The sequence below is a fragment of the Hoplias malabaricus genome, chromosome Y (genome assembly GCF_029633855.1).
Source record: "Hoplias malabaricus isolate fHopMal1 chromosome Y, fHopMal1.hap1, whole genome shotgun sequence".
Classification (NCBI taxonomy): Eukaryota; Metazoa; Chordata; class Actinopteri; order Characiformes; family Erythrinidae; genus Hoplias; species Hoplias malabaricus.
The window spans coordinates 42,096,357-42,168,445 of record NC_089820.1 but is presented as its reverse complement, the minus strand read 5'-3'; the positions used below and the strand labels follow the sequence as shown (position 1 = coordinate 42,168,445).

The 72,089-nt window shown below is 39.0% G+C and overlaps 1 protein-coding gene across 1 annotated transcript; it reads right to left on the bottom strand.

Moving 5' to 3' along the window:
- Nucleotides 1-30,867: 30,867 nt before the first annotated feature.
- Nucleotides 30,868-69,543, bottom strand: LOC136679537 (adhesion G-protein coupled receptor G7-like). Its single transcript, XM_066658130.1, has 15 exons — nt 69,250-69,543; nt 66,679-66,783; nt 58,386-58,486; nt 57,306-57,446; nt 56,169-56,260; nt 55,771-55,904; nt 50,930-51,037; nt 44,813-44,985; nt 44,451-44,618; nt 42,548-42,660; nt 39,270-39,595; nt 37,439-37,520; nt 36,864-37,022; nt 33,558-33,717; nt 30,868-31,346 (listed from the first exon to the last, which is right to left on the bottom strand). The coding sequence occupies exons 1-15, from the start codon at nt 69,482-69,484 to the stop codon at nt 31,161-31,163; spliced, it is 2,283 nt and encodes a 760-aa protein (XP_066514227.1). The 5' UTR covers nt 69,485-69,543; the 3' UTR covers nt 30,868-31,160.
- Nucleotides 69,544-72,089: the final 2,546 nt, after the last annotated feature.

Genomic DNA, 72,089 nt, shown 5'->3' with positions numbered 1-72,089 from the left:
ATCCCTAGTGGTGCCACAGCCAGGTGTCCAAAAGATTACAATTGACCTTGCACTATTGTGCACTAGCCGGTAGGATGTCCCATCCTCTCAATCATTGAGGAAGCATTCACCCTCCCAGTTAGCAGCTTTGTAAACTGTCAGAAAAACTGTCTCTGTGGTGGCACTCCAAGGGTACATGCTCTGTACCTTTAATTGGGGTAATTAGTTGATTTCATATGCCCCATTTAATCTCCAGGACTTATGTTCTTTTATTTTTACACAGATCTATAATGAAAAATTACAAATAATCACCTCTTCTCCTTAGAGGTGGAAAGAATACTTAAATATTCTACTCAAGTAAAAGTAATGTAACTTTAATGAAATTTTACTCAGCAAGTAAAATTACAAGGGGGGCATGGGGGTCGTTCTCTCCTGTGTAGAGCAAAAAGGATAAGGGGGCATAAAATTCAAACAGCTGGTTTTAATGAAAGCAAGTCTGACTTTGTCATCACGTCTGTCATCATGTCTGGGTAAGCGTATCGCTGGCATCCGTCTGTTTGACTGCCGCTTTTCCCTATGTCTCCGTGTTTGTGTTTCCCCGGCCATGTGTGGATACATCCTCCGTTGCTGCCCTGCTCTACTCTCTGGTCGTGTGTGGCTGTGTTCACCACTGTTGCCCTGCTCTTCTCTCTGGCTGTGTTTGGCTGCGTTCATCGTTGTTGCCCTGCTCTTCTCTCTGGCTGTGTTTGGCTGTGTTCATCATTGTTGCCCTGCTCTTTTCTCTGGCTGTGTTTGGCTGCGTTCATCGTTGTTGCCCTGCTCTTCTCTCTGGCTGTGTTTGGCTGCTTTCACCATTGTTGCCCTGCCCTTCTCTCTGGCCATGTTTGGCTTTGTTTATTGCGGTTGCCCTGCTCTTCTCTCTGGCCAGGTTTGGATGCATTCAACACAGTTGCCCTGTTCTACTCCCTAGCCATGTGTCTACTTCTATTGGTTAACCCTTTGTATGAGCCTTACCTGTATCTATAATTCTTTTTTTTAAAACAAGAAATTGCTTGTTTTAAATGAAACCTGACAACAAGCTGGTGATTTCTTAGCTTTAAACCAGGCAACTCAGACAAATTTTATTTGCATCTGTAGAACCCGACTGTCAGAGCAAGGAGGAGGTCTGGCTGTAATTTACAGGAAAGAAACAGAAAAATCAATATTAACTTGCTTTTAAACTACCTAACTCCATTGCAGTATTACTCTACCGTCCACCTAAACCTAACACTGCATTTTTTTCAGAGTTATCTGAGCTACTCACACTTACTTGTTGTCACGCTTTTGCCCCGTTTCATGGGTTCTTGCTCTGTCTGAGTTTTCTTGTTTCTTTTGTTTTGTTCCTGTCTCCACCCTAACCCCTGCCATGGTCCCTCCATGTAATCAGTGTTTCCACCTGTGCCTCTTTTGTAATCCTGCTCCCTCATTATCTGTCTCAGGTGTTCTTGTGTGTGTGTGTTTGATGTTGTGTGTAGACGTGTGTATTAGGGTTTTAATGGTTTATCTACACCAGTTCGTGTATTGTTTCAGTTTCAGTATACTCTCAATTGTGTTTCCAGTGTCCTGCTTTTGTTGTGTTGTGTTCGGTTTTGGTGTTGTTAATAAAGATTCCTTGCATGTACATCCGCCTCCTCATCCTCCCTGCAGCCATGACATTTTTCAATCTGTCCCCGCTTGTTGCTAGTTGGTGATTTCAATATTTGCATAAAATCTCAAAACTCTAATGTTGCAAATAACTTTGCCTCACTTCTCGACTATTTTCACCATACTTAGCATACACATTTTCCTACTCATGACAAAGGACATATCCTTGACCTAATTCTGCTGTACCTATTTTTACTCTTCATTCCTTACTGTTCCTGTTATCTGATCATAAGCTTATTCTTTTCTCTGCTTCCATGGCCTTGCCTAACCGTTCTTTCAAAATATCAATTTTCTTCTGCAAGATTCAGTCAGTTGACCCTCTTACTCTTAGCCAGTGCATTATTACTGTCTTCCCTATTGACTCTGCTCCCTCTTCTCCTGAGTCAATTAACCTGCTAGCCCCATGAAAAACCAAAACTGTCAGCTTCACTTCTTCCTCCCCATGGTACACCACCGAACTCTGCACAATGAAGCAAACTGGTCACCAGCTGGAAAGGCTTTTTAGAAAACCTAAGCTCTCTGTTCATGCTGAGGCTTATAAGCAATGCCGATTAGCCTATAAATAAGCCTTGCTATTTCTCTGATCTCTTCAACAGTCCCAATACAAACCCCCCGTAATCTTTTCTCAACAGTCACCAAATGATTTAAACCCCCTGAATTGTCTGGAGTTACCTCTCCTGCAATTCATTCCCACAATTTTTGAATCAGAAATAAAAAGAATGAACTCAACTCAAAATTATTTAATAAACAAAACAAATAAAGCAGTCAACAAATAAAACATTAGCAAAAGTCTCATGCTGGGTTGAAGGCCAAAGAATAAAAATGGGTTTTAAGACTAGTTTTAAAAATAGACTATGAGGAGGCCTGCCTAATATGTATTGGTAGGTTGTTCCATAATTTAGGTGCAGCAATTGAAAAGGCACTATACCCTCTGAGGTTACGGTTCGGCATTGGCACCTCCAGGAGCAACTGATCAGCTGACCTGAGGCACTGAGCAGAGACCTTTGTATTGTCTGGTTCCCGCTCTCTAGAAAATTTCTGCCATTACGCCCATAAAAAAGCTCTTGAACCATTAAACTTGAATAACTACCACCCCATGTCTAATCTCCCTTTCCAGGCCAAAATACTTGAAAGATCTGGTTTCTGTCCCTCCCACAGCACAGAAACTCTCTTAGTAAAAGTCACCAATAATTTACTTGTAGCTGCAGATGCTGATAAACTTAACATTTTTCTACTTCTTGATTTGAGTGCAGCCTTTGATATGGCAGGTCATTCAATTCTCTTATCAAGACTGCATGATTTGTGCATTAGTGGGGTCCAGGTCCAGGGGTACCTCCCTGAAATGAGTTTTTGCAACTAGGGATATCTGCATTTAGTGAAAATAATGAAGCCCTATTGTACCTTTTATTCTGAAAATGTATGATGGTTGTAAATAAAGAAACAGGTAAAATGACGATTGAAAGTAGCATCATACCTCCAAAGCAATCTGTGGACATCAAGCATATCTTGGCTAATGGACTACATTTGTGATAAGGGTAATTTTTTTGCTACATTATGATTTGATTCCAGTTATTCCTATAAAAACAATCCAGGAAAAGGCCACCGCAAACCGTCATCACAAGCAGATCTTGCTCACATGTCCCCTGGCTTTAAATGGACCGTAGCCCTATGAACACTATGTATATAGCTATTAAAGATAAAAATATACAATAAAGAATTATTTAAGCTTTTTAGTTTATATTTGTTGATCTAATGCATTATTATTTGATGTGAAACCTACAAAAACCTTGAAAACCTATAAATCAATAATAGGAATATGTTTTTGCTGATGACTCATAGTTTTCTGCCCAGAGACAGCGTGAGATGACATCATTTGAGTCAAAACGAAACTGAAAGTAAACGCCGTCTTTCTTGTTCCTTTGCAGTGTCTTTATTTCTGATTATAACGAATATCATTAGAATCTTTCATGACGAACATGACACACAAATTTTGAAGGAGCACCTTGATTTTTAGGTGGTTTTTCGCACTGGATTACTCCCAGAGGCTTCACAGCACCGCGATGAGAGCGCTATTTTTAGAAATGGTAGGATCTGCGCTTTCTAACGGTATACGGAGCTCACAGACGTATTCAGACATTCAAGACTTACAAAGCTGATTATATAAGGTGTGTTTTTCACCCCGCAACCCTAACCCCGCATTTTGCGGGGTAGAAACACACCTTATATAATCAGCTTTGTAAGTCTTGAATGTCTGAATGCGTCTGTGAGCTCCGTATACCATCATTTGACATGCTACCTCAGAATCATATCTGGAAGTAGAATATGAAATTTGAACACATTGGAGTAAAGTATGAAATTGTTATAAATTTGTAATTAAAACATACGATAAGCCGAAGAGGTTCATTTGCATATGGCGGCCATATTGAATCGAAATTTAAACTTTTTTTTGATAATTATTAACCTTCAGACTTCTGCGAACATTTTGGCACCAAGCTCAAGAGAATTGGACAAAAATCCCCGGACTAGTTCGCAAAAGTAGGTTTTGCAAATTATGCAAATTAGCGTGATAATAACGTTGGAAAAATGAAATTTTGACTAACCCGTTTTTGATTTGTCAGGACCCAAAGAATCAGTGGAAAAAAAGATTTTGTCGCTACGCCTCACGGTGTAGGAGATATGAACCTAAACGCGTTTCACTTCGCTATAGCGCCACCATTAGGCCAATCAGTGTAATTTTTGTTGTCCTCCGAGATGCACACAAACTACATCTACCCTCCAAGTGGGAAGTCTGTATGACCTACGGTCTCTTCCGCACAATGACTTTTACAGGAGAAAAAGAATAATAAGAAAAACCGGTACAAAAACAATAGGGTTCTACGCACTGAGTGCTTGAACCCTAATAATTGTAAATATTATCAGCATCTGAGAAAACTGCCAAAGTACCAAAATGTTTTTTATTTGTTGAGATATTGTCCATATTTGCCCTGAACTAAATTCCTGAAAGTCTGGGCCTGCTGTGACTGTCAGAACTTTATCAGTCATACATCCCAGAGCTTAGAATATCAAGAAAAAATATAGCCGCAAGCAACAATTCCCGGGGTCCAAGCTGGTATTCGCTGGTAGGAGAACAATGTGCTAGCATATGAGCTGTCCTGAGATAGTAGGGGCTTTTGGGGAAGTTTGTGTAGTGTTTGTAAGGTGTTCTATGCATATCAGCTGTCCTGAGATAGTAGGGGCTTTTGGGGAAGTTTGTGTTGTGTTTGTAAGGTGTTCTATGCATATGAGCTGTCCTGAGATAGTAGGGGCTTTTGGGGAAGTTTGTGTAGTGTTTGTAACGTGTTCTATGCATATGAGCTGTCCTGAGATAGTAGGGGCTTTTGGGGAAGTTTGTGTAGTGTTTGTAAGGTGTTCTATGCATAAGAGCTGTCCTGAGATAATAGGGGCTTTTGGGGAAGTTTGTGTAGTGTTTATAAGGTGTTCCATGCTGTTCTGGCATCTCTTTGGAGGTGTAGCATGAGATGGAGGAGTAGCGGATGACAGAGAAAGCATAGAGCACAGAAGTCACTCTGGAGTTGCACTCTGGTTTCTCACCCTAATGTTCAGGACCCCCAAACAGCAGATATGATGTGGAGTAGCTTGTACTCGAGTCAGTCATCAGTTGACAGAAGACACTCTCTGCTGGCAGTGTTTGGTTGTGGACTATTCTCTGTCCAGCAGTGTTGCTGAGGGATTTAAAATGCCAACACCTGAGTCATACCTGCTGTATGGAGGTATGGGTGTCCAGACCATTGAAGAGCAGGGTGAAAGCGAGCAGTCTTTGCAGAGCAGGAGCGTAGCATATGACAGTTCCTGATACAGGAGCCACACTTTAATATAGATTTTGTAGTGCTTTAAAATGTGATCCTTGGTGATCTGGATTGTAAGAAGAAGGGGTAGTAGATGAGTGGGTGAATTTCTGTTCTGCAGGCAGGTGAACATGGGGCTTGGGTTACAGAGACAGCACAGAGCACAGAACTGACTCTGGAATTTCACCATGGATTCTGACCCAATGTTCAGGACATCCACAAAGTATATTTAATATGGGTGGTGGATAATTCTCAGCACTGCAGTGACACTGACATTGTGGTGATAGGTCAGTGTGTGTAGTGCTCTTATGAGTGGATAAGACACAGCAGTGCTGCTCGAGATTTTAACACCTGTGTCAACTCACTGTCCACACTGAGATACATATATTTTATTGGTCAAACTTATAGACATAAATTCAGACACAGTTGCTCATACATTCTCAGCATTGTATTTTGACATTGTGATGCTATGTCAGTGTTTATTGTGCTCTCATGAGTGGATCAGACAGAATAGTGCTGCTGGATAATTTTAAAACCTGTTTCCACTCACTGTCCACAAAGTTACACACACATACTCTGTTGGTCCACATTATAGATAAAAAAGGCAGAGACAGTAGGTCATACATTTGCAGCATATCTGCTGTGTGTGTGTCCTGACCATTGAAGAACATGTGAAAGGGAGCAATTAAAGTATGCAGAGCAAGAGGTGCACCCCTTTCTGTAAAAGTGCTCCTTCGGAAAGTGGAGAATGAAAATTTGGACACTGAAACAAAAATAAGGAACCAGTCATGATGTTATTGTTGATTTGTTTAGATATGCTTTCAATTGTCTCTGTCCTCTGGCCCTCTCTGACTGGCAGGGGGGAGGGGAGGGGGAGAGGTGACAGTTTGTGTGTGAGAAGGAGAGGGAGGGGCTGAGGGGGGAATCTGCATAGCGAGTCTGCATGTGTGGGTATAAATGAGATATAATGGACATATATTTGATCAAGAACTAGTCCTTGGATCAAAACCCAATATAGACATATGTGGTATCATGAGAATCATAAGAACCTGAACTTTAGTAATTATCAAAAAAATGTGGAACTTTCATTACTGTGTGATTGCAGCCTCTGCTTAAATAGAGATGTGCAGCTTGCCGTTGAAACATCACAGAAAAAACAGCTGTAACTCAAAAATGCTTTAGGCATATGTTATGAAAATGCACAAGGTCCTTTTCCATGATGTTCAGAATATATCTATCTCATTGTGCTGGTACTGCATCTCTAGGTGGCGGTGTAATCAATTAATAACCTGTGCAACCAGTTGCTGTCTAATTGTAGCGCCCCATTTCTGTGCAATGTGGTCACATTTGGCACACTACTTCAGAGTAATGACGTACATATGTGTACCAAGTTGTGTTTGATTTGGGTGAAGTTTGTTGTAGTTATAGCTCAAAGAGTGCATTGAGGCCCACCCATGCATATTTGTTAAATAACTGCCACAACAGCGTGTCAAAAGTTCTAGATTTTTTTGATAATTATTTACCTACAGTCTATACAGACTTCAAAAATACCAGTTGTTTATTGATAAGACAAATTTCCAGGGAGGAGTGCGAAAAGCTCCATTTTTACATACCTGACTATTGTGGATAAAGTATGCATTTTTTGACAATAGTTGTAATTACAAAGTTGTAAGGCAATTTGCAGAGTATGAAATAAAGCAAACTGCTTGTTAATATGTTTATATTTCGCTGAGATATTCCATATTTGCATGTTGAAAAATTTAATTGCGCCCCCTAGTGGCTATCGTTATGAAACATTTTATGTCCTCAGGAAGTGGGGCCATGGACATACCATGCAAGTGTCATGATGATAGGACTTTGTTAAGGTCATGAAACAGCTGCTGAAATTTGATTGGCCGATGGCGGACATGTTTTTTTGAATATGACATCATCGTCATATAATCTGAGTCAGCTCATCACACACTACAAGCATACCAAGCGGCATGTCAATGGGACAATCCTGTGAAGCGTAACAAATTTTTTGCTGTTATAGCGCCCCCTAGGCTTGCAGTTGCACAACCAAGTACTCATGTCTTCCAGCCCTTATAGGGACCAAGCATGTGAAGTATCGTAACATTCAGAGAAAGCGTTAGTGAGTTATAGCTGTATTTGTCAGATTTTTGGAACGCGAGCTCTACACCTGTATTTGGGCGGAGTCTGGAAGCCAAGCAGTGATGAAATTCCAACTTTTTTTGGATAATTATTAAAGTTCAGGTTCTTAGGATTCTGCTGATACCACATATGTCCATATTGGGTACATTTCCAGAGACTAGTTCGCGCTCAAAAATTTGTGCGATTTTGCGTATTATGCAAATTAGCTCAAAATCTAAGTAGGCGGAGCTTATGGGTTCTTGAGGCTTTTTTGTAGGGTCTGACCTGAGGAATCTGGGAAAAAAAGAATTTCGTCTCTACGCCACACGGGGTAGGAGATATAGGGAGCGACACGTTCCGCGTCGCTATAGCGCCACCATCAGGCTGATCGGGCTGATTTTTTGTGTCTGAGTAGCGGGAGGGTTTACTACCAGTTGACCAAACGACAAGTCTGTAGGACCTACGGTTTGGGCTGCCCATCGCGTTTCATCGGAGAAAAAAAAAGCGGAAAAAACAGAACAAAAAAAAAAAAAAAGTGCTTGGACCCCTAATAAGAAAAACCGGTACAAAAACAATAGGGTTCTACGCACTGAGTGCTTGAACCCTAAAAAAAACAAAAAAAGCGGAAAAAACGGAACAAAAACAATAGGGCTCCAGCACTTGCAGTGCTTGGACCCCTAAAAAAGGCCGTCTGATGCTACAAATTTATTTTGTCACAGTAATATGACATGTAATAAATTTGCATAAAAAATGCTTATGTTTTCAACTAACAGACACCTCACACTAACAATCTGTGTCAAGATATCTGATGTGGGAATATGATTTCAAGGCTGTACATTGAGAAATCTGAAAAAAAAAAAGCAGGCGCTAGGTAAAATTTTGGTCAAAACATGACAAATTTATAGATAAATTGATTTATCGGTCAGCATGAAAACCTCAAGTGATTACGTATTTGAGTAGCAAAGGTTCTTTAGAAAATAAAACAACATATTGAATATGGCTATGTCACATAATTACTGTTTAAATGCAACTGAAAGAGGCACTGACAAAAAAACGGAATAGCAAAATAGCTATATATATATAGGGTCCATCGAGATAATTTCTGAAGCCCCAAATCAGAGGTCAATATCTAAGCTACTCTTGGCTGAATATTTATAGGTGGTGGACCACAAAAACCCCAGCAGCAACACTGTACCCAATATCTGAAAGTGGCCAGTGACTGGAAGTACATGTTCAGTGTTTCTCATAAAATGAACACTTGTTTGTGTAACATTAATCCACAGCTAAGGTTTCATCATATCATGAATATAGCACATTGCTCCATAAACTGCAAGAGGCACCTCCAGTAGGACAAACTGATGTTAGCACTAATGCTAAATGTCAGCAACTCAAAAGTCATATACATCAAATCCATCAAAAATTAAATGTGAGTAAAAGTTACTGTGCATAATTGACAGTTTTTTTTTTGTTTTGTTTTGTTTTTGTAAGAATGTAAGAAGGTTCTCAATTCACATGTATATTTTTTGGATACTACATGAAATAATATGTTACATATATAACATATTTATTATTAATGTTATAAAAATTCACATTGGTTTTTAGAATTTTAATTTGTTGCTCTGGTATCTTGTTGCTTTCCTAAATATGATAAACATTCACACAGAAGGTTGTTTTTATGCATTGTGGGAACATTACATAGACAGTCATCTTACATTTCCCTTATGCCCCTAGCCTATCCCTAATGCAAAACTTACTGTAACCTTAAAACCTTTCTTCACCTTACATCTTAAGGATTTACCTAGTGGGGACTTCACCTTACATCCTAAGGATTTACCTAGTGAGGACTTCACCTTACATTTTAAGGATTTACAACTTGTGGTCTCCACATGGGAAGAAGGTCCCCGCAAAGTAAGTGAGGAAACCCACAATGGTTCTGGTCCCCACCATGTGATATATTCCTGGTACCTGGTAAAAGCACATTCACACACATTGTTTCTCACACATATTCCTTGCTGTTAGTCAAAAGAGTGAAGAAACAAGCTCTGTCTAAATTGTTCACAGTGTGGAGAATGAAGACAGATGTCCAAAGCGTCTTACATAAAGATAACATTGTTTCAGTTCTCAAAGAAAACCTATTTCTACAGATTTCCATCTAGTTCCCAAAATTGCCATTCCATATATAATTCAGTATAACTGGTATAGTTCCCTTGTGGTTTTGGAGATTAAATAAAATGCTATATTTGTGTTTTAGACAAAGAAAAGCCTGGTTAACCTCATCAAGATTGAAAAAAAATATTGTCAAATTTCACACCAAAACACTGTTAACATGTGAATAGTTCACTGTAACTTTGAACCAGTTCTTTCTACCTGTATAAGACTCATTATTATAGAAACCTATTTCTCTCTAAGATTGATTGATTTGTTTCCTTGCTGATTTTTATTAGGTAATTTCCAGCAAGTGGTGAAAAACTATAATAGAATGTTGGAGCAGATTAGAATTACTTGTCTTGGCTACATTAAGCCACCACTATGAAACAAAACATTGGAGGTTTCCATCCATTAGCCATTAGAGACAGAGAAAGACAGAGAGATGGAATGAATGACTGCAGCATCTGGAAGCCTCTGTTTCACATTCAGTGAGGTCAAAAGTCCCAAGAGAAGCTCAAGCACATGCACACCTGCTGAACAACGTTTCCCAGCATTCCTACAAGCTCCCCTGCAAGCAGTACAGCTTATTTCCATACATTTTATCACCACCCCCCACTCCCCACCACCACACACCACCCAACTTTGGGACTACAGGATTAGGGGAAACACAAAACTCTGCATACTCTGATTTGTGTGTTTCGGTTCTCTAGACATCGTTTGTTTCCCATATGGGCCTGTAATTCTGAGTCTCTCTGTAGAGTCTAGAACAGTGTAAAGGTTTTGTGTCTTTCTTCTAGGCTCCTGGACCAACTGAAGGTTGTGTCTTTCTTTATCTGGCATGGAATCAACTGCATACAGAGACTTTACCTTCAAACTTTGGTACACATTGGTCATTCTCAAGGGTAGAGATGGGGAAATGATGGACATGGTGTGTTGGAGTTCTGCACATGATATTTTCCTACGTAAAAACTTGATTTATCAAATCAGTTAGGCCCCTGTACACATTCATAAATTCATTCATTATGTGTAATGGCTTTTCCAGTTCTAGGTTGCAGTGGGTCTGGAGCCTACTCGGAATCATTGGATACAAGGCGGAAACACACCAGTCCTTCACAGGGCAACACACATTCACTCACACACTCACACCTACGGACGCTATTGAGTAGCCAATCCACCTACCAACATGTGGTCTTGGACCATGATAGGAAACCAGACCACCTGGAGGAAACCCACGCGGACACGGGGAGAACACATCAAACTCCTCACAGACAGTTGAACCCACAACCTCCAGGTCCCTAGAGCTGTGTGACTGCGACACTACCTGCTGCGCCACTGTGCCACCCCCAATACACATGGATTCACTTATTTTTTAAAACTGAGATTTTCCCACATAACTACAAAAATGTCTGCATTATCACACCATTCCAGTAAGAGGCCATAGTACCCCTTTTAAGGGAAACATCAAAACCATGAAGCATGATGAGCATTTTCAAAAACCTCAGTTTTCAGTGACCTAAAATGCTGCTTTTGTGTGGACAGGAGGCCAAAACAGACAAAAACCTTAACATGTCTAGTAGGGGTGTTATAGTTGCACAGTAACAGCTAGAAGGCCATATGTTCCACATGTGGTTTGGTCACACTCTAGAATCTGCAGTAGGTTGAAGGATTAAGATACCTCAAATTCTGAGATATAGTTCTGTCTCTCTCTGGAATGGTCTAAAACCTCCCTTGGTCCAGGAATAGACCTAAATATTTGCTCTAGATATTTTAACATACTGATATATGTGTCTGTGCTTTGGAATGGTCCAAACCTTCAGCCTTGTGGAACATGGTCCTTGAGCACACCAATTACTGCAAATTGTTTTTCAGCCATTTGAGGCCAGCATTCTAAGAATACACAATTGTGATTGGGAAAGGCTTATGTAACCTAACCCTAAAAGATATTGAAAAGACACTAAAAAGACTTTTACAAATACCAAAATGTGACACCCTTTTACATCCTGATGCCAGGATCAGAATACACTAATTTAGGCATGACAACTTTGTCATATCTGACAAATTTACAGTGTCAGAACTGAATTTGAGCCTTGAGGGCGAGTAACAATTGTGTAATGTGAGATAATCAAAGATCAGCCATGTGGAGTTTGGGACACCCCTCAACACCACAATGAAAAGTCTAGCATTTTTGGGATCTTTTTGCCTAGTCTAACATATCCTACGGCATGTTCCTTGACGATGACCAATAGGAGGACAGAGCACTGTCTGGCGCGCATATGTAAACACAGAAGAGAATGAGGGAGGCTAGCTGCAGCTGTCAGGTGGAAAAACCAAACTGTGGAAATGCTTTTGACATGTTCATACATTATCTCAAGATCTCTTTGCAGGACAAACAGTTCTCTCAGTCTATTCTCTCCCCCTCGAAACACACAGGAACGGGTCCACAATTGTGTTTTCTGCTTCTTCTTTTGGAACACAAGACCACCAACAGCACACACACCCCTTCTGTAGCTATGATTGACAGTTTCTTGACCCACCTCCCCGAGAAACTCTGAACTCACACAATGAGGAATGAATGGTCCATGTCAAATGTGTAGTGTTGCCAGTCTCCTAACCAAGACATGGCACAAATTTATAGCACTAATCTGACATAGTGAATATCATGAAAGACAAAACTATCATATAGTCTAATCCAAGCATAAGACAATGAGCTTGTAGTTAAAGATTATGATTTTGCAACGACTGTGCCAAGGTTAAAAACAACTCTTTTTAACCCAAGGTTATAACGAACTCTTGTGCAATTGCTCTGTTAGTGTGATTTATTGGATGCTCCCTTTTGAACGCTGGTGTGCATCAAACATATGGACCAATTCTCCATGAGGAGTTGGGTCTCAGTATGTTTCTAAATAAAGTGGTGCAGTTTAGCATTATGGATTTCAGGCTGCTTAACACATGAATGAGGAAAGAATCCTACCCAGAGTTATTCATATGTGGAGAAAATAGAAGAAGATCTTTTGTCATTTGCTGCAGATTGTATTGTAATTTTCCTTTGTTAGCCAATTAATAAAAGACAAATGGGATTATTTGATTTTTTAAATATATGCATACTGGTACTTGCGTATATGCGTATTGGTACTTTGCATACTGACTTTTATTTTTTTTAAGGGGGCTCAAAGCTTCCAAGACCTGGCAAATGAGGCCTTCAGGGGGAAGAAAACAGTTAATGCATTCTAGATTTAATAAGTCCTAGGACATCCTGAAAGCACTGTGTCTCTTCAGTGGCCCAACACCTGGAACTGACAAAAAGAATCCAAGGTCTCTTGAATCTTTCAGGTCAAATAACTTGATTCATCACATTAGGTAGCAGTTTTAAGAGTGTACTTAAAACTCTAAATCTCTCCTTCAAGGATTTAGAGCAGGTTGAATGGTCTCTCTCTCTCTCTCTCTCTCTCTCTCTCTCTCTCTCTTTCTCTCTCTGTGCCAGGACAGGGGCTCTGTGCTTCTCTCTGGAAGAAAACCTGTGCATTAGAATTTACTCTGGACCAGACTGAAATGTGAGTGTTCCATGGATCCCAATCATTGTCTCTTACTTCAGTGGCTCATATCTCTTTTAGGCCTTGGAAAGTGCTGGTAATTTTGTCTCTTGAAAATATCAGGAAAACTGCAATAGTTCAACTAGATGAAATGAACCTTTGAATGATTAATTGAATGTAGAACTACCTATAAGTCAAAACCCTGCTCTGTGTGTCTCTAATGGCTCTGGAATGGTCCAAATTAAGGCTATGTGCCTCCCTCTATGTGCTAGGACAGGCCAATGGCCAGGGATTCTCCCCATGCTCCCCTTCTCCACCATCACAACCACACACACCTTATTGTCAGTGATCGTGGAAACAGACAGTGGGGATGCCATGGCAACAGACTGTTATGTTTTGATGTGAGCGAGTGTGAGAGGGAGCGTTTGCTTGGAGTGTAACAAGAGACTGCATGATGATATAGAGGACTTTCCAGATCCTGTTTCTTTAGAAAGTGACTGAAGTCACCAGTGTTAAATTGCAGCGAATGCGTTCAGACATACTTTTTAAATTAAAGAGGAGTACTGCTGAAAGCAGACGTCATACAACAAGACTGGTGATGCACTGTGTGGTCAGGAGCTCCTCACAGGACTGCATGCTTGGTGTAACCCTGATGAGCCATTAATCATTACATGTACTTATAATCTGATGACGGCTGCTCTTGTCAACAGATTGTCTTCTAAGAAGGAAGTGGCAAAACTCTCAGAGCACAGAGCAAATAGAATAGAGCACAGAGCTAGTTAGAATAACACATCACTACACATGCTGATGTAATCACTGCTAGGCTACTAAAGCAGCTCCTGGATAGTGTTCAAAATGGTGGTTTCATTAAGCAACCATTGCACTATAACTTTTTTAATCATTTTGACTTAGCCAGTTTTGTTTTACATACATCCAAATTAGTCAATAAGTCAAGGGTAGATTGGTACAGTTTGCACAATTCAAATTTATGGGGTATTTCCATTATTTGATAGTGTCACGCCCTCGTCCTGTCATGTCTGTTTTCACCGCCATGTGCTCTCTTAGCCCATGGCTCTGTTTGTTATTGTCCATGTCTCCGCCCTTGTCCCGCCTTTGTTCCGCCTCCTTGTCTGTCCTCCTCGTTATCTGTCTCAGGTGTGTCTTGTCTGTGTCATGTATTTAAGTTCCCTTGTCTCACTACTTGTTTGTCGGTCATTCGTTTCATTCCTCTAGTCATGTTCCTCTTCCAATGTTGTCGTGTCATGTTACCCAGTCCGGTCTGTCTGTCTCAGTCGTTTCCTTTGTCATGTTATTACATTTACATTTACATTTATGCATTTGGCAGACGCTTTTATCCAAAGCGACTTACAAAAAGAGGATCTAATATTCAAACTACAGCACAAATTATACAAAATACCTTACATTAAGTGCAATATGCCAGGAAGTAATAAGTGCATTAAAGAAAGACTTTCAGGGTAAAAGATACTCTCGGTTTTCAAGGATTTCTTGAATGCGGAGAGGGTTCCTGTTGCTCTGAGATGAGAATAGCCTCAACTGACCTGTACGGGGGGTTGGTCGTGTTAGTTGGCGCTCCTTTGAGGAACAGAGAGGGCGGGCGCTAACATATGGTTTTAAGAGTTTATTGAGGTAGATGGGAGCAGAACCAGTGAATACTCTGAAGGCCATCATTAGTGATTTAAATTTGATGCGAGCAGCTAAGGGTAGCCAATGCAGCTCAACTAATAGGGGTGTGACATGTGCTCTTTTAGGCTGGTTGAAGACCAGGCGTGCTGCAGCATTCTGGATCATCTGTAGCGGTCTCACAGCACAGGCCGGAAGACCTGTCAGGAGGGCGTTGCAGTAGTCTAGACGGGAGATTACTAACGTCTGAACAAGGAGCTGTGTTGCATGTTGAGTTAGGTATGGCCTAATTTTCCTTATGTTGAATAGGGAGAAGTGGCACGATTGAGCTACAGCGGTAATGTGATCTGCGAAGGTCAGCTGGTCATCAACCATGACACCCAGGTTTCTTACAACCTTGGTGGGAGCCACTGATAGGGACTCTTGCTTGATGCTGATGTTGTGGAGAATAGCTTGCTTGGCTGGGAGGACCAGTAGTTCAGTTTTGGATAAATTCAATTGGAGGTGATGTTCCTTCATCCATGTAGATATGTCAGAGAGACAGTCAGAGATTTGAGTTGCCACTAAAGTGTCACCTGGAGGAAAGAGCTGTGTGTCATCTGCATAGCAGTGATAGGAGAAGCCGTGCGAATGTATGATTGGGCCTAGAGAGGTGGTGTACAGGGCAAAGAGGAGGGGACCCAGCACTGAGCCTTGGGGCACACCTGTGGTGAGGTGGTGACACGCTGATGTTTGTCCAAGCCATGACACATTGAAGGATCGTCCAGTGAGATAATACTCAAACAAGGAGAGTGCATTGTTCTTGAAGCCCATGTCAGTAAGTTTGTTTAGTAAGATGTGGTGGTTGACCGTATCAAATGCTGCTGATAGGTCGAGCAGAATGAGAACTGAGGACTGACCTGTTGCTTTGGCATCTTTAAGAGCTTCCAATACTGACAGAAGTGCCGTTTCCGTCGAGTGGCCGCTCTTGAAGCCGGATTGGTTCGAGTCAAGAAGGTTATGTTGAGAGAAGAATTTTGTTGCCTGCTTAAAGACTGCTCTTTCAATGATTTTATACAGGAAGGTGAGGAGAGAGACTGGTCGGTAGTTCTCTACTATAGAAGGAGCAAGAGAAGGTGTTTTGAGTAGAGGTCTTACTTGTGCTTGCTTGAAAGTGTTTGGAAATGTTCCAGAGGTTAACGAAGAATTGATTACATGAGTGGCTGCGGACACAATGGACGGAGCTATGGTTTGCAGTAGGGTGGTTGGAATGGGATCCAGTGGACAGGATGTAGGACGGCCGCCTCTAAGAAGATGTGATACCTCGTCTTCTGTGAGAGGAGTGAAAGAAGGGAAGGAAGCAGTAGGTTTAGGAGAGCTGGAGGCTGTGTAGAAGGGTCAGAAAACCGGCTGCTGATTGCAGCAACTTTGCTGGTGAAGAAATCAGCAAATGTATCAGCAGTGAGGTTGGTTGCAGGGGGTGGAGGTGGGGGGTTCAACAGAGACTTGAAGGTTGAAAACAGCTTCCGGGTGTCAGTAGTGTTGTTGATTTTGTCTTGGTAGAATTTCTTTTTAGCAGTGGTGACATTTGTTGAGAAGGCTGAGAGCAGGGGTTGTAGTTGTGTCAGGTCTGATGGGTCTTTTGTTTTTCGCCATCTGTACTCAGCAGCTCTGAGGTTAGTGCGCATTGATCGAAGGGAGTTAGTAAGCCACGGGTGGGGCTGCATGGGTCTTGTGGGTCTGGTAGTCAAAGGGCACAGGCGATCCAAGCAGGAGCTCAGTGTTGTGCAGAGTGACTCTGTGGCGTCATTGACCTCAAGATATGAGAAGGTGCTGTGGGGTGGGATAGCAGAAGTCACAAGGGCAGAGAAGTGGTGGGAGATAGGTTGCGGACATTGCGTCGGAAGGGGACAGAGGGAGCGGACACAGTGGGTTGCTGAGGGAGACAAGCATTGAGCTGAATAAAGTAAGTTGAAGGGGTGCATACCTGCTGTAGCTCAAAGGAGTGGGTCAGAGAGAAGAAATCAGCAGCGGCCAGAGTGTCTAGGTGGATGTTCATGTCACCAAGAATGAGCATGGGACAGTCATGTTCAGGGTTGGATGAAAGCAGGGTGTCTAGTTCTTCTAGGAAATAACCCAGTTGCCCTGGGGGACGATATACAACGACCACATACATTTTTACAGGTGCAGTCATCAAGATGGCATGGAATTCGAAGGAGCTGTACGAGACTGATGATTCGAACTGGGTATATTTCCATGTGTTGGAAATCAACAGCCCCGTACCACCACCTCGTTTACCAGGCCGTGGGGTATGGGAGAATCTGTAGTTGATGGAGAGAGCAGTAGGGGTAGCGCTGTTTTCCGGTTTGATCCAAGTCTTGGTGAGGGCTAGGATGTCTAGCGAAAGATGGTTTGCATAGGCGGAGATGAAGTCTGCTTTGTTTACCGCAGACTGACAGTTCCATAGACCTATTGAGAAGGAATTGGTTATGGGTGTGGATGTGTGATATAGTGAGCAAAGGTTATCGAGGTTTCGTTTCCGTCTGTGGAAGTAAAAGCGCCTGCGAGTTCCAGAGAGAGGAGAGATGGGGTAGGGACACATTGTGGAAAGAGAAAAATTGGGCTTAGTTTGTTTGTTTGATGGCCTCACTTGGGGGACACGATTGGGAGACACGTTATGTCTTTACCGCAGAATGTCTTCACACCAGAAAGGCTGAACACGAAGGCTGACGCTTCAGAGGGATCATTCTTTTTTGTAATGGAGATCTCACACAGCTGTCCTGTGGTAGTGAGTGATTATCCCGACTGAGACCGCCCGCTGACAGTTTGGTAAAGAACAAAAGGCCTGAGGGAGTGGTCACAGCTGAAACTCCCTCGAGCTGATTGTTTCCCTAATTGAATCAGTAGTGGTACTTAACACCTTTAGTATGGGTTTCAGTTGAAACTTGCAGTCAGGTGACTGGAGCCACAACACAGGAAGTCCACAAGATCAGTTGAGTTGGTAAATAAATACAGAATGCACAAGCATGCACTTACTCAGGTTCTTCTGTGTCTGCAGTTCCTCATTATTACGTCTGTCTGTCTTGTTTTCTCTAGCCCTCTGTGTTTAGTTTCTGATTTAGCACTGTGTTTATGTTAAGCGTTAGCTATCTGTGTTTATTTAGCTTTCTAGGTCTTTAGTCTGTCTGTCTTTCCCGTTTGCTATAGTTCTCCGTTTTACGTTTAGTCTGTCCAGCTCTTTGTATTTTAGTTTAGCTCCCTTTGTCTGTCTCTGTTAGCTCCCTGTGTGTTGCCTTTCTGTTAAAGTCTCTTTGTTTTGTTATAGTCTTTTGGTTAATAAAGTATCTGTGTTTTAGCGTGTGCGTCCACCTCCGTCAGTCCGCCCCGCGATTCCTGACAGATAGCTACATTAAAATTTGTTAGCTTGCATACAGAAACTCTTATGTAACTTGAGTTGTTTAGTTCTGTAGCCCTTTTTAATGCCGTTAGTAATAAGTGAATAATACCCACCTATGGAGCAGGGAAAAGAGCACTATCCTAATTTCAGTTCAAGTTTTTAACATTCGGAGAGCTATTCATTGTCTAAATGCCTAGATGCAGAGAGGACGTGTAGCATACCAGACTGAAACCCTTTTTTTTACCCATTTACTGACACTGTAGCTTTGTAAAAACAACAGACCTGTTGTGATTTGTTAAAAATTTTATTAAAAGCAATTTCTGATTAAACTCATGAACCTTGTCAAATCCAGAAAGACAACAATGACACTTTTGAAGAACTGCTGTTCTGCTGTTTGTTTATGTTCAGAACTGCCGCATCTTTTAAGGTGGAATGGTATGTCTGAGGGGGAAATTTTTTTGTTCATGTCACCTGAATTTGGAGTCACTTCTAATTTACGTAATCTGAAACAGCAAAATAAGTCTATTACCCACCTGTGGAGCACAAGTAGCACAACGTCCTGTCTATTTTCATACTTTTTTGAGTTCTGCTTGCCATCAAAACACCTCTGCCCATTTACTGACAACAGAGCTTTGTAAAGGTCTTAGACCTTTTTCCAGTACACAAACAGACTGGAGAGCTTGCAAATGTTGAGGAAACACCCTTTGAAAAAAAAGTGTTTTTTTTATTATTAAAATCATGATCATGCCGTTTAACCAATACAGATTTTGTATCCAATACTCGGCTGACCCTACACACTTAAAAATGACGGTTCTGTAAGGGTTTTTTAGTAAAGAAAATGGGGTAACACTTTAAATTACAGCCTGCTAACTACTGGGTAAGTACAGAATTAAGTACCTGTTAAGTAAGCCATAAATGATTAAATAAGGACTGAGTAAGTAAAGGTCATGATACTATAAATATGTGGCTATTACTTGGTATCTTACTATTCATTTCATCATTTAGTCATCCGTGTACATATAATCACACATAGGCAAAACAGTGTAAAATATCTCCTAAGTATGTGATGATGATTATTGTGGTAAATCACATGTACTGAAACTAATGAGTACAAAGCACCATGAAATTCTACTAGTGCCTGTAAGGAAAGTAGCTGACCATGTCCTTTTTTGTAGGTGCACTGTAAATAATGTTAAATCTATTATTACATTCAGAACTACAGAGAATTCAAAATAGTAGCTGCATTCCTTATTTATAAAAAAGAACTGTAATAGTCATTTGCATAAACGGTCAGACTTTTAATTCAATTTTGTAATTTAAAATTATGCTTAGAAGTACAATAGATTTGGAACATAGTTACGTGCCTTATTTGTAAAATGTTTGTAAGATACCCAATAATCACCACATATTTCTAGTATCATGCCTTTTACTTACTCAGCACTTATTTCATCTTATGGCTTACTTAACAGGTACTTACTTTGTACTTACCCAATAATTAGCGGGCTGTAATTTAAAGTGTTACCGAAAATGGTTCTATTTAGAACCCTGAACACCAAAACAAACTAAAAAGTTAAAGTGTGTTCCCTAATTCCAGCATATAAGTCCACAACAATATGGATTGTCAAGTTGCTTATACCTTATAAATAGAGCCTAATACTTATAACCAGGTACAGAAACAGGAGTTTCCAGCGATCTTTGCAATATGGCAGAGAGAAATATGTTTAGATGCAAGTAAAGATGTGTTCATTAATTTTATAAATGCACTGAGATATACTGTTCTACTAAACGGAATCTAGCTACTGTAAACAAGAAAATGAACTCATCAAAAACACTACAACCTATATGCCAAATGAGGCATGTTACACAGTTCTTTCAAGTATACAAGTATCTGAATCAAGTTCCATGGTGAAGCATGCCACATTGGCCTGCATTTTCATGAAACCACCCAAGTGTTTACCTTAAGAACAGCTGTAGGGCTTAGGGCACTATTTGGGGCAGGGCACAGGGTGACTGTTTTGCAGTAAATGAGTGATGGGTAGAAAAAAAATGGACATTATGTATCCCTAATGAGACACTTATGCCCATTAACCAAGTCAACAGAGACGCATCAGCTACTCTACTGGCTTCCCAGAACAAAGTGCTGATGCATACATCCAGGAAGGAGTGGAAATTTGGGGGGGAGTCACAGAGGGTTAATCACTCCTGTAGTAAAACGCAACATGTGCGTATTAAATTAATGTATCAGCTCTTCTCAGAAACCTTCAGGCCAATATGTAGCCTAAGAACTCACTCCATGCCAGCCAGAACACACACACACAAACACACTTCACTGTAAAATCATGTAATAAAATACTAAGTGTTGTTAACCTAGTCTGGAACAGACTTTTTTCCAGTGAGATGATAAAGCTGATACCTACAGTCAAAGTTGCAAGGTGATATTTTCCACCACAGTGTGGTGGTGCTAAGTATTGCAGGGGCTGGGATCTAATGGGGCCTATCCTTTTGTTACTTCTGGGTTGTTTTGGGGGTTAATTTAGGTTTTGTTTTGTTTTTTTAGACTTAGACCCCATTCACATAGATCTAGATATTTTTACCAACAGAGATTTTCCTTCCTCCTGCTTGGACAATATCCGTGTCCAGACAAATACGAAAATGGTTGCATTATCATGCCAGTCCATAGTGCCTCTTATAGAAAAACATCAAAACACCACAAAGCACAAGAAAAACACAGAGGTTTAATCTAAAATCACTCCATAAAATCACATTTATTCCCATATTACATACACAGTATGATACATGGCTTCAGTTAAATAGTTTAATAATTATTTTAGAAAGTAAATGACTGGTCATGCATTGCTGTCAATGCTGTCTTTCATGAGATGGCATTCCCAAAGACGGGATTTTACTAACTCGGGTTCACTTAACTGATGTCAGATGATTAATGTGTAGAGAAATGGAATCTAACTATTGTTTACACAGGTGTATGACATTCATAGCTATTAGACTGTGATGGTCGGGAGCAGCAGAAAACGAGTCCAATGGCCAGTGTAGGGAGATGAAGCCTACATTCCTACTTGTTGGTAGACAGAAACACTGGTCACCAACCTCACGTCTGGAAATCTATCTTTGCACCTCGACTTTAGTTCCAAACTTAAGTGACCTCACCTGATAAATCTGATCTTTGCTTTTAGAAATCACTGATTAGCTGAATATGAGTTGGATGTCCAATCTGCTGTACAATGGATCTCTAGGAGAAGTGATTTGATGGTGGCTCTATGGTATGATGGTCTTTAGTGCCCTCTAGTGGACATTATTGTAACAGCAGATTTGTTGGGATGAACTGTGCATGTAATGAACAAAAAGCATAATTTTTTATTTCACCTATTGGTTTTGAATTGGCTTAGCATTAAGAGGGAGGAGTGTGAGATCATTGTCTGCACAGGAAGAGGAGGAAAGCAGGTAAGACCACAAATAGCTGGAACCCACACACCAAAAACAATCCCACTGCTATAGAATGGGTGCAAATTATGAATGGACCACTAGATATGCCCCACAATGACTTTTTCTCTGTGAAGTGAACATATTGGAGATGTTTAAACATCTGCTCATCCATTATTTCTTCTTAAAAGAATGTTATTTATAGATAGTTTATGTCATTTGCTGTAGTAACAGAGGAAAGGCTGCATTTTCTTTATGAAACATTTTCTTTATGAAAATTATGGCATTGGTCCATGAGGTATCCAGAAATGTACTGATTTTAAATTATTAGAAAGCCCTGCTACCTACACACACACACACACACATACACACACACACACACACCAGGATTCTTCGTTTACCCCATAACCACATGCTAGCCCAGCTCCAGCTACCTCATAGTACTGAGGTTTGGCTCCAACAGCTGGACAGTCACATTCCATTTAGTAATGTCAATATTACACACTCTGCTTTTTGTTTCTTTAAATGTCCAGCTAAAAGCAGCCCACATTCCAGACATTATGCAGTCATATATCAACTGAGAACTGAGGCCTAATTTTAAGCCTACTTTGGTACCAGGATTGATTACAAAATAAGGATTAAAAAACATTTCCAAAATCAAATATTGCTTCTTTATTGCAGTGATAGATTCCAATCTTCTGGGAAGGTCTTATACAATGTTGGAACATTGCTGTGAGCATTCAGTACATTAGTGTTGTGAAACTTTGGATAATTAATTCTGCCATTATTATTCTATGAAATCAATTTTTGCCAAAAGGTATTGTACAACAAAATCATCTCAAATGTAGTCTGACTATGGGTGGCACGGTGGCATGGTGGTTAGCACGTTTGCCTTCCAGTGCTGGGAACTTGGGTTCAAGTCCTATTTGGGTGGAGTTTGCATGTTCTTCCTGTGTCTGCGTGGGTTTCTTTCAGGGTCTCCAGTTTCCTCCCACAGTGCAAAAACATTGAGGTTAGGTGAATTGGCTTTCCTAACAACTGTCCTAGTGTGAGTGAATGAGTGTTTAGACCAGTGGTGATTGCTCTAAGACTGCAAGGGAAGCTCAGCTTCCCCTAAAATGTCAAAAAATAAGTGATCAAATATATACTGTTGTGTGTACATGTCATTGAATAAATATGCACTACAACGCGCTCAACTTTTGTTGAGAATCAGCCTCTTATCACTGGTAAAGACGCGGCTTTCCTCTCAATCATTCCCGCAGCTTCACATTGATTTAAACAGTGTGGACGCTGAGCGAAATGCCGCAAAACGAGACGATCCATTGGATAAATGCCGGGCTTTGTCCCGCCCATCGGATGCTCAGCGTCTCTTGGGGGTCTATGGGGCAGTGGGCTGGCCTCGGCTGGCCCGGCCGCTCAGCTTCTGCATGATGATTGGATGATTTGTCTGAGGCTGAATCCCTTTTTGATGGATAGTGAAATGAGCAAATCAGCGATCCTTTGGTGTAGAGATCCGTGGGAGCATTACATATTCGCTCTGTTCTGAGTTGAACCGGAGACTTAGCGGCATTTTCTTTGTTAAAAACGACTAGCGACAAATTGAGCTTCTATTTCTGGTGGGTTTTTTGTAGCTGCTTGTGTTTGGAGACTGACTTCTATCACTCTTTCTGACTTCTATCGCAGTGTCCAGCGGGTGCTGCTGAACCCCTCCACCGTCACAAAGCACTCACAGGCAGACACACTTCACATGGGCCAAGGTCGTTTAAGCAGCCTAGCTCTGCTGGCCACTGAGAGGACACTAGTCAAGTCCCTGGAAAAGACGCCTTGTTGGTACGACAGGGTCACAGATCATTTTCTTGAAAAGGAACGGACATCTTATGATGTAGGCCGAAATTGAGCTTCCCCTCTTTGAAAGACCAGCATCCGCCACTGGTGTGTACGTGTCAGTTATAATCATCAAATTAAAAGATATTAACACTTGAAATATGTCGATGTGTAATGAATGAGTACAATATACAAGTTTCACATTTTCACAAGTTTCACAACCTACACCTTTGGCATAGGTTCGACACAGAAGTATAATATGGGCTTAAGCTGATTTCACAAGGTGCAGAATGTGGGGATGGGACGGGGGGTTTGGAGTATTTGGATTTTCCCTCTCAGAAGCTGATCGAGTGGTAACACTCAATTTTAAATGTCCAAAAGTGACGTGTTAACACAAACGTCAATGTATGTGTAAAGACCCAAAGTGCATTCCATCCTACCTTGTCAGCTTCTTGTGCAACATTTACAGATTTTGATGCACAGACGCAAGCATAGACTGGTTAGAGCCTGCTGTGCTCAGTTTGGCATTAGTTATCAACATTATTGGAGAATATTTCTATTCCAGTCATAAGCTGTCTGTTAAATATGCATTCTGAAACTCTATATGTGATAATGTAAGTTATAGTTAAATCATAAATTCTTCCCATATAACAATGACTTATTCCCACATTGGCTTTTTCCATTCTCACGGCTTTTAGCAAAATTCTTGAATCAAATATTGTCTGTCCTCTTGTACAAATAAACAGTGGGTATGACAATTTGAGATAACCCTCTGGAGTCAGTGCTCCGGCCAGCAGGATAAATCGAAACTTGCGCCAAAACACTTATGCAACTCAGCGAGTTTTTGTTCTAGAAACATAACATATCCCCAGAAACCTTAAAGGGTCTACTTTTCAAATATACGGAGGTTGAAAAGAAATGTATTTTTACCTAGTTGTTATAGAAAGATAAGTAACAAGAGGCATGTCTCTTTTAGACTCAGACTGCGACCCACCCATTCATATGATAATAGAATGCTAATCCAGCCTCTCTTTTTGTAGGATTACAACGTGTGAAAATGCTCATTTTAGTCATATACACAAATGCACATGGCTGTGCATTCACACTGAGTGCAGAGCTCCAAGACAGCACAGTCACACATTTCAGCAGCCTGATGAGGAATGGCTTCATTTTGTGATAAATGAAAAATATTTGATTCAGTTTTCTGCTGCATGTTTGGTACAGGTTAGCTTCAACGCTATGCTAGTCCAGCACTCCAGAGACAGATTTTGCAAAGCTGACGGTAAATGCGCAGTGTTCAGCTGATAGAGGGGAAAAAATGGCTTGTAGTAAAATTTGGGTGCTTTCTGCTGCTTTCAGTCATCTGCACCTCCAAAGCAGCTTTTGTCATTGCTAAATAATGAAAATACCAACATTTACATCGAAATGATTCAGTTGGTCTCACTGGTGGTCTGGTGTGGGGGTTAATGGACACCTATCTCATGAATAGTTAATGTGTAAGCAACAGGTATAGAGAAAAACAGCGGCACATCAGAGTCACAGCAATATAGACAAAAACTAAATAGAATTTCAGAAAGCTCTAAACATGACCACAAAAGTCAGAAGTATAAACAAAATTTCATAAATTTTAATGTGTTTTTCCACTATCAGCACTTTTGAAAATAGGTTTTTGAGTCCATGTTTGGAGTTCACTTAAAAACAATTGAATGACATTGTCACGACTGGGTGGACTGACTGAGGCTGACGCAAATGCTATAACTCAGATTTATTATAACAAAGTATGATCAGAGACACTCAGACAAATGGTACTCAAACAAAGAACTACACAGAAGACACTCAGACCTAGACATGGATGACACCTAGACAGAAGACCTAGAGAGGGACAATACCTAGATAGGGACGTAGAGAGAGGTGAAAACTAGACAGACACTATGGTGCAAACAGACTAGAGAGAGATGCAGACAGATTTGAGATGGACAGTGAAGATACCATTAGACTAGAAAGATACACCAACAGATTAGAGAGAGACACACAAACAGACTAGAGGAAGGTATGCAACAATATTAACAGACTAGGGAGAGATACAGACAGGTATAACGGTAGAACAAAGGTACAAACAGGAACTGAGACTTGAGGTCAGAAAAAGAAACAGACAGACCAAACAGGCATACAAAGGGAAATACTAACAGGAAAGACTAGAAAGGCATGGACTTGCATGGTACAAGTAGACTAAAGACAAAAGAGATACAGACAGACCAGACAAGTACACAAAGGGAAAATATCCAAAAACCAAACACTAACACAAGGGAGCTTAAATACACACCACAGACAAGGAACAGCTGGGACAAATAACGAGGGGGCAGGGCCACACAGGAGGCACAACAAGAGGGTGGAGCTAAGGCAGGACTGGGGCGGAGACATGAACAAGAACAAACAGAGCCATGTGCTAAATGAGCACATGGTGGGGAAAACAGACACAGGACAGGGGCAGGGCATGACACATATACTTCTCTTACATTTTTGTTGCTGGTTTTTTGCTGAATATTAGCATATATATATAATTTTTTTTTTTGGCTTAATCAAGAGCCGTGTTACAGGCGTGTAAAATAAATTGAAACATTTCACCACAATTAAGAGACTGTACTTTTATTTGCCACAAACCTCTCAAACTGTTTTGAGCAGCGCTGGGCATATCTCTATGCTTCTGGATTATACTGAACTTCTACAAACATTACAGCTCAGTGTTTTGGGTCATAGCTTTATCACATCTTTTGCATTGTTGTGGAAAAACCTTTATTTTCTAAATTATGAGCTTATTGATCAAACGACAGAAAGTCCATTCCCTGTAGAAGTCCTTCACAGGGAGACACACTCATGCCTATAGACACTTTTTGAGTTGCCAATCCACCTACCAACATGTGTTTTTGGACTGTGGAGAGAAACTGGAGCAACCAAAGGAAACCCACGCTGACACGGGGAGAACACAGCAAATTCCTCAGAGACAGTCCCCCAAAGTGGGACTCGAACCCCCAAGCCCAGGTCCTTGGAGCTGTGTGATAGCGACAGCAGCATATTTAACATATATATTTATTTTTGTTAACACAATCAATACACATCTGATCAAATAACTCAAATTATCAAATTGCGTAAATTGCATATATTTTATGACTCATGAGTAAAACACATGTAGTTATGCATTAAACATGTATGTGTGTTATGCATGGGTACACTTTGTAAAAAACTGCATTTTCAGTGGGTGTGCTGCCAAATGAAACCCCACCCACACTTTTTTTTTAAAGGAAAATAGGGCCAGTCACATACTGCCTTCAGGGCCTCTATAATGTTAACTGTTGTGGTTAATTTTGCACCAAACAACATCAGGGATTGCACAAATACATTACTTGTTTGTCTGATGCTGCGCATCAGAGGAGAAGTGTGTAGCAGCGGTTTGGCCTGGCGCTGAGCACTGCATGAGTGCTAGCTGGAAGTGCTAGTGAATTTGTTCACTAACAAATAAAGGTACACACAAACTAGCCTCTGCTGTGTGTTTCCTTTAGCGTGTTTTCATTATAACACTGGAAGAAGAAATGTAGAAATTGATTCATCTATAAGATAGAAATAATAAATTAATACGTAAATGTAGAAAAACTAAAATGCATAAATAATTAAAATGGCATTTAGTTTGTTAATGTTTTGGTATCAAATGATTTATTTATTTACATCTTTTTCTGCTACTCATTTATTTATTTTATAGGTATATGCCACATATTTATTGCTTGATTTATTGCTTAGGCTACATGGGTAAAGCCATGCATGCATTTGTGTTCTCCCAAGTAACAGAGAATAATCCAATACAGGAAGGATTTTTAGTATATTGGAGTATAATGTGTAATTGTTTGTCATTGTACAACGAAATGTGTCTTCTGCATTTTTCTCATCTGTGGCAGTGAGTACATACACGCTAATGCTCTAGGTGCTTTGGCACCTCAGTTATGGATTGAGGCAAGAGAACAGTGTTGTCTTTTCACTCCCACTGTTTTTCCTGCTGGTTGTGGGAATCAAATCAACGACCTTTCAGTCCTAAGCCCTCTTCTCTAACCATTAGATTACAGCTCCCCACAGTGGTGCTTGTGATGTGGAACAAATCATCAGTACCTCAAGTCAGTTGAAAAGTCACTAAGGCTTTTGTGGCCAAATACAATTTAATTCTCACAGAATATTTTGTGTAAAATCTTATTCTGCATCCTAGGAATAAGAGCTGTAAGAACAGGTTCTTTATATTTAGCTAAATACTTTATTTGCTGTTCAAAACTGGTCTTTTCATTAAAGAGTGGAACACTGAAATGACATTTGTCTGTTGATGCCAGAGATCTGTCTGTTTAGATATGAGCTTGATTCAGCTCAAACAGAGCTATGTCCAGCCCCAGTAAACATGTTCAAAATATAGTGGTATTCTTGGTGGTGGTATTTGTGGTTGTTTAGGGTTGCTATGTCTTCATGAGCTGATGCGAGTGACTTTCGACACCAGGAAACTTTATTTGATCCTACCATATCTGATTCATAGACACTGTTTGACCCTGATATATTCTTCTTCTTCTTCTTTCAGCTGCTCCCTTCCCATCAGGGGTCACCACAGCGGATCAATCGCGATCCACACCATTGATCTGGCAGGTTTTTTTTTTTTTTTTTTACGTCGGATGCCCTTCCTGATGCAACCTTCCCTGTTTATCCAGGCTTTGGGAACAGCACTACAGTGTGATGTATTCCAGTCTCTAGGTACACACACTCACCCCTACGGACACTTTTTTGAGTTACCAATCCACCTACCAACGTGTGTTTTTGGACTGTGGGAGGAAACCGGAGCACCCGGAGGAAACCCACGTAGACAATCACCTGGAGTGGGGCCTGGAGTGAATGTGTGAGTGTGTGTCGCCCTGTGAAAGACTGGCGCCCCCTCCAGGGTGTATTCTCGCCTTGCGCCCAATGATTCCAGGTAGGCTCTGGACCCACCGCAACCCTGAACTGGATAAGCGGTTATAGATAATGAATTAATGAATGAATGAAAACTCCAAATTTACAGCACATAATATTTATGTTCTCAAACAATAATATGTTTTTCCTTGAAAAAATTAAAATGTAAAGCAAGCTGAACAAATCTTTCAGAAATTCATCAGCATTGTCCCATGTTTTTGTTCTGGTTTTTAAACCTTTCATTCTGGCTCATCTTCATCAACAGTTCTTCATTTTTATTTCATCTGCTTCCCTGGTGCTGTTATGTTCTTAAACTGTACCAGTTTCGTTTTAAATACAAACTTTTGCCAGTCAAAGCCATGGCACACACACCATGGAGAATCATATTAATCTGCCTCATTGTGTTTTAAACAATAAATGATATTTTCTTAAACTTTTCTTAAACCATGCTTTTCATGTTCTTCATATAAAATACACACAACACAGTCCTTAGTTTTAAAATGCTATATCTCACTTCTTTTATATATAACACACAAACTTTTACACCTTTATACATAGGCTTTTTATATTTTGCTTGGGAAATGACTTCCTTACTCGCTCAGGAGAAATTTAACCACTCTGGGTGTGTTTTGTAGCTTTGCTGCTTCTAAGCTGCCTCCATCTTTCAAACACATGGCCTGTATTTCCTCTTGCTCTACTCCGTTCCTGATCATGGACATTTTTAGAATCATGGACAGACACTGAGGCTTTTTGGTGGTTTTCTGGTAAAATCTAATATTACCTCTGTTTGCTTGGTCACTTCATAGCTGAAGTATGGAAGCTCCAAGTGGAGGTACAACACTAAACCTATCCCATAACATCCCACTTGCTGGTCTCTGCCTACTTACATCCAATTTGCTTCGGTCTGGTCATCAGTCTGCAGAGATCTATACTTCCCTGAATGAAGCTATGTTTGTGTCAGCTATTGTGTGTACCTAGCAACCCAGTGGGCTTGGACTGTACTGTCATTGGACCGAGGGCAGGATCTTAGGCAAACACCAATAGAATATACTGGTTCAGCACTGGTCTCTCTAAGACCAGTGCTTCAACTTACACTGTTTCTTAACCCTCTGGAGCCAGCACTCCCGCCAGCAGGATAAATCAGAACTTGTGCCAAAGCACTTACACAACTCAGCAAGTTCTTGTCCTAGAAACATAATAAGCATACCCCCAGAATCCTTAAAGGGTCCACTTTGCAAATATATGAGGTTGAAAAATTTATCTTTAGCTTGTTGTTATAGAAAGATAACAATCAAAAGGCACGTCTCTCTCTGAGACTCAGGACCGTGAGCCTTGATTCATATTCATATGAAAATAGCATGCTTATCCGGCCACTAGTATTGGAGGATTATGACAACAACACAATGTGTGGATATGCCCATTTTAGTCATATAAACAGAAGCACATTACCATGTTTTCACACTGAGTGCGGAGATCCAAGATGGTGCAGTAACACTTTTCAGCTGCCTGAGGAGGAATGGCTTCATTTTGTGAAATATATTTCACTCGTTTTTCTGAAGCATGTTTGGAGCTAGTTAGTTTCAACTCTACTCCAGCTCACTACTATATTCTAGCATTGGCTAACAGTAAATGTTTCATAAGTGCACAGAGCTCCGCTGAAAGAGGAAAAAAACGTTTGGTAGTAAAGTTAGGATGCCTTCTGCTGTTTTCGAGCAGTTATCTGAAGCTCATATTAATGTCTTTGGTGCTCCGAAGCAGTCTGTGTCTTTGCTAAATAACGGAATACAACCACTTACAACCAAACGATTCAGTTGTTCTCACTGATGGGGTGGGGTGGGGGTGGGGGCTAATGGGCCATTATCTTTGACAGTGGGGAGGGGATTTCTCACCTATCTCATGAATAGTAAGTGTGTAAGCCACAGGTATAGACAAATACAGTGTCATGTCAGATGCATAGTAATATAGAAGAAAAACTAAATAATATATCAATAAGTGTGTAGCCAACACACGTCTACAAAGTCTACAATGTGTTTTTCACTATATATCAGCATATACAAATAGGTTTTTGGGAAGCCCAAGTTTAGAATTAATTTAAACAAAAAACAGATGAATGACATATATACTTCTCTCACATTATTGTTGCTGGGTTTGTACTGAATATTAGCATGTGTATTTGTTATGGGAACAAAGTTTTTAGGCAGGTGATATTTGTTAAAATATCAAGGCATGTCATATCACCTCAGACATGGCATATATATTATTTTTATCTATTTTATTTGAATTATATTTATATGACATTTGATACAAAATGTTGTGGCATATACCAGTGAAAATTGAGTTTTGCAATCAATTTTTCTGGTCAGCCAGAAAAACTCAAAGGCAAATGAGCAAAGCGACTTGGGCAGTGAGAAGCAAAAAGTCGCTGCTAGTGTGAATGCAGGGTGACAAACAGATTTTCATAGTAAACCAGGGTTTGTTTATCCAGATCAGGAATCAGAACCCAGTCTTCGGTGTAGAGACACAGTCAGCCACCAACTGACTTTTTTTTTTTTTTTGGAAAGTGTTGTCCATGAACTTACTAATTATTATCACTGCTTATTTATTATTGTCAAAGTCTGTGGACCTGTAGCTTTCTGGAACCTCTTTCTCCCTGACTTGCCACAACTCGTAACTCATCCTGTGTAGGGCCATCTCTGGAGCAGGAACGGTCTTCATAAAGATGAGGAATTTCTCCTTGAAAAATCGTGTTCTCAAGGTGAATAAAATGAAGATCTGAATGCCCTTTGGAAAGAGAGAACATGTTTGATGGTTTACTTAGTAACAAGATGCAGTTTGGTAGAATATATGCTGTTAATATGTATGTTTAAAAAAATCCTGATATATAGGATTTAAATTTTAACTAATGTTGGATTGCAGTTGTAGCAAAATTTTCAATATGTGTAGACTCATTGTGGACCCAAGTTTGTATCATTTGCATAATTCCGACAAAAAAAAAAAGCATGACATGAAGTGGGATATAAATCCTACTTCATTGGGGAAACTGTGGATGCGATGGAGCTCCATTCAATACTTTTGGGACTAGCTGGACTTGATAATCATCCAACATCAGTTCCTGACCACACTAATGTTTATACTGCAGCAATGTTTCATCAGAAAAAGGTTTGTAAATAATGACTGGATTAAGAACGATTTTAGTAAATGAAGAGTAGACTAAGAACAGATTTTACTGCCTGGTGTAACAGCAGTAACTATAGCAGCAAAGATAGTAGTCATTGTTTTTCCCTTTACCTATATCTTTTACCTTTTTAAGCTTGGTTGAGTGTATACAGTAACAGCATCAATAGGCTGGGTGCCAAAATACAAGTATATTAAAATCAGTCCGGACGTAATCTTTAATTTCTGGAATTGAGGGATCTGGGTGTGATATTGGCCTATAGTAGTCCCCCTGTCGCTTGAGTGTGGTGTGTGTGACATAAATGCATATTTATTTTGAGGTTTATTGTTTGGTACATGGTTTTGGATTTTTTTTTTTTTGGTTTGTTTATCTTGGACAATTTCTTTGCCTAGAGTTCACACCTGTAAACTTGTATTGTTGGTTGACTGTGGTGGGAAGTTACTATAAGGCCTATAGACACAGGCATCCCATATAATTTGAGACCACCATATTCTCCTATTTTCCCTGTTTCCCTTTAAAGACTGGTCTGTGGGGGTTTTGTTGAGTCATAACACTATTTTAAAGTATCTGGCCTTAGCCAATGTTTTAAAGGTTGAGTGTCATTTTTAAAATAGTATTGGAAATTAAAATAAAGGATTAATTGTATTTTGAGTGTTTTGACTATTTTCCGCCCTGTAATAAATAAAAATTTTCTACAGTGTAAGCCGTTAACGAGTCTTGTGTGCCTTCAATTCCAAGAAGTTTATTTGGTTATTTTATGTTTTTGAATCTTAAAATAATTGTGTAAAATTACTGGATGGGGGTTACATGAGAAAACATGGTGACTAGAAAAACAAACAAATCTGAGAGGACTTCCTTTAATGCTGAGCATGTGAGTCACAGTCATTAATTAACATGTTTTGCCAATTAATTACGATGAAAAGATAAAGGGACAATGGATAACCTCCATGAAATACATACATTTATATTGTGAACAGGAAGTATACCTTTCTCTGCCTGACAGTAATTGTTTTGTTTGCCACTATTCACTATATGTCTATTTTCTCACCTGGTTCTTCCTCTCTACATCTCTCCTTTCCCTATCCTTCTCTCTCCCCCTTCGCACTGACAATCATGCACAAATTAATGAATTTGACTAAAAAATTACACAAGTACAAATAAAAATTAATAAATAGGCCAAACCAACAGTTTTTCAGTGAGTTAAATAAAAGTAAAAGGTGGTTGGGGAGAATCCATATTTTATGACAGGATGACAGGACATGTGGAGTCCATAGGAATCCACCCCACATTCTCCCTCCCCCTTTTTGCTGCCAACCAATTGGCAAATATAACAAAACAAATAAGACTTTTTATCTAACAACAGACAAAAAAATGTAATTAATATAAATGATTACAATATATAGACATCTCTCATTTTTAGCCTGTTTATATGAGCTATTCTACAGCTAAACAGTTACTGTTGACAAAAAATTAATTCAGCATTAAGGACTACTACAATTTTTTTTAGGGCATCCGGTCATTTATTTTTTAATTGAAAAACAATTAAACATCCATGGCTGACTAGCTGACCACACACACACACAAGACACGTTAGGAGTTGGGGGGGGGGTCATCAATTATCTGTTCGTATCTTGTCATTTCATTCTAATTCTATAATATTAATGAGCTAATACACATACAGACAGTATTAGTCTAGCACATTGGCTCTACCAGTGGTACAACAGCTTTTCCCTGCCAAGTTCAAAGAGTGGCCAGTGCTTGATTGACTTGCAGCAAAGTGTAGAAATGCCCATATGTGAAATAAGTTTGAATCCCACCTGTGTGGTGTTGCAGATGCAGAAGGCATACATAAGGATGTTGTGGGCAATCAGGTCAAAAGGCAAGAACATGAAGTAGGCGATAACCCAGGACAGACCCAATACCACGGCTAGAGACATGCTGCTCAGCAATTTCTTCCGAAGAGGGGTCACCTGTGAACTGCAGGAGAAAAGTTTAAAAAAATCATTATTGTAATTCTATTAAAGTATTATGTATTTACTACTACAGAGCATCTTGTAGCCTGCAGTCACTGCTACTAGCTGCAGCTAATGTCGACTGAAGTCTGTTATCACCACGGCTATTGGCTGGGACTGTTGATTGAGGAAACCCATAATCATCTCTGCAGTTGCTGGGCAGCTAGCCTGCTATTACTGCTGTTAGATGCTGCTTATGTCAACCAAAGGAGCCTGTCTTAATTGCCACTGCTCTCCAGCTAGTGGCCTGCTTTCACTGCTGGTATGTACTTTGTCAACTTAGGGAGCCTGTTTATACCCCCACAGTTCTGTCCTGCTCACTGTCTACTAGTTTCTGCCACTGTTATCAGTGATTTTTTTTTTTTTTCAGCTGTGCATTTGTTTGTCGTTTAATAATATAGTAGTAGAAGTAGTAGTAGTTGTACATGTATTTATAAGCACCAGTCAGGGTACTCAAGACAATACAGTATAGCTAAAACAGTAACAAACCTGGTAACATTTACAGAGAACAATAGAACTGAGGCAATAAAAAAAGAATAAGATACATTTACAAGCATGCTTTAAAGAAAAGCATACTGAAAGTTTTTAAGCATCTCTTGAATGTGGCTAGTGAAAGGCATGAACGGAGATACAGGGGGGACAAATTTGGACCCTACAATGGCAAAAAGATCTATCATCATACATATGTAATTTGGACAGAGAACAAATGAGCATCAGCAGACCAAACATGAAGGACTGTATTTGGACAACAGAGCAGAGGGGCTCAGGAACCAGGAGAACATGTCAAGATTTAAAAACCAAAAGTAGGATTTTAAATTGTATACAATAATAGCCTGAGAGCCAATGTAGGTTTTATGACATTGGAGTGGCATGTTTCCATGATCTGGTGTGAGTGAGAAGTCTTGCTGCTGAATTGTGCGCATGTTTTTTTTTATTTTTTTTTTTTCATATGACTAGCAAGGAGCCCAACAAATCCTGAGTCTGGATGTAATAAAGGCATTAATTTGAATGACTGCCAGATAGTCAGAGAGATAAAATATAGTATGGAAATGATTTTAAAGTGGAAAAAATATATTTGTTAATATTATTAATGTGAGCCTCTAGAGAAGTGTAGAATGCATGATAACACCTAGGTTACAGATATGTGCCACTAAGGACAAAATAAAATCTGGGATACATAGCGTGGTTTGAGCAAATTATTTGAAAGTGGAAGGGGATGCAATAAAAATGGCTTCAGTCTTTTTAATACCAGCTAATCAATAAGTCAAGTGTCAGATTGCTTGGTTCAGATGTAAATTCCAGCATCATCTGCATAGCAGCCAAACTTAAGGCCATGTTGTTGGATAATATCACCAAGTGGAACATATAAATTATAAAAAGAAATGGGGCAAGAACTGAACTCTGTGGGACACCACAAGCGAGAGCTGAAGCATCAGACATGAAGCGACCAAGGGAGACCAACTGTTGCCTGTCAGCGAGATATGACCTAACCCAAGCAACTGCAGTGTCAGTATGTATGCTGTGTTTAAACTGTTGTAGACACCACTTATACCCCTTATTCCAATACTTGAACTAGCCCCCTCATGCACCTCATTTGTGCATGCCTGTCTGTGCAAGTGTGCAAAGGGAATTACCCATGACCCAATAACAAGACACCTCAAAACTGAGAAATATTAAACATTAAGTGTAACTAGAATCTTTTATCTTTATTAATATCTGTGTGGTTTGAGACATGTTTTTAAAATGCAGACTTTAAGGGAAAAGCCCTCTAACTGTAGTGATATAAAATCGTCATGCAGTCCATATTAGTAGTTTTATTTTAATGTTAGTAAATGCAAGTTCCTTTATATTTTATCAAACAGAAGTAATATAAAGAAACAGGACATTGCTTGTACCCAGACATATATGCACAAATATTTACATTTCTGTGGAAAAAAAAGTCTGATAAATAGTGCTCTATGGAGGTCAAATATATTGAGCAAGTCACTCTCTGGTCTGGATTTAATAATCTGAATAGGTCATGTAAAATATTACAGAAAACCGTGGTGATGTCATCACAAAGGCATTAACAGGTGTGCCCAGTGTATTACTAAGAATTAGAGGGAGAGACGAGATGATTGTATTTAGTAAAAGAGCAGAAAGAAAAAAAGCTTGTGAGTCACAGTCTCCAAATATTCATAAGGTTATTATAATAATTGATCTCATCAACTTTAAATATATATATGTTTAAGCATCTAATAAAACATTAAAGTTAAGCCAGGTTCCACTGTTTCATGTTTAAGCTATAGTGAGGTAAACACCTGAAGGGTGCGAGTGTCCCATTCTGCTCTTAAAGCTCTGAACCACTAAACACTTGAACCCTCGTGTCCCCTTTGTTCGCCCTTCAACAATGTCATCAAAGTGCATACTTCCAGGAAGGCCTTAGGGCTTAGACCAACAACCGAGACAGGGGGATAATTAGTGTATTCAAGCACTTGGGCATTTAAGCTACACATAGTACTTGAATAATTTCCATAGAAAAGAACCCACAAAATCAGTAGAGTCTATGAGGAGCAGTGTCACATCAGCCGAAGTCACCATGCCCAATTCCAAAGTCTTGGCTAAAGTGCTATAAAATCTCACCAGAACTGGACAGCAGAGGAAGTGTACATTCATTGTACCCCATTCAATACATCTGGAATACTCTAGCATTAGTACCTGCTCTCATTAATGTTGAATGCCTAATGCCAGGAAATTCCAAAATCTAGTCTAAAGCCTATGACAAACTACCTATTAACAGCCTTCATGTTAAATAAACAAAGCTGTGAACAGTGTATATTCCAAGAACTAGTACAAATAGTATAACAAAATAATAAATACTATGCATTATGTAAATACTAAGAATTACAATTATGTCCTAGTTATGAGTAGGTACAGCTGTATACCAAAGCTTGGAAAGCCCAGTCAAAAGAAGTTAAACATGCTTGGAGGAGAATACTACTTAACATAGCTGATAAATAGTAGATATTTGCAGTCATTAGGGTAGCACTGTTCTGTATGTATTCAAATACAGCTAAACATGTTTACATGTTCCACAGGGACATATCTGCCAATGTAATAACCAGTACTGACCTGCTGAGTGATGGGTCAGCCTTGCAGGTGGTGTTTGCGAAGTAAAGGAGCACAAAAATGTTGAAAAATATCATAACAGCCAGAGGGAGGAGGAAGCCCCAAAATATGGGCTTACTCAAATTAAAATTGTTATTGATATCCATCCCAGCCAGCCAACAACTGCAAACACACACAAAGTTATACACCCCAGCATAGGCTACATTAGACGAGTAATAATAATTTTTTTTATAATTGAATGACTGAATATTGCATAATGTCAGAAAAACCTCTTCAAAATAGAGTCTTTACAGAAAATTTTATACAGAGGTTCATTTATATTAAAATCAAAATTTGTTTCTGTTACCTTTAAGCCATACATTTTTAGCTGCTTACACAATGTCATTGAATCATGCTTGTAAGGGAACACTAACTACCCCTTTGTCTATTATTTCAGCTAAATTATGTCTGCATTGCTATCATCAATTTGAACGTTGGGGCAGAGGAAGGAGAGTAGATCCTGGGCATATGACAGGGCCAACATTTTGACAGGAACAAAGTCACAAGATTATATCAAATCAAAGAGAGAAGTTACTTACAACTCCTCCTGTCGGTAGTTTAAAGGTGCGTTTGGTCTATAAGTGACTCCCAATGTGATGCCGACAATAACAGCAGGGAAACCTGGGATTGAAGGAGTTAAAAGCAAAAGTCAAACATTCAAATCAGCCATGATTTTATATTCCATTTTATTTCACTCAGTGATGGAGACTGAAAAGAAACTGGTCACAGGAAAAAATATTGAAGACTCAATAACAGCTAATGAGGAAAAATGTGTATGTTGACTACATTGCTTTTGGAAAAGTAAAATAAATGAATATTATTGTTAGGCTCAAGGGGTGCGGACTGACTGAGGCGGACGCACTCGCTAAAACACAACAAACTTTAATAACGAAATATAACAAAACAAAGAAACTTTAACAGAAGGAAAACAAACAGGGAGCCAAGCAGGCTAAACTAGACACCGGGAAACTGCAGAGACAGACAGACTAGATGACAGTACACAAAGTAAGCAAAACAACGAGACTGGGAACTGGAATCAAAGGAGAACGAGAATGCCATGACCTGACTAGGAACACGACGAAACAAAGGTGAAATATTCGACAAGAGGACGTGAGACAAGGGGGCTTAAATACAACAACAAACGAGAAACACCTGAAACGGATAACGAGGGTAAAGACAAGGAGGTGGAACAAAGGCGGGGCATGAACGACAACAAAACAAAGCCATGTGCTGAGATCGAGAAAACAGACATGACGAGACGAGGGCGTGACAGTTATATACTGTGCCTTTTTTTTTATATCAGCCCATCAAACTGGACTGTTTAACTAGACAAATAGGAGTCAAATAGGAGAAAATAAATAAAATTGTGATCAATCATGACTAACTGCACAGACTGATGCAATTAATAGTAATTCCATTTTCAAAAGTTTTTCAATAAAGTCCTTTTGTCACTGAGAGAGAGACCACTGGGCATGGAGCTATTTTGACAATCTGTGAAAATATATCCTTCCACTGTTCTGCTCTCTTCCAAAATATGCTTCATCAGCTTCCACATTTTTTCAATTCAGTACCTGCCACCATAAACCTCCCATCCTTAATCCATTTGTTTATTAATTCGTATTATATATATATTTATTTATTTGATTTGCATACATACAGCATGGCCATGGAAGCTTTATCTCAGTACACCCCTCAGTTAATTCCTCTATGTGGATTTAGTTTTATGGTCAAATCCAAATAGATTAAGTGATGTTTTATTTATTTATTCCTCTTCTTTTGTCTCCATAAATGTTTTCCTGTATTTATTTGCTATATTCTATATGGGACGAAATGTGGTCTGATGTTAATTTTACTAGTGTTTAATCCACACAATTAGTATTAAAATTTAATATTTCGTGGACATGCTAAATGTTAATTTAACACTACATTGATTTCACACCTGTAAATTTGCTGTGCAGTTTATACATAAAAAAGGGGTTTTATCAATTATTTTATCATGTTGAATTAACCTATGAAGCAGGAATAAATCAATATCCTCAATCTCAGTTTGTGATTTGCAAATTCTTTTTTAAAAATCTGTTGTCTAAAATACTCCAGATGGCTTTTATGTGATCATTTCTACTCCCAATCTAATCTCAACCCTAATCTCTAGATCTCATCCCAAAACTAATAGATGGAGCTGTTCCACAACCTACTGTTGGATCCTTTACACTTCTCCAACCAGCTGTTGGCATTTAGTATGGGGATGTGCTTTTCTATGGAAATTATCCAAGCTCTGGCCATAACAAAATTTCATCAGTGCACCATTACACTCCTTCAGTGCACAACAAGAGCTGTATGTGTACTTTTGGACAAATGGTCTGGTCTTACCCCAGCCGACTACAGTGCAGATGGTGTTGAAGTTTTTTGGTGGTCCAGAGATGGCATTTTTGAGGAGGAAGAAAATGTGTGCGGCATAGAGGGAGCTCCAGGTGAAGGAGGCCAGCAAGAAGTACTGAAGCAGCGCAGCCATGGCAGTGCATGGCCCTTTGTCCGGTGCGTTGTAGAAATCGGATTTTGGGATGGAGTTATTTTCAGAAGGTACATAGTTTTGTTGGACCGGGTTGTTGATGCCAAAAATAAAAAGCAGGTAGTAAATAGTCATACACACGCAGATGCTGACCATCAGGAGAGTGGGACTGACCCCTCTGGATTTTCTGCAAATGGAAGAAAAGTGTTTGAAGGAGTATTCATTCATTTTTTCCACAAATATCTACACTGTAAAAATCAATTTAATGATTCCAACTTAAAATAAGTAAGTGATTTTATCACCATTTTCATGTTATTCCAACATATATATATATATAAATATTGCAAATTTAAGATGGTATAACAGTTTCTTTCAAGGTTATTAAACATATAGCTATGTCATCTCAACTAGTTCGTTCAATATGTAAACATTACCTAATATTTTAAGTAGGCAGAACTTAATATATCAAGGATAGCTGACTGTAAATTTCATGTTGCATATGCCAACAAAAAATGCCCTGAAATTAGTTACTAAAACATTTTAAGACTGCCAAACAGGAGTAAACAAATAAACTGAATTTTGTGTTAATCTAAACTGCTGAAATAAAGACACACATTTATATATTTATTTACAGTACAAGGAAAGTCTGCACTTCTACAAAACATTTGTTCAAATGTTTGAAATACTTTAGTGTATTCAATGTTGAGTGCATAAAAGTCCAAATTTTGTCATAATTGCTGTGAGAAAATCAGCCCTTCCACAGCAAGAGTCTCCTCTATCACAAAAGTAAAGTTTTCAGAAGGATCTTCCTCAGCTCTGGTATCTGTTATTTCCAGGGTGGACATTTTGATCCCTCTTCTGTAAAAGAACCCTTCCCTGGACATGAAATAATACAAGCATCAGCACACATTCTCCAGAGCATTACAGTATACACTTCAGATATATACAACAGATTATGTCTTGGCATATGAAACCATCCTAAATACAGCCAAAACAAATATTATTACTCATACTGAGAAAGAAAAAGTTGTTGATCATTTTGCTATTCTCTAAATGAATGTTTCATACATTATTTTTGTAAACAAACAAATAAACAAATTCTTAACCTTTTAAGATGCTTGCAAATGATAAATTAATCCACTCAGGCTCTCAAGCTAAACCACCACTAAAATGTTGATCTGCACTTGTGAATTATGAACTTGTGAACTTTTTTTTACAATAAGTCTAGAACTGTATAAATAAAAAATGAAAAGAAACTTTTCAATCTAGGTATTTTTTTAGCATCCACAGGCATATATCAAGATGCCCAAGCTTACTGCCCAAGTAAACAAATGAAAGAACATGACCATAAAGCATTGCTTTAAAAATAACAATCACATGTTGATTTTGTGAAGCTTGTAGCATCTGTTTTGTTTAATAAGGTAATATACATGTTACTAGCAAACTTAGGGATAGGACATGCAAGATATATTTAGAAAGCTATCTAGCATCACAATAAGGATATCATGGCAAAGAATGTCAACACTTTTGCTTAAAATTAGTTAATATATTCAGATTTGCAGAAGCTTAAAAAATTATTGCTTACCTTCAAAGTAATGTAGTTCCTTCAAGGTGACAGTGACTTGCTGCTTCAATGAAGTCAAAATATTGATTGATGACCTTTGGAAGAATACTCTGCACAAGCCCAGTTGCAGACTGATGCATTTCATTTCAGTTCAACACACTAGGCTTGTTCAAGATGAACTGCTCCTCACTTTGGTGGTCAGCGAGCAGGTTGCAGTTAGAAGAGGAGGGTAGAAATGATCCGTCAAACGGACAGTAGCCACCTACCACCCACGTGAGCTCTGATAGATCATTACATAAACTAATTTAAAATATTTAAAATAATAAAGTATAAAAACTCACTCTACGAGAGACCATGACATTATTACTGCACATACAGCGTCTTTGAATGAGATAATTGAGATTTACATTCTAGAACTAAAAGAAACAAACATAGGTTTCAGGATGCTGAGGATAAAGCTCTGTCATCATCAGGCTGTCTGTTGTCCCACACACCTCCTGGAAAGTAACTGCAGCGGCTGGCTCTGACGCTGGTGTAGACGCAAATCGGTCAAAAATACCAACCGGCATGCACCCCACCGAAACAGATAATGATCGGTCTGCAAAGCGCCAGATGAAGTCAAACAAGCCTATACTTATTATACTATACGTCATAATTACAACCTATCAGAATCCTTCTTCAAAATGTAAGATTGCTTCTTTACATCAATGAGTTGACAAAAGTAAATCTAAAAATGTTTGGTGTTCTGCTTCTTTAGTTTAGTGTGGGTGTAAGTGACAATTATTGCCTTATTTTCTTTACATTTTAAATTTAATATTACCATTAATGTGATGGAATATCTGTAAATCACACAGAAAAATTAGGCACAAATTATTATTTGTAAATTTTTGTCTGTCAGATGTAAAAAAAAAAATGCTTATCCCTGTGCAAAGACACACAATTTGAATCTTGACTTGGGGGCAGCTGTGTCATTAAAGTTAGAAAAGCGAGCTTGAAGCTGGAGGGTCACCAGTTAAATTCCCTGAGTTCCCTTGAGCAAGGCACCTAACCTCTAAACTTCCCTCCTTGGCACCAAGGTGGTTGACAGCCCCCTGCTCCAGTTGTGTGTGTGTTCACTGCCCCTAGTGTATGTGAAGAATTGCTTATATATGAAGAAGTTCTTTGATTAGATGAAGAATGAAAGATTTTTGGATCTAGGAGGCTCATTGCCACAACTTGGTGGACTCAAGCTGCTACACGAACAGAAATACAGACGTCTGATATTTTAGCAGACACACTGTGTAGCCAAATAGTTTGTGGACGCTTTTTCATCCATTCCAATATCATAGCATCCTTGTTATTGAAAAACTTGGGCCTGTACCAATATGCCTCCCCTAAATATGCCATGTTAAGAAGCTAAGACTTGTGCTATTTTTTCAGTCACGCACTCAACAAGCATGGAGGAGAACACTAACTGGCCGTTCTGTTTGTATCTGCCAGGTTAGCACTATAAGGACTGTGCTGTAATGCAGCACCAAAAAAAAAAAACTTAATGGTTCAATGTCTACCACATAGTGAACTGTGTCTACTACTTACCTGGTCAAGATCTGGAAGAGTATTGTAGTGACCAAACCTGCTACAGACAAGGCACAGCCAATTATACTGATCACTCCTAAAGGTGGGGAGTAGTTATAGTTTGGGCCAAAGCTCTGTAAAGACACAAATACTTTACATGAACAGTCATTGTGAAATTGTTAGCAGAGTCTTTCAGATGTTAAATTTATTGGTATGTGCTGTCAGAGCAGAGAATCAAACTCCAGTCTGCTGAGTGAAGGCAGTGGTGTTATCCACTATGGTATAGAGCCATATACTCATTACCCATTTCTACTGAATGCCTCAACAAGTGTTTTATAAATAAACTGTGTTCAGATGATATAGGAAACCAAGAATAGAAGCTTTGGGCATTGTTCAACATTAACGTCAAATCAGCAGCATTGATTGCCAGCAGGAGTTCATATGCCAAAAGGATGGATGAAAATCCTTACTTGCCTATTGTCATGCATCTTATTTGTGAATTTACACAAACTCTTTGCAGGTTTTGCTATTTTTATTTATTTATTAATTTATGTTTAAGAACAAAGGCCCACAATGCTTAATGCTTTTTTTTGTAATTATTATCATTAAGAATTTGTAACTAAGTTGCTAATAAATTTTAAACCAAAACTTGTTCACAAATCGCAATTTCACAGCAATTTGGTTCTACCTAATTAACAAAGTTTGCTTTCAGTGTTTTATGTGTTATGATACTTGTAATAGATATCAGTGTCAGGCTAATTAAGGACATTGTATTGAAATATTATTGAACCAGTAGTGACTTTTAAGCATTTTAACCTAAAATTAATTGATTAATCAAGAGTATTGTTACAAAAATTAAAGCCATAATAAATTGGGATACTTTATTTTTGATAATTAAGTACATTTGAAGGCAATTACTTTTGTAATTTCACTCAAGTGAAAATCAAAACACAGAACCTTTATTGGTAACACTTTAAATTACAGCCCGCTAATTACTGGGAAAGTACATAGTAAGTAATTGTTAAGTAGACCATAAAATAAAATAAGTACTGAGTAAGTAAAGGGTATGATACTAGAATTATATATCTATTACTGGTATCTTACAAACATTTTACAAATAAGGCACGCCTTAAGTACAGAGTAAGTACCTTTTAAGTAAGGTGTAAGATAAAGACAATTTGAGTAAGTAAAGTGTATGATAGTAGAAATATGTGGTTATTGAGTTAAAAGTATGAAAGTTTATGCAAGTTACTATTACTGTCAGTTTTTATAAATAAGGAATGCAGCTTCTATTTTGATTTCTCTGTAGTTCTGAATGTAATTATAGATCCTTTAAAATTATTTACAGTGCACATACAGGGAAGGACATGGTCAGCTACTTTCATTACGGGCACTAGTAGAGTTTCAAGGTGATTTGTACTCAGGTTCAGAACATCTGATTGACCACAATAAACATCATCGCATACTTTATATGATATTTTACACTGTTTTGCCTATGTGTATTAAGAATTTATATATACATAGCTGACTAATGAGAAAATGGGTGTTTCTCTTTTGCTCTTCTTCCTTATTTGTAAAATGTTTATTAGATGCCCAGTAATAACCACATATTTCTAATATCGTACCCTTTACTTACTCAGTACTTATTTTATCTTACAGCTTATTTAACAGGTACATACTCTGTACTTAACCAGTAATTAGCGGGCTGCAATTTAAAGTGTTAACCTTTTATTTTACTGGAATAATATTTTACCTTGGATATAGGTGCTTTAATTGAAGTACATAATTTTTGTCCTCCTCCACCACTGTTTAAAACATTAAGAATTTCATAGATAAGGGGTAGGATGTGGGTGTTATATAATCTACTTGTCTAAACCCTCTTATATGATATCTTCTGTTCCCCATGATAACATATCAGACTCACCACTAGCACAGCAAAGTTAGTGGCGTGTCCACAGCTGCAGGTCAGCAGAGGGGCATCTGAGTTATCAGCAGGGACTAAGATTTTGGAGCAGCCCTTTGTACTCCAGTCATTTAGAGTGTAGTTCCAAAACACACATGCAAAATCTTGTAAACTCAAGGAGGAAAAGTTCTGAAACACCCAGCAAAACATTCCAAAATGAACATTATTCAAATGCATCTCACACTTCTCAACTAATAAATTCCTCCTTTGTTTTTAAACTAATGATAAACTCCGGTGTTATATGTTACTGATGACTCAACCTTTAAAATACTGGTGACATCACAACTATTAGACTTAATATCTTTACAAGTTCCATTACTTACCTGGTTACTCATGCTGAATGTAATATTTTCAAGGGCATCCGTTTGGTTTATTTTTCCTGAAATCACTTTCCTTGTGCTGCCCAGAGTGTCTTGAAACACATGAGATTTGAAGAACAGATCATTGTTGTACAACACAAAGCCAACATTAATACCAGGAGCAGCTGTATTTGGAGCTGTGAGACAGAATAAAAATAAATTGTTGACTTAGCAGTAGAAACAACAATTATATTTTACTGCCATGACCCATAAAGCTAGTCCTGTAAAACTATATAAGCCTCTATAAATGCTTAAAAATTTCCATAAATGCTAGTGGTCACAAGCCTGGTTGTCAGTTGTCATTAAAGGCTTATGCAGGTGTCATGTAGCTGTATGAATGATAATATAATACCAAAATAACAGCAGCAAAATTAAAAGAATTGAAAAAAAATTATATATATATATATAAGGGTGTGTGTTATCAGCACGGCTGTGATACAGCGCAAGCTCGAGCCGAAGGCGAGTAGTCCATCTCAGCCATGCTGTTATTTCATGATAACACACGACATCATTTATATATATATATATATATATATATATATATATATATATATATATATATATATATATATATATATATATATATATATATATATATATATACAGGTGTTGGACAATGAAACTGAAACACCTGGTTTTAGACTACAACAATTTATTATTATGGTGTAGGGCCTCCTCTTGTGGCCAATACAGCGTCAATTCGTCTTGGGAATGACATATACAAGTCCTGCACAGTGGTCAGAGGGATTTTAAGCCATTCTTCTTACAGGATAGTGGCCAGGTCACTACGTGATGCTGGTGGAGGAAAACGTTCCCTGACTCGCTCCTCCAAAATACCCCAAAGTTGCTCAATAATATTTAGATCTGGTTACTGTGCAGGCCATGGGAGATGTTCAACTTCACTTTCATGTTCATCAAACCAATCTTTCACCAGTCTAGCTGTGTGTATTGGTGCATTGTCATCCTGATACATGGCACCGCCTTCAGGATACAATGTTTGAACCATTGGATGCATATGGTCCTCCAGAATGGTTCGGTAGTCCTTGGCAGTGACGCACCCATCTAGCACAAGTATTGGGCCAAGGGAATGCCATGATATGGCAGCCCAAACCATCACTGATCCACCCCCATGCTTCACTCTGGGCATGCAACAGTCTGGGCTTCTCCACACCGTAACTCCCCTGGATGTGGGGAAACAGTAAAGGTGGACTCATCAGAGAACAATACATGTTTCACAATACATGTTTCATTGTCCACAGACCAAGATTTGCGCACCTTGCACCATTGAAACCAACGTTTGGCATTGGCATGAGTGACCAAAGGTTTGGCTATAGCAGCCCGGTTGTGTATACTGACCCTGTGGAGCTCCCGACAGACAGTTCTGGTGGAAACAGGAGAGTTGAGGTGCACATTTAATTCTGCCGTGTTTTTATGTTTTTTGGATACAATCCGGGTTAGCACCCAAACATCCCTTTCAGACAGCTTCCTCTTGCGTCCACAGTTAATCCTGTTGGATGTGTTTCGTCCTGCTTGGTGGTATGCTGACATTACCCTGGATATCGTGGCTCTTGATACATCACAAAGACTTGCTGTCTTGGTCACAGATGCGCCAGCAAGACATGCACCAACAATTTGTCCTCTTTTGAACTCTGGTATGTCACCTATAATATTGTGTGCATTGCAATATTTTGAGCAAAACTGTGCTCTTACCCTCTGCTAATTGAACCTTCACACTCTGCTCTTACTGGTGCAATGTGCAATTAATGAAGATTGGCCACCATGCTGGTACAATTTAGCCATGAATCCTCCCACACTAAAATGACAGGTGTTTCAGTTTCATTGTCCAACATATATACACACACACACACAGGGGTTGGACAATATATATATTATATATATATATAGTTATTTATTTATTTATTTATTTTTCTTCAAGAATTTATTTATTTCAATATTGATGATTATGGCATATAGCCAATGAAAACACAAAAGTCATTATCTCAGAAAAATAGAATAATTAATGCAAAACAGCTGCAAAGGTCTCCTTATCCTTCTTTTATAGTGCCTTGGTCTGGTTCAGTAGGCTACACAATCATAGGAAAGACAGATGTCCATAAGGCAGTCACTGACACCATCCTGCTGTATCCAAGCATAATATTGGAAAGTTGAGTGGAAGGAAAAAGTGAGGTAGAAAAAGGTGAACAAGCATAAACACAGCCTTGAAAGGACTGTCAAGAAAAGGCCATTCAAAACTGTGGACTGCTGCTGGAGTGCTTCAAGAGCCACTACACACAGACATATCCAGAACATAGGCTACAACTGTCGCATTCCTTGTGTCATGCCACTAATGACCCAGAGACAATGGCAGATGCGTCTTACCTGGGCCAAGGAGAAAAAGGACTGGACTGTTGCTCAGTGGTCCAAAGTCTTGTTTTCAGATGAGAATAAATTTTGCATTTCATTTGGAAATCAAGGTCCCAGAGTCTGGAGGAAGAGTGAGGTCTAGTGTGAAGTTTCCACAATCAGTGATGGTTTGGGGAGCCATGTCATCTGCTGGTGTTGGTCCACTTTGTTATATCAAGTACAAAATCAGCACAGCTGTCTACTAGAAAATTTTAGAGCACTTCATGCTTCCCTCTGTTGACAAGCTTTATGGAGATGCATATTTTATTTTCCAGCATGACTTTGCACCTGTCCACAGTGCCAAAATATGCCTACCTGGTCTAATATCCACAGTATCACTGTGCTTGATTGGCCAGAAAACATGCCTGCCCTACAACTCAGAGAATATATGGGGTATTGTCAAGAGGAAGATGAGAGACACCAGACCCAACAATATAGATGAACTGAAGGATGCTATCAATGAAACCTGGGCTTCCAAAACACTTCAGCAGTGCCACAGGCTGCTTGCCTCCATGTCATGCTGCATTGATGCAGTAATTCATGCAAAATGAGGCCAGCATTTCTGTATTAAAAATCATTTTTTAATTTGGTCTTATGTAATATTAACGACTTTTGGGTTTTCTTTGGTTGTAAGCCATAATCATCAAAATTCAAAGAAATAAACACTTGAAATAGATCACCCTGTTTGTAAGTAATCTATATAATGTATGCGTTTACCTTTTTGAATAGAATTACTAAAATAAATTAACTTAGAACATATATATATAGTGGAACATATATACTAACGAACACCTATACTAACGAACTTTCCAAGATACGAACCAAAATATTTTTTGTCTCCACCAACGAACCATGACTCTAGAAACCAACCCGAGTCTCCGCCAAGCCGGGCGGCTGGAAATAGCAACTGACCCCAATAGGCAAGTCTCCCAGCGCGCCCAGACTTGAGTGAGCTTTTAAGATTAGCAAATTGTAGTTTTAGCAATTTAGCATTAGTGTAAATAGCAGACATCGAAATTCGTGCTAAGTTAAGCCGTATCTACGCTTCGTCTCCCCACATTCACCCGCCGACTCTCCGTTATTCCACCCACCCCCCACCTCTCGTCATACAGCCAGTGCCTGTGTTACTCCTCCAGCCAGTCGTCACGTCTTCAAGGTAGCAATATGTAACCACTTAAAACTTGTTTATTTCTTTTTTATTACCACTGTATTTCTTTTTTTATTTTTAGTAATGCTACATGTATTTTTTTTTTTTTAATTTGAGAGTTTTGTAAACATATATCAGTGCAAAAAGGGTGACTTTTGGGGTGGGCTGGAACGAATTAATTGCTTTTCCATTATTTTAAATGGGGAAAATTGACTCGAGAAACAAACTTTTCCACTTACGAACCGGGTCAGGGAAAGGATCAGGTTCGTAGGTAGAGGTTCCACTATATATTCAATTCTAAGAGATGTACCTGTATGTATAGTCTTCATTATTATTATATGTATTTATTATTTTGTTTTTTTTATGTGAATCACATTTTATCACAAAACACTGCATAGCTGCTTTAACATACTGGGATGTTACAAATATTTTTATGGATGTATTTTTTTAAGAACTTTGTTTATAATGTATTGGGTCCATCAGACAAGAATACAGGTGTTGGTCATAAAATTACCATATAAAGAAAAAGTTTATTTATTTCAGCAGTTCCATTCAAAAAGTAAAACTTGTATATTATACTCATTCATTACACACAGAGTGATATATTTCAAGGGTTTATTTATTTTAATTTATTATAACTGACAACTAATGAAAACCATATATTAAGTATCTCAGAAAATTAGAATATTGTGACAAGGTTCAATATTGAAGTCACCTGGTGCCACACTCATATCAGCTAATTAATTCAAAACACCTGCAATGGCCTTTAAATGGTCTCTCAGTCTAGTTCTGTAGGCTCCACAATCATGGGGGAAAACTGCTGACTTGACAGTTGTCCAAAAGACAACCTTGACACGTTACACAAGCAGGGAAACACACAAAAGGTCATTGCTAAAGAGGCTGGCTGTTCACTCTGTGTCCAAGCACATTAATTGAGAGGCGAAGGGAAGGAAAAGATGTGATAGAAAATGTGTACAAGCAATAGGGAGAACCACACCCTGGAGAGGATTGTGAAACAAAACCCATTCAAAAATATGGAGGATATTCACAAAGACTGGACTGCAGCTGGAGTCAGTGCTTCAAGAACCACCACACACAGACGTATGCAATACATGGGTTTCAGCTGTCGCATTCCTTGTGTCAAGCCACTCTTGAACAAGAGACAGCGTCAAAAGCGTCTTGCTTCCACAAAGGACTGGACTGCTGCTGAGTGGTCCAAAGTTATGTTTTCTGATGAAAGTAAATTTTGCATTTCCTTTGGAAATCAAGGTCCTAGAGTCTGGAAGAAGAAAGGAGAGGCACATAATCCACGTTGCTTGAGGTCCAGTGTAAAGTTTCCACATTCAGTGATGGTTTGAGGTGCCATGTCATCTGATGGAGTTAGTCCACTGTGTTTTCTGAGGTCCAAGGTCAACGCAGCCGTCTGCCAGGAAGTTTTAGAGCACTTCATGCTTCCTGCTGCTGACCAAATTTATGGAGATGCAGATCTCATGTTCACCTGCACACAGTGCCAAAGCTACCAGTACCTGGTTTAATGACCATGGTCTCCCTGTTCTTAATTGGAACAAACTCGCCTGACCTTAACTCCACAGAAAATCTATGGGGTATTGTGAAGAGGAAGATGCAATATGCCTGACCCAACAATGCAGAAGAGCTGAAGAACACTATCAGAGCAACCTGGGCTCTCATAACACCTAAGCAGTGCCACAGACTGATCAAATCCATGCCATGCCATTGCTGCAGTAATTCAGGCAAAAGGAGCCCCAACTAAGTATTGAGTGTGGTACATGCTCATGCTTTTCAGTTGGCCAGCATTTATAAAAATCCTTTTTTTGTATTGGCCTTAAGTAATCTAATTTTCTGAGATACTGAATTTGGGGTTTTCATTAGTTGTCAGTTATAATCATCAAATTAAAAGAAATAAACACTTGAAATATATTAGTCTGTGTGTAATGAATGAGTATTATATACAATTTTCACTTTTTCAATGGAATTACTGAAATAAATGAACATTTTCATGATATTCTAATTTTATGACCACTACCTGTATTTGGGTGAGTAGCAAAACACCACAGAAGGATTACATGTTTTATTTTTAATCAACAATGTCTAATTACTTGATTGAAACAAAAATAAACATTTTACCCACATTATGTTTCAGTTGAGCCAATTACATTTTGTTTGAACTACTACTGACACAATGTCACTGGATTCAAAAGGCTTGGAGGAGAACACTAAATTAATTTGATGACAAAAGCAAACAGAAGCTATCATCACACTGAGTGTTAGTAGGAGAGAGAGGGACATCCTTCTGACCCAGAGTGAGAAAGAGGACAATTTTGATTGCTGAGCACCAAACTAATAACCTCATATTGATAGAGTCAACATAGCTTCAGTTTCATCAGTCAATAAATACAAATACTTTGGTAACACTATTCAAATTAACAGCAAAATTCAATCTAGAAAGAATGTACATTGCAAAGTGAATGGAAGAAAGTTATAATGATAGCTGTTATGTAAGATATGCCTACGTTTCAATTGGACGGACATCTGCACATCAATGGGAAACTGATCAGAAGGAAAGCCACTGGCGGAGCTATTTACATTTATATTCTTGGGCAAAAAAGTGCTTGACAAACCTACAGGAGAGGAAAGTGATATAGACAAAACAGTCAGACTTTTTTATTTAATCCTGTTGTTTTGAGTAATATTCATGTCATAAGTGCATTAACTATACAATTTACATTGTTCTGAAATGTGCCACATAAAATATGGTTAATTCTATTTGTTATTAATAATGTGATGTCATGATGGAAGATAAAGATGGTATGTTGCACACTAAACAGTGTATGCTTTTTCATTCATTCATTATCTGTAACCGCTTATCCAGTTCAGAGTTGCCGTGGGTCCGGAGCCTACCTGGAATTACTGGTCGCAAGGCAGAAACACACCCTGGAGGGGCCGCCAGTCTTTCACAGGATTATATGCACTCACACCTATCAACATGTTTTTGGGCCATAGGAGGAAACAGGGGCACCCGTGGAAACAAAGTAAGTTTGTATTAAATTATTTATTGACTAATTGATCGACTGATTGATTGGCTGGCTTTTTTCACATTTGGTTCTCCAACAAGTTCACATCACTAGTGTGAACTACACTAGTGTGAACTACACTAGTGTAGTTCTTACTATGTCTTTCCCAAATTGACTGTGCTTTTCAAGTGGATAACCCTGTCTGCCACTTGAAATTTACACTTCTACAATAGCACAATGGCCCTCCTGTCTTGGTTTGGATCAACTTTGGGAGGCTTTGACTGATCCTTGTGCACACTGCATGGACATGTTTTTATCCACCTGTCAATGCTGGCTTGCTGCTACTTTGGTCGTTTCTAATTCTATACTTTCACTCTCAGGAACACCTGCTGCTTTGTGTGAGAACAACAATCAGCTCCACACATGACTTTTGAGCATGTGCAGAAAATTGATGACTGGCAGTTTGGGCAGTTCAGACCTTTGGCCCTTATGCTCTCACTATCTACAGTCAACACTTGTGCAAAGTCCTGTTCAGGCCGACATTTTGAAGGCAGAATTGAATATATATCCTGGTAAAAGGTGCTTACTACATGAGGTAGTAAGCCTTGTTGCATTTCAAGGATTTTGCATGGATACCATGTCCTGACTGGAAAACTATAACTAAAGCATGTGGTAGACATCCAGGACGCGCGTATGCTTGGGTCTTCACATCCATTTTGGCTTGCTCTTATGCCTCCATGAGATGCTTAATGCAGTTACTCATGGAATTACAGATGCTGCAGTTTTTGATATCAGTCTCAATACGTATGGCACAAATGTACACAGGTGACAGTCAATCTTTCATGTGTATCAGCCTTCAGAATCTGGTAATGGAGCTCTGACAGCAGAAACACCATTAGGACCTGTCTTCATGTGTATGGAAGTGATTACCACCAATGCCTCACTGCTAGGAGCCACCCTCAGACTTCTGCTGGAACTGAGATTAATAAACCTTTTGAAACTGTGAGAAATTTTCCTAACATTATAGCAGCATACAATAACTAACACCAGGGTTGGACTCATTTCCCCATCAGCCCTATTCTTTTAAGTGTTGCTTAATATACTGGGCAGCTCCAGACTGACTTTGCTCAGGGAGGTTTCCCTGCCAAGGGATTACCATTCAGTAGCAGACTCCCTGTCAAGGCAAAGCTAGATCTGGAGGAGAGGCATTTGTACCCTGTTTTGGTTTATCATACATGAAGCCTCTTTGCAGAAGCGATGGTGGACATTTTTGTGAAAATACAAAACACACATTGTCCATAGCATTTCTCTGGCATTGATGAAGATGGTGCACTGGGCCTGGAGATGCTGGCCCACGATTGTCCACACTGTCTACTCCCTGCTTTTCCTCAGACTCCTCTTCTTTTGGTGGTGCTACTCTAAGGGACATTATAGGAGAGAAAATACTTGCTTTCTTGGGTGAAGGCAGAGTATGTCAACCAGTATATCTACAGCTGTAACCCCTACTACAAGGCCCCTGTATGATAATAGATGGAAATTATTTTCTGATTGGTGTCTAGCTCTTGGAGAATCACAGAAGAGCTGTGTATTTCCAATGCCCCTAAGGATCCTCCAGCATCTACTGGAGGACGGAAAAAAGTACCATCTACACTCAGAGTTCATGCAGCTTCTATTTTTTATGTTTGACAAGTGGAATGGTCCTTAACAAGTTCATCTGTAACTTTTACAATGTTGAGAAATGCCTAGCCTCATTTCTCCACTGTGCTGGCACAGGTGGCTTTCACTGCTTTTTTTTGTCAGAACTGCCACTGTACCTCCCTATTTCTGGGGCTGAACCTTATACCCTTGGACCACATGATCAACGTTGGTGAGGCAATTTGTCTCACCAAGCACAGAAGACACAGAGCTGGGCTACCAGGACTGCAGAGCACACACCCAGACAGGCAGTTTTCCTAATCCAGATCAACATGTAGGCCAAGCCTGCTTATCACTCCGAAGCAAGATAACGGTCAACCAAGGCTGAATTGTACATTGTTTATATTTAATTGCTACTTGCAAGCAGCTTCTCCGTTCTTAGAGCTCAGCATGTTTAAGCTTAAGCGGCACGGTGCCGCAGCAGGTAGTGTCGCAGTCACACAGCTCCAGGGACCTGGAGGTTGTGGGTTCGATTCCCACTCCAGGTGACTGTCTGTGAGGTGTGTGGGTTTCCTCCGGGTGCTCCAGTTTCCTCCTACAGTCCAAAAACACATGTTGGTAGGTGGATTGGCGACTCAAAAGTGTCCGTAGGTGTGAGTGTGTGTGTGGTCCTGTGAAGGACTGGTGCCCCCTCCAGGGTGTATTCCTGCCTTGAGCCCAATGATTCCAGGTAGGCTCTGGACCCACCGCAACCCTGAACTGGATAAGCGGTTACAGATAATGAATGAATGAATGAATGTTTAAGCTTAGCATATTTGCTGTCCCTTTGCTGATATATCATTTTGAATTTCCCCACTATGGGACCAGGGACAGACTGGCCATCTGGCAAACTGGGCATTTTCCCGATAGGCCAACATGCTATTTGGGCCAACAGCCAAGACACTTTCTTAAAATTATTATTATTATTATTTATCTGACCAGCCCATAAACCCAGTAGATTATCGGCCCGATTGACACTGGGCTGGCCCATTCTGCAAAATAAAAAAAGTCAGCACAAGAATTTGTTTCCTAACCACCGGCACTTGAAACACACTGGTTTGCGGCCCATTGGTTATATTCTTTACTGACACAGGGTCGGCATAGTTCGAAACACCTCCGCCCTGTTGAACATAACGTTATCTATTAGGATCTTCTGAGATGGAGAGAAAATGCAAAGGAGGTGCAGAGAAACAACAAGAAAAAAAGAAACTTGCTTTTCAAGCAAACATTGCCAAATGTGCCAAAATTACAGACATGCCACAACAGGGCCTTCATCAACTCCCGTGGCTAATGACAGTGATGGTGGTGGTAACGACGGTTCTGGCAGTGGCATTCACTGTGAACAGTAATATGCAGAACCTGCAGTAAACTGGACTGCTTTCAGAACACTTAGGCTATGTAATGAGTAGGTTAAAGCAACCCAACCCCTTGGTAAATCTGATAAAATGATAAAACGTCAATAAAATTATTTTGGCTAATGTTCTATGGTCAAGTAAGTTTGTATTGTAAACGCAGGTGAAATCATCTAATAACATCCTTACCACTAGCTATTTATAAGACATTGTGTACACTGACTGTAAGAGAATATAAGCCTTTGTTAGTACTTATGTCTTCCATCCTGAACTATATATTCTTAAATGTGAACACTTTTTAAAACCACCATTCAGCAACAATAACTGTAAGTCAGCAGGCAGAATTATATTATTATTATTATTATTATAAATATTATTATACTGTAATTATTTGTGAGGTGAGTAGTATGCTAGGCCAAGGCTAAGCTAATTTTTGGTCCTGGAAAAATGTAAGAGGCAGTATTTATGTAGGTGGTTAGGGACAATGTACAGAAATCCCTCTTTTTTAAATTATACAATTTTATCTGTAGCTTATGTTAAATTCATTACTCTGATGGAGTGGTGGAGTATACATTTTTATACATTTAATTACATTTTTGGAAGTATTGCACAGTTGGTGTACACATTCAGGAGACCAAAAAGACATAAAAGGTGTGCTTTATCAAATGTCGTGGGCCAATCTGGTCCAAAATGCCAGAGCTGATTGTGTGAGACTAATAAAGGAATCAATTAATCAGTCAGTTCACTTTGTGCAGTCTTCTGACCCTAAGACAAGTGCATGTCCAATGGAATCTATCCACCACAGCAACCAGATTTTTGTCTGCTTTGGCGCTTATCTTTTTTTATGTAGGTTGCTCTCTAAGCACAGACTTTCCGATTGGGTATCCCAGGTCATTTGCTCAGCAGTGACTGTCAACCTTTGCCTACCCTTAGTAGTACTTGGTCCTCGTAACTATGTTGGTATGGAGTCATCCACAAGGCTAAGCAACACTTTTATATATGTAAATTGTGTTTCTATGAGTGCCAAATAAATTCCAGAGTCATTTATCTTTCAGACAAGTTATGGTCAGGTGAGAAGTTTTCAGAGGGCAAGTGACATGTGTAAGACCCATTTATAGGTTCATGTAAAGTGTGTCTTTACAGGTATAAGGCTCAGTCTGCGATGCTCACAGGGAGAACAACCACAAGGCTAAGCTGCCTTCTGGTGACCTGGCACACAAATAACCAGTGACAATCATAACAAAGGTTATATTATGCACTTGTTACTTAGGCAAACCAACCAACTCACAGATCACAGCTCCCACTCCCACTCACTTTTAAAAGCATTCAACTGCACGTGTGTTAAAGATTTTGTGACATTCATCGACAGAACTGCAACATTTGGCTGGATTAGCTGGGATCCATTACTGTTTGAACTCACAGAGTAATTCTGCAGAGTGTCAGTTAGCCTGAGGAGACAAGATGGGAAAAAAAGATAAAAAAAAAAAAGAATAATTCTGTATCTATTACACTATATGCAAAAAATATTTGCAAAATATGGTTCTCTAAAACAAACATCAGCCTGATGTCAATGTGCTCAATGTCAAATAAAAGTGGGATGTGGTATAGGCCACAGCATTAGAAAATTCAGATAAGCTGGAGCATGAGGAACAAGTTTCAACCACAGCTAAGCATTTTTTAAATTCACTATTTGATTTTAATTAGCTCCGTACCAGTTGGTAGAATTAACAGTGTCCTCTGTGAACTTGTTCACACCAATATTGAGAAGTTGACTGATTGTGGTCACTGCGGCCAGCGTGATATTCTGAGCAGAGAAATGACAGTTATATTTAATTCAGGAAAGTTCTATATAGCAATGAATCAATCAATATATAAATAATTAAATAAATACCTTTTTTAAAAATACAGTTTTACATTTATCCAGAGTGACTTACAATTCTTATCATGTAACTATAATAGGCGATTGCAGGTTTGAGGGTCATATTAGTTATGACTCCCCTGGTTTGTTGCTTTTAAATAAGTAGTGATAAACACTACATTGCACCAACCAGCTTCACAACCTTTAATTCTTTTCAGTAATAAGATACATGCTCAGGTGAGCACTATGGACACTATGGACAAAATATTAACACCTTGGTAGATATTAAAATGCATCAGTGATAAGGCCAGTTAATTCTTCACATTAGCTATGACTCCCCTAATCACACTATGCTACTAGGCTGGGGGGTCTAGCATAGACTTCCTCTGAGACTGTGAAGCCAGACAATCTTCCTTTTAAAGTGCAACCAGAGTGCTTTTACACACTTGGAGAACAACACTAATGGATAGTTCTGTTACATCAACTAATGGAAGTCCATTTTTCTGTTGATTTTCTAAGTTTAACAGTTTGGCATGCATAACATTTTTCTGGAGTTTATATCTGTGTGTTTGTTAGTACTTTTCCTGGTTTTCAAACAAACAAACAAAAAGTTAAATGTCAACAAACAAACAATTTAGTATGCAAATATTTTCTGTGGAAACTTCTGGTAATATACTATTTTCCCACTTGTGCAAAGTCCTCAAATGACTTTACCAACCAATAATATCATCACTCGAACACTGTGCAATATTTTCTACATAAAGTGCAATATGTGTGTTTTTGTAAAAAATGCCTATTTGTTTATATATTTTTTCCCTTTAGGTTTACACTTATGTCTTGCCTGTACTAATGTATGACTAGTTTGTCTGTCTGTGTTTTTGCCTTATGTTTATACTTGCACATCAGAGCTTGGAGGAGCGCAGTCTCATTCAGATACGCACTCCTGTTTCGATAATCTGAATGACAAAGTTTACTTTGACATTGACTTTACCTGAGTGACCTCTGAAGAGGAGAGTAGAGTACTGGCGATCTGTGCAGCTCTGCTAATGTTTTGTGGGGATAGCTTATCAGGTACCGATGTCAGGATCTGTGTACTGAATGCTAAGTTCTGCTGGTTCTGAGGGCTAGAAAGCTTGAAAGCAAGAAAAAAAGATTTAATTAGGGCTGAAAATATTCATCAGGTTGTATAATAAATTCAAATATTTTATAAAGAAGTTCAAGACATGTTCTCCTTAGTAGTTAAATTTAAGAAATGTACATTTCAAGCAATTAAAAATTGGTATGAAATTATAATTGTTAAACAGGGCAGCACATATATAGTGTTACACCCACACAGCTCCATTTTGTTGAGGGAGGGGGGTGGGTGGGTGTATGGATGGATGGACGGATGGATGGATAGATAGATAGATACTTTATTGATCCTCAGGGGAAAATCAAGAAAGGTTGTGGGTTTAATCCAATTTGTTGTCTCTTCCCTGTGTCTGCTTTCCTCTACGTGTTCTGGTTTCCTCCCACAGGCCAAAAATTATAGGTATACTGGGTGTGTATGAAACTGCACACCTGTAAGGGTGTGACTGACGGCTTGTGTGTGTGATGCAGTACAATTGACTGGAGAATGAAGTGGTCTGTAACCACTTATCCAGTTCAGGGTCACCGTGGGTCCTGAGCCCACCTGGAATCACAAACACTCACACATTCACTCTCTCACGCACCTATGGACACTTTTTTAGTAGCCAATCCACATACCAATGTGTGTTTTTGGATCGTGGGAGGAAACTGGAAACCCACACGGAAATCATCATATTCTGTTTTTATTTATGTTTTCCACAACGTCCCAACTTCATTGGAATTGGGGTTGTAAAACAAATGCATTAATACAATGACTGTTCCACTGTTTTTTTTATATGCAAATTTTGCTGCTTTTGTCTGGTACATCCTAGATAGTTTCTAAAATAACTGACATCTGTTGGAATAAAACTTTATGGGTATTTATATAAGTTTATGTTATTTGTTATGAAAGGCTTATGTAGGTGTTATGTAGCTTTATGTGCAGCAAAACTAAATAACTTACATTTAAAAGTATTATATCAAAAGTCAAGTTACAGTCCAGACTCTGAATAAGACCAAACTTAGTGTTATTCATGCAAAGGGCAGTGGCAACTGGCACACCAGCTGTAACACAAAGAAAAATAAACATTTGAACATTGCTCTTTGAACATTTTTTAAGAATCCATTTTAATGAATTGAAATGAAATTAAACATGTTTCATTTCCTACAGACAACTGAATCTGCTAAAATAATTATGTCACCTATGTTTTTAACAATAGATTTTTGCTGTCTCAGTAAATCTTTATAAAATGGTGACTTTACAAGAGGACTGTGAGTGGAATTTGGTGGAACATGATTTTTGGCCATTTCTGTTGGTCAATTCAATACAGAATTTTAACACAATGCAAAAAAAGAGCAGATGGGATTTGCAATATATGCTAAAATATGAAAAACAATGTATGAGCTGTGTAAGTTTCATCAATGGAAATTTCTAATTTGTATTTAAAGTTATATTCAACAAAATAAACACAAAGCCTGCACGAATAGGTGTGACTTGTCCATGCACACAGCAAGCCTACTCTTACTGCTATCATGCATCAAAAAAAACACAGCAAAGACCATTTTGCCCGGGCTCAAGTTTCACCCGGACATATGGAAGACCTTTGGGCTCACAACATGTTGGATTCTCCAAGTTAATTCATTATCTGTAACCACTTATCCAATTCAGGGTCGTGGAGAGTCCAGAGCCTACCTGGAATCATTGGGTGCAAGGCGGGAATACACCCTGGAGGGGGCGCCAGTCCTTCACAGGGCAACACACACACTCATACATTCATACTTAAGGACACTTTGGAGTCGCCAATCCACCTACCAACATGTGTTTTTAGACTGTGGGAGGAAACCCACGCGGACACAGGGAGAACACACCAAACTCCTCACAGACAGTCACCCGGAGCGGGAATCGAACCCACAACCTCCAGGTCCCTGGAGCTGTGTGACTGCAACACTACCTGCTGCGCCACCGTGCCGCCCATTCTCCAAGTTAATGTATAATATAATTTCGTGTTAACACACACATTCAAATTGTTAAAATAACCCAAAAACCAAACTTAAAGCGAAAACTTATGTGAACATTGCCCTCTTGGTTCATTTGAATTATTCATAATGTACAGAGCTGAGCGCTTATATACGGCTACACTGCGCCTACATCTTCAGACAGGGAAATGATGAAGGTAGCATCCCTTTAAATGTGACATTCACAATTTTAATTTTTAAAAATACACGTTTTATACAATTCTGAGGATGTTTCCTCAGAATTGCTAGCTCAGCTAGCTCTCCTGAGCCTGAAACCTGTCTATTGTGTTTATAAAATCCCGGTGTATTTAAATGGCTAAAAACAGCAAACTGTCTCTGTCCAGGATGCTAGGCTTTCTTTCTCTCTGCTCATGGCACAGCAAAGGCATCTGGAAGTTTTTAGACAACAGAGAGAACTTCAACTTTTGAAAAGCATGAGCATGAACCAAGATGGGGATATTGCTCTATTCCTACTCCATAGGTGGGTAATATTGACTTATTTTTGCTCTTTTTGGATCACTCAAGGGGAAATGTCTCCAAATTCGGGAGACAGCTTACTGCATCAAATTGTATATGTCCCCTTTAAGGAGGAGCACCAATAACACCAATAAAAATCAAATGCACAAATGTAATATGTTCACACTAAATATATTTGTGCTAACTTTTCAGCGTGTTAACATGCAAATATTTTGCATGTTAATGTGCCAAATTTGTCTGTAGTAACATGAAAAAAGTTATAAACATTAAGACGAAGAGTCCAATCTGTTTAAAGCCCAAAGGCCTTCCTTCTTTAATGGCACGAATTACACCAGTCTTTGCTGTGGGTTAGAGACTGGTGACAATGGTAACAGTAGGCTTGTTTCATACACAGACAGGATACCGTGCATGCTTTGATACCCAGAGTTTTGTAAATAGAACAGAACCTCGCTTGATTTTTAAAGTGTGTCTATTTCATTGTGTGACCAGAAAAAGGGGGTGCAAATACAACGGCATTTACAACATTTTTGGTTTAATTGTTCTTCAATAGAAAATGGTCCTTTACAATCCAAATTTGCATCTTGTGGAAATGAAAAGAGAAAGTGGGAGAACTCTACCATCAGCAGAGTAGGGCTGCACATAATTCATATTTGTCATTGGTCAGTGTGGTTGTAGGGCTGAAAATAGTGTGTTTGTGATTTGGCATCTTAACTTCAGGGTTGAACATGATTATTTTTTTTTTTTTTTTTTTTTTTTGGTGTGGCTGTACAGGTGAACACAAATAATACGCAATAATAAGAACGCAATAAAGTTAACAAATATTAAAAAATTAATGACAGTGAAAACAAAAACAAATACTTATCGAAAGGTGTATACAAACATATTTGTTCCTAGCCTTTTACTTAGCCAATTAACAATCCTTTTACTTTACTTCTACTCAGGACAAGGCAGGAGCGGAGACAGGATACTGGACTGAAGACTGAGATGGAACAGGACTGGGCATAGGAACATGAGGTGATACATTCTGCCCATCGAAGTTGCACAGGTAGTCCAGCTCCCCCAGGATGGCACATCCACACCTGTCGTCAAAATAAAGCTGGCTGTGCTCCCGGCACAGTCTAAAGATAGAGGAGACAGCAGGACTGGTATCTGCTCCTTGGCGTGAGACGGAACAGGAGGAGCACAGCCAGAGCCCTACAAAATGACCTATAGCAGGCAACTGGTGTGTGTGTGTTTCTGATCAAACATATTCCCTGAGGGTGGTCTGAGAGCATGCCATCTTCCATTGGGGGCTGTGCACAGAGCTCTGCATTTTTATTTATTTAATAAATATATATATATATATATATATATATATATATATATATATATATATATATATATATATATACACACACACACACACACAAGTGCCTATAAAGGGAATGTTTACCATTGTGTTACATCACCTTTCCTTTTAACAACACTCAATAAGCCCCCCAATAACACACCCGCATACCATAAGAGATGCTGGCTTTTGAACTTTGCGCTGATAACAATCCAGACAGTCCTTTTCCTCTTTGGCCCAGAGGACACGATGGCCATGAGTTCCAGAAACAATTTGAAATGTGGACTCATCAGACCACAGGACACTTTTCCACTTTGCGTCAATCCATCTCAGATGAGCTCAGGCCCAGAGAAGCCGGTGGCATTTCTGGGTGTTGTTGATATATGCCTTTCGCTTTGCATTTTAACTTGCACTTGTAGATGAAGCGATGAACTGTGTTCACTGACAATGGTTTCTGAAGTGTTTCTGAGCCCATGTGGTAATATCTGTTACAGAATGATGTCAGTTTTTAATGCAGTACCACCCGAAGTATCGAAGGTCACGGGCATTCAGTGTTGGTTTTTCGGTGGTGCTTACTTGCAGAGATTTCTCCAGATTCTCTGAATTTTTGGTTGATGATATTATTAACTGTAGATGATGAAATCGCTAAATTCCTTGCAATTGTACATTGAGAAACATTGTTCTTAAACCGTTGGACGATTTGCTCACAAAGTTGTTCACAAAGTGGGGAAGCTCGCCCCATCCTTGCTAGTGAACAACTGAGCCCTTTGGGGATGCTCCTTCATACCCAATCATGACACTCACCTGTTTCCAATGAACCTGTTCACCTGTAGAATGTTCCAAACAGGGTTTTTTTTGAGTGTTTCACAACTTTTCCAGTCTTTTTTGCCCCTATTTCAACTCTTTTGGAATGTGTTGCTGGCCTCAAATTCAAAATGAGTATGGATCCGTTTGACCATTAAATATTGCTTATATTGCTTATATATCTTTGTAGTGCATTCAATTGAATATAGGTTGAAAAGCATTTGCAAATCATTGTTTTCTGTTTTTATTTATGTTTTACACAATGTCACAACTTCACTGGAATTGGAATTGTAGAAATAATTAAGTCAACCCAAAGAGAAGCAGAATGAGTAATAATAAAAACAAACACTAAAATTACTCGGAAAAAAACAAAATGAATGAAACAGAATATGATTAGTTATAGTGATGTGAATGCAGAATAGTGATGTGCATGTACGAAGATACAATGGGATGGAGTTCAATAACTTTGGACCTACAACACTGAAAGCTCTTTCACTGTACATACGTAACCTGGCAGGAGGTATAGACAGCAAATGACCATCAGCAGAGTGGAGTGAGCATGTTGTCACTGGACAACAGTGAATAAAGGTAAGCAGAAGCCAGGCCGTGTAAAAATTCATAAACCAGGAGAAGTATTTTGTACTGAATGCAGTACTGGACTGGAAGCCAATGCAGGTCTTTCAACTTAGAACCTGTGTTCCCAGGATGTGGTTTGAGTCAAAAGTATTGCCGCAGAACATACTGGAGATTCTTTAGACTACTGGTAGGGAGCCAACCTGAACAGAATTGCACTCTGGAAGTGATGAAAAGCATGTATAAGGGTTTTAGCTACTGAGTCTGGAAGAGAAGGGCACAATCTGGAGATGCTTTTGAAGTGGGAAAAGGCCATATTAATGATGATGTTGTTATGAGCCTCCATAGAGCGAGTCCAAAATAACACCAAGATTGCGGACCTTGGCCACAGAAGATATAATGAAACCTGGGATAGACAGTGTAGGATGATGAATTTTCTTAAAGGTGGAAGGGGATGCAATAAAGGTGGCCTTAATTTTTTTATTACTGTTTAATATAAGGAAATTTTGATATCAACCAAGCAACTGACCGATGCATCTGGAGGCAGTGGATCAGAGGGCCTGGTGCAGATGTAAATTTGAGTATTATCTGCCTAGCAATGGAACTGAAGACCATACTGTTGGATAATATTGCTAAGCAGAAAAATATAGATGATAAAGAGAAGGGTGCAGAGAACTAAATTCTGTGGAACACCAAAAGGCAAGGTCAAGGTATCAGATCTGTGGCTGCCCAGGGAGACAAAGAAATTGTTGCCGATCAGCAAGATATGACCGAAAACAGGAAATAGCCGCATCAGTAATCCAAGTCCAGGTCTCCAGCCTGAGCAACAATATATCATGACAGACTGTTTTGAACACTGCAGTAAGATCTAGGAGAACCAGAATATTCACTAGGCCAGAATCAGCTGCCAGCAGTAGGCCATTTATGGTGCTGTGGTTTGTTCTGAAACCTGAATTAAATTGCTAAAAGAGGTTATTGGTGGACAGGTTTTCTTTGAGTTGAGCAGATAATGCACATTCAAGTAACTTACTAAGGAAGGGGAGGTTGGATATGGCATGGTAATTGTTAAAATTATCAGGGGCAAGTCCAGGCTTCTTGAGTAGAGGAGTAATGGCAGCCACTTTTAAAGTGGGAGGAACAAGGCCTAAGCTAAAAGAAGCATTGATAATCTGATTTATATGTAAACAAAGCAAAGACTGACAAGTCTGGGAGGTGGGCAAAGGGTCTAGAATACAGGTTGTTGATTTAGACCCCTTAATAAGCTTGGCAATTGAGCAATCATCAGCCGGGTAAAAAGTAGACAAGTAACTATATAATGGAGGACAAGACTCTACAAGATCCAAGGAGCAGGTAGAGAGCTCAAACTCAGAATATATGTAGATAAACTTTTCATTAAAAAATGACAAAAAAAATCATCAGCAGGCTGCTGCAGTTTATTAATTGCAGAAAAAAGTGCCCTTGGCATTCACCAGAGAACACACAGAGTCCGCAATTGGCACCCCATCCTCTTCCTATCTGAGAGCAGTTGCACACTGTGCACGTAACAGATATAAAAGAGTATGGATATGCCGCGGTGAATGATGTTAGTCTGAATGATGATAGTTTGTGTTTACATACTCGTAATCTTTAATATTGCATCCTGATTAATCTTTCTCAAATGTATTCAACTTGTTCTAAGAAAATTAGAAATACACATGCTCATGAGAAACTTATTTGTAGAAAGATTTTATAATTGGAATGATCCAGAGATGTAAAAATATTGGCCATTTACTCTTCTCTTTGTCTTGGAAAATGTCTTAAATTATCTGTGATGTCATCGCTTCAGGAAGGTTCTAGTCTGAAGAGACTTCTGAGGTCCTCCAATTAGATTTGAGAACCAGGGATGGGTTCTTCTCCCTCAGTCTTTCAGGACCAATCAGGCCTTTAAAGAGACCATGGTTTAAAGCACTGGTGCTCAAGCATTTTAGAAAAAATGGAGTGGTTGAAGTGTCAAATAAAATGGGTTGGTAAGAGAAACATGGTTGTAGAGTAGAAAAAGAATGGCAAAGAGTTGGTAAGAGAGGGAAAGGCAGAAATGGCATGAAAGAGGAGAATTACTACTTCTAGCCAGAAAAGTCAACTATGTTAGAGCTTTAGTTTAGTCCAGCAACAGTCAACGCCATGCCCTGGGCATGAAAAACACCCCAAACTTCTGAGCACTGAAAGTTATGGAACAAGCGAGTAAGGCCCCAGTCTGCAGCCCAGGACAGACATGCCAGTGATCACCAAAGGAAGCAGATCCAGTAATGGATAACGCCACAGGCTCCTTTAGCGTGGTCGTCCTACTACAGCTGTGTTTCTGACCAAAGCCCTGGAAAGAACAGGAATAGTGGATGTCTCTGCTCATACCATCCCAGCACCATTGGCTGGGAGAACCAAAAGGTCATATTTCATAACTCAGAGGATGGTGTTCAGCATAATTGAGATAAACTATAGCTCCCTATTAGAATTTAGACTAGTTATCATAGAGAAATTCCTTCATGTATTAATCTCCCTCCTCTCTCATGTATCGCTGTTGTCCATTTCATTATATAACGTAACGTATATAACATAAAATCAAGATCCAGTATTTGATATTACATTTAATAAACCAGCTGTGTTGATAAAACCAATCCTTGGTTATTTATTTGTGTGTACCCTATTTTTGTATATAATTCCTTATTTTCTGGTCATATTCAATTTTGGGCCAAGAAACCTTCAGCAGATCGACCATAATTTCTAATAATTAATTATAACTAATTCTGGAATTAGTATACCTGCATTCCAGTTGCAGAATAATCATACAGCGTCCTCTCATCCTCTGGAGTTTGCAGTAGCATGTCAAACTTGCCAAGTCTGTACTACAAAGTACGGCAGTCCAAACTTGATGTTTGTTGTACTGTCAAACATCAATGTGAGATGTGTTCCAAATGCCCCCCTACTCTATTCCCTATAAATTCTTAATTGGATCAATCTATAATTTTTAGTTTTTAATTTTAATTTGAAGTGTGTTTATGAATCCAGCCCCCTGTGGGATGATGATTTTGGTGACTGTTGTTGCATCATTTTTGTTCTCAGCACAATAAATATCAGTAAAATTATTACTCGACTCTGATGTGTGACTGAAAGGCAATATGGACTATTATGTGGAAGTGATGTTTCACTTTGTTGTATTAGTTCAGAAGCAATGGATCTTTAACACTAGAAAGGCTGAAATTTTCTGAGGACAGAAAAACCTGAGGACAAGACCCCCTTCTTGCAGCCCATTAGTGGACTATTAGCTACCCTTTCGTATGTAAATGAGGTAAAGCAGAGGTGGACACAAGAATTCTCAGAGAGAAAGAGAGATATAAAGGATACACCTATAGCTTTATATTACAATTTCTTAGTTTATATTTTTCTTTGTCATTTTGATCTAGGGTTATTGGTTAATTTCTCTGCCCTACTTTGGTGCACACATTTACACATACATATCAGAGATAGACAAAGATATAGATGTAGTTATATGTATTTATGTTTGAAGAATTTATGAATTTGTTTGCATTTACCTTGGACTTGGTACAATATATCAATATAAATAAGAGGGTAAACACTGTTGCCTTTATGAAAGTTTACATCAGAGGGAGAGATTAGTCTAATTAGACTAATTGCTTTTTGGCTGTAGTTTATTTTAGATTTTTTTTCTCAAACATGCATATATCCTGCCATTGATGCACCACACGTTTGCACCATATTATTGCAAGAGGTTATTTCCTGCTAAATACCAACTTCAGATAAGAGAAAGTCTATATGACCTGTTGATGGTACAGTTCTTTGTTCCTTGTCTATTCATTTCCACAAGATGTAAAAACTGAAAATGAAAAGATGTTTAAACAGCTAATTTTCAGAAATTCCTGTGGAGGGAACAAAATCTAAAAATGGAAATCAGAAAAACTATTTTTATATTACAAAATGTATAGTTTTCAGAACTTATTTATTTATTTTAATTAGCTTTGGACCTACAAGTCTCAATATAAACCCATAATGAGCTGGAGGACTTTACCATTTATTGATTTTGGTCCACACGTCGTGTTTGAATAGGTAAATTGACCTATGATAGTCTTGGGAAAACTAAAGGAATCACGCGTGTCTGGGTCACAGAAGTTTGCTGTAAGAAAAAAAAATTCATTTTATTTGAGGTTATATGATAGTCCACTTGAATAAAATGAAGGTAATAGGAAAATAAGTTACAAGAGTTTCAAAAACCTGTTTAAACTCCTAATTTTTCTACTTCTTTATGCTCACAATACAAGTTATTTGTTCTTCCATTTTTGCCTGTTTACTTTTCTCATTAATGAAAAAAAAAAAGTGGAAGAATGAAAAAAAAAACAGCTGTGGATTTGTTCAGATCTGAAGTGAATATTTAGATTGATTTTCTCCTCTTTCTCAAATATGAAAACCTTAAATGTTTATTTGATGGTGTAGCTCTAGATCAGGGGTGGGCAATCTTATCCGCAAAGGGCTGGTGTGGCTGCTGGTTTTTGTTCCAACCAACTAGGAGGTCACATGATCATTTGTTTTACTCAAGCCAACTAATTAAAGGAGTGAAATCAGGTGTGCTTGAGCCTGAATGGACTTAAATCCAGCAGCCACACCGGCCCTTTGCGGATAAGATTGCCCACCCCTGCTCTAGATGAATATGGCTTAATTTGTCTCATCAGAAATTTGACTTTTTGGATATCTTCAGAAATTTGGCTGATGAGGTTACCAGTCAGATAGGACTCACATAAGGTTGGCCCCATTTTTGACCCCAGCCAGAGACTTTGTGAATAATCAACACTTTATTCCTTGTGAAACAGCTAAGTCCAAAGACTCTTAAAACTACAGAATCAAATTTTCCTTTATCCGTATCTACAAATAAACTGATTTAATCTCCTCAGCTGTCATATCATGCATATATGGTAACACTTTAAAATAAGGGTGTCATTAATTAACAGTATTTACAAGAGTAATAAACATTACTAGATGGTTAAATAACGTTTCAACTAAATATTAATTGATTTTATTGAATTAATTAAGGATGACTAAATATTTAACTAACGTCTCAATTAAACAACAATTAACACTACTTACGATAATCTTAAGTGTTATTAAAAGGTTAATTTATTGGTCATTTGATCATTAACTAATGATAGCAATAAAAAGAAACCTGTTGTTTTACATAAGATCATATATAGTTGTATAGCTATACAAGATATATAAATATATAGCTGTCTCATTAAGAATACACATCTCCGACTTTCACTTTTTTACGACTTTTAGCGACTTTCACTTTTTTACATGTGTTAAATGTGGGTATTAATGTGCTCGTGAATCACCATAGGACGCAGATCCAGCAATAGAGAAGGCCTCAGGCTCCTTCAGAGTTACTATTTGGTCTCTGACCTGAGAAGAAGAGAAATAGTGGCGGACCGCTACTGCACTATGACCAGGCCAATGGCTCCTGAAAGGACCAATGATTTGTGCGTCTGGGAAGTTCTCTGCTAACACCTCCCCAATGTCATTTCCATGGAGAAATGTAATTTCCATGGTAACATGGTTCATTTCACAGCTCAGAGGTTTGTGTTGAGTGTATTTCTTGAATAAACTATAGGAAAGTAGCTATTGGCTGGCATAAAATTACTTGAAGTTGCTAAATAAATATTAGGTAATATCATCACCTAATTTGCATAATCATCCTTTTATAATTGACGCTGTAGAAGAGAGGAATAACGTTGTGGGAGAGAAAAACATGAGTAAAAACAACCTAAATATAATTAGAACTACAAATGAAATTTTTTCTGTTGATTCCTGGATTTTTTTTTTATTTTGGTCATTCTGTAATAAAGTGCTTTTAAGAACAGTGTAATGGTTTCGGCTATGTGCTTCCAGTGTGGACTTCTCGGAAAAAGCTTGACTGCAGACTGCAGTTATTAATCTACCAATCTTCAATAAAATTGATAGTCACGCTCAAATATGGCTCACAGGTGCGACTTTGAGTCAAGGCAAAATGTTTTACTTTCGCAAGCTGGTGGGAAAGGGTCTGTCTGATTTAAATGTACATGTGAGTCAGGGCTTCTTGTGCAAAGACATTGTGACTAGGCAATTGGTATCGTGGGTCAGGAGTTTTAATCAGCCTTTTTGTTTTTGTATGGAATTCTTACTTTCTGGTCAGATTCAATTTCAGGGCCAGGAATATATCAGAGGATCAAATTATTAATTATAACTGGTTCCTCTACAATGGGGACAGGTTTTGTGCAACAGCAGGTCTTGCATTATTGTTACTGATTACACTCTCTGCATTATTGAACTTTCCCCTTCCCTAAGCAGGTGGATTCTTCCTCAGAAATAACTTAAGAAAAATGACTCATAAAACGTATACCTAATAGCTGTTTTGAGTGGAAATGTAAATAAATGAAAGGGGGACCTGTGTATAACAAGAGTAACAGATTTTATGGTACTGCTTCTCTGAATACTGCAAAATTAAAGGTGGACTAATCCTGTTACTATGCCACCGGAAGCTGTGGAATAACTGAGGTCAGTGCCAAACTATCAAAAAACAGAAAAACAACAAAAATGAGACAAAATGACTTACGTGTTTCACAAGATTTTCCAGAGTATTCAGCAGTACAAATGCAGTACCCATTTTGTGTTTGCCCACCATGCATACACAGTAGAGCTGGTGTGGTAGTGTTATTAATAAAAATAGAACTGCTTGTTGTAATTGTCGTTGTAGTTGTTAGGAGTGTTGTAGTTGTTGTAGTTGTTAGGACTGTTGTAGTTGTTGTAGTCGTTGGGACTGTTGTAGTTGTTGATGCCGTTGTAGTCATTGGGACTGTTGCTGTTGTTGATGCCGTTGTAGTCGTTGGGACTGTTGTAGTTGTTGTTGTAGTCGTTGGGACCGTTGTAGTTGTTGATGCCGTTGTAGTCGTAGGGACTGTTGTAGTTGTTGATGCCATTGTAGTCGTTGGGACTGTTGTAGTTGTTGATGCCGTTGTAGTCATAGGGGCTGTTGTAGTTGTTGATGCCGTTGCAGTCGTTGGGACTGTTGTAGTTGTTGATGCCGTTGTAGTCATAGGGGCTGTTGTAGTTGTTGATGCCGTTGTAGTCGTAGGGACCGTTGTAGTTGTTGATGCCGTTGTAGTCGTAGGGACCGTTGTAGTTGTTGATGACGTGGTATTCGTTGGGACTGTTGTAGTTGTGGATGCCATGGTAGTCGTTGGGACTGTTGTAGTTGTTGGAACATTTGTGGTCATTTGGGCCATTGTAGTTACTATATTTTGAGGGACTGTAGATGAGGGGAAAAATACCAAACAATTAGTCAGATGTCTGTGACCTGAAAGTAAGAGTCAAGCAAATCAAGTGTTTTGGTACTCTATCTTCTGTTGTGTTTCTGTGTGGGCCAAAACTCACCATAGTAATAGCCTCTAGTCTTGATAAAATGTAATTCTTTGTAAAAGAACAATATTCACTTTAATTTTATGCAAACCACAGCATGACACCAGTGTTCCTTAATAATGATATCAACTGCATTTTTGTACCTACTATTAATAGATTGTTATTGTAGCATTGGAAGCATACATGTAGTAGCGGAGTGAGCAATTTAATTAGTCATTAATTAATTACTAATTAATTAATCTGCTGGTCAGGTAAAGCATATAATGTAACTTCATTCAATATGCAATTTCCCTAGGTTAAAAAGTGAGTTCTTGGACCGGGGATTACACTTGACTTTTATAATCAAATTCAGCACACAAACACTGAACACTTGTATAATATAGAAAAGTTATCTATTTGGATAACAATAGATTTCACAACATGGGACTAATTGGTGAACCAACCCCTTTTATGACCTTCAACAGTGTGCGATGAAAGGAAATTAATATGTATAGTGCATTAACTGAATTAAGAAATTAATTATAACTGACAAAAAAGGTGTGTAGTCGTTAAAAGTAGCTGGTAGTACTCGATCTGGGCTGGCTGGTCCTTCAACGCTCTGGACAGTGGATTCGACCGCTCGATGAAGCGCTTGTTCATGCGTGAATGCCGACATCCAGGGATTACAATTCTGTTCTATAAATTAATCTCAGACGTATTCACTTGTTTGGCCAAACCAAGTTTACAAGCTGTGGATCAGTTCCAGCGTATGAGCTTTTGTGAAGCAATACAGAACGAGTAAACAAAATAAATAATAATTAAAAATAGTATCTTTCTGCAGAAGGATCAGTGCTTAAAATGGAGTCAGTTCTTTTCTGAGATTTTCTTGGTGGAGTCAAGCATTTCTGGGAAGACTGCTGTTAGATTGCTGTTGCTGTAGATCTTCGAGTCAATTCTCCTTTGTTGAGGTTATGCCGTTGCAGTTGCTCTCTCACTCGCTGTTCTCTCTGACTCGACCTCTGACTTTGCCTTTTATTCCGACTGACTCTGCCTATAACTGACTTTCTCCATCCGCGCACTGGCTTTTCAGGGGTTACATAGTTCCCTCCTCAAGGGAGGAGCCTGCGCTCCGATTGGACTCTGAGGTTTTTGCTGAGCCGCTGGTGATTGGTCCACAGTATTTCAGTCACAGTTTAGTCCTGAGGCTCTATCTTCTGGATTTGGCAGGAACGGCACCAAGTCACTAATTATTCATTCCACTTATTGAAGATTTGTGGATAAAACAAATTTGAGTAGCTTGATATATAGTCTATCGGTGTGTAATTCTGCAGAGCGTTGTACACAGCATATACACAATACAGTTTAGCGCAAATACAGAATAATGCAAGAAGGAAGGGTTTCTTCCAAAATCATGTTACCAAACAACTGGATCCTAGATTTTGCAATCTAACAGCAATGTTGTGTGGCGTTGTAGCTCAGGGCAGCCACTGAAGGGCGCTCTCGTTCCATGTGGGAGCACAGTTGTCCTGGATGCTTGCCAGGTTGTGATATACAGTGGAACCTCTACCTACGAACTTGATCCGTTCCGTGACCCGGTTCGTAAGTGGAAAAGTTCGTTTCTCGAGTAAATTTTCCCCATTTAAAATAATGGAAAAGCAATTAATGCGTTCCTGCCCACCCCGAATGTCACCCGTTTTGCACTGATATATGTTTACAAAACTCTCAAATTAGTAAAAAAAAATACATGTAGCATTACTAAAAATTAAAAAAAGAAATACAGTGGTAACAGTAATAAAAAAGAAATAAACAAGTTTTAAGTGGTTACATATCGCTAACTTGACGTGACAACTGGCTGGAGGAGTAACACAGGCACTGGCTGTATGACAGGAGGTGGGGGGTGGGTGGAATAACGGAGAGTACAGAGTAGGTGGTGAATGTGGGGAGACGAAGCGTAGATACGGCTTAACTAAGCACGAATTTCGATGTCTGCTCTCTGCACTAATGCTAAATTGCTAAAACTACCATTTGCTAATCTTAAAAGCTCGAGGGTTCAGAGAG

Excerpts from the sequence above, each read along its gene's own strand:
- LOC136679537 (XM_066658130.1), bottom strand. The coding sequence starts at position 69,484 with ATGACTACAACGGCATCAACAACTACAACAGTCCCAACGACTACAACA. Across the intron at positions 44,986-50,929 it reads GATGTCCGTCCAATTGAAAC|CTCCAAATACAGCTGCTCCT; the intron begins GTAGGCATATCT and ends TCTGTCTCACAG. Across the intron at positions 44,619-44,812 it reads CATTCAGCATGAGTAACCAG|AACTTTTCCTCCTTGAGTTT; the intron begins GTAAGTAATGGA and ends TGGGTGTTTCAG.